This window comes from Euprymna scolopes, chromosome 22 (genome assembly GCF_053919585.1).
Source record: "Euprymna scolopes isolate OS-2025 chromosome 22, ASM5391958v1, whole genome shotgun sequence".
NCBI lineage: Eukaryota > Metazoa > Mollusca > Cephalopoda > Sepiida > Sepiolidae > Euprymna > Euprymna scolopes.
This window is the reverse complement of record NC_136503.1, coordinates 110,586,903-110,646,713: the sequence shown is the minus strand read 5'-3', so window position 1 is coordinate 110,646,713 and position 59,811 is coordinate 110,586,903. Positions and strand designations below refer to the sequence as shown.

At 33.1% G+C, this 59,811-nt stretch overlaps 1 protein-coding gene and 1 pseudogene across 1 annotated transcript; both read left to right on the top strand.

The window, feature by feature from the left end:
* The first annotated feature begins 355 nt into the window (after positions 1–355).
* On the top strand, positions 356–49,113 carry LOC145243639 (DNA/RNA-binding protein KIN17-like). The gene is made up of 11 exons (XM_080106662.1): positions 356–468; positions 12,865–13,008; positions 16,908–17,002; positions 23,880–24,046; positions 28,624–28,860; positions 33,254–33,299; positions 35,155–35,281; positions 39,263–39,385; positions 41,290–41,389; positions 45,469–45,569; positions 48,879–49,113. Exons 2-11 carry the CDS (start codon positions 12,889–12,891, stop codon positions 48,948–48,950), a joined length of 1,188 nt encoding a protein of 395 aa, XP_079962788.1. The 5' UTR covers positions 356–468; positions 12,865–12,888; the 3' UTR covers positions 48,951–49,113.
* Positions 24,974–25,119, top strand: LOC145244120 (U2 spliceosomal RNA; annotated as a pseudogene).
* Positions 49,114–59,811: the final 10,698 nt, after the last annotated feature.

The following is a 59,811-nucleotide window of genomic DNA, read 5'->3' as shown; positions in this document are numbered from 1 at the left end:
TCATTTTTGTTTTCCGATAGCTTTTTTTTAGCTAAATTAAATAGCTGAAATGAAAGGGCTGTGTATTTTTACTTTGAACAATAAAATAACTGAAATGAAACGCTATGTGTGTAATTTCAATGAAAATTATTCGTCTGCTGCGCGTTCGTTTGAAGCGCCCTGATTGGCTGATAGAGTATCGTACCGCTCGCCATGTTCCGGCGTTTTCCGACGGATGTCGATCAACGCTCGGCTAAGATCGTGAAATCAGTGGGTAAAATACTACAGGATGAGTACCAAAATTTTTACTTTTATTTTTGTTTTGTTTTGTTTATAAGTTTGAAAATTATTGTCATACTTGGCTTACAAGGGTTGACTTAACATTTAAATCCGGATTATTTTTAAAACAGTGAAATAAGTGTAGCACCGTTTTGACGTCACGTCCGGATAATTTTAGGCTTGTGTATTTCCAGGAATTGATTTAAGTTCGTGAGTATTTATTTATTACATTTTTTTTTTTACAACAAACCTACACATTTCTTTTATTCTTATTTTTTTTTTTTTTGCAATCGGAAATTTTACTACTGTTAATAAATAATGGATTTCTTATTTTAAGTAAATACTTTTTTCGTTTAAACCCAAACGCAACGTAAACACGTCAACCAAACGAAATTATTCCGTTTATCTATTAAATAAATTAAATATCTGAATTCAAAACTTACATTTGTAGAAAAATAAATAAATAAAACTCGATTCCTTTCGCTACAAAAAACAAAACAAAACAAACAAAAAAAAAACAGGTGCTTTCTTTTCCTCACAAATATAACTTTATCTTAATTAAAAATAGGGGTTTGTATTACTGTACACATAGATTTGAAAAAGTTGTCAAAAAACAAATATATAACAAATAAATGTTATCAAAGGCAAGATAAGTTACTTTTCTACCAAACTGGATATATTTTTTGTGTTTTTATTCAATGTAACATATTTATTCAGCTCGATAAACATACAGTGTTTACCGATGTATTGGAAAATTCAAGATGGCGTCTGATTCTCTCTTTAACACGATAAGTTTGGGAAAAGGTGTTATAAATAAAAAACTATACAAAATACTATTAAAAACCCACCGAATATATGTCAACCTATGTCACGGTAACATATATTGAGCGAATTTAATTTCTAACAGTATTTTGTCTAGTTTATTATTTATTACACCTTTTTCCAAACTTACCGTGTTAAAGAGAGAATCGGCCGCCATCTTGAATTTTCCAATACATCGGTAAACACGGTATGCTTTTCGAGCTGAATAAACATGTTAAATTGAAAAAAAAACACGAAAATTATATCCAGTTTAATAGAAAAGTAACTTATCTTGCCTTTGATAACATTTATTTGTTATATATTTGTTTTTTGACAAGTTTTTCGAATCTATGTGTACAGTAATACAAACCCTTAAACGTATTTTCAAGTTTAATTAAAGTTTTAGGTACTTGTGCATTTAACGAACCAGACGTAACTCGGCATTTGCTCGGCTTTGTCCGACGCATGACGTCAACAGCCGGATATAACCGAGCGTTGCCGATTAAGCAGACGAGAATTTCGCTATCAATTGGAAGAGTGTCACAACTCAAGAAACGCTTATTTGAAGAGAGTTTTAAAAAGATAACTGACGAAATAATAATGAATATTACAAACCTTGCGGACCATCTCCAGACCCCAGAGGCTGCACTAAACTTTTGCCAGTAACGGAAATTGTTGGCAGAAGAGAAAAGGTGTTTACATTTTGGCCAGGATTGTGTACTTGCAAAGAGAACAAGCCTTTCCGACGGTTATGGTTGGAGGTGTAGAAGTGTACGTCGATGGACCTCCATTAGGATTGGGACCTTCTTCTCAAAATCTCGACTAACCATCCATCGCATAATAAAAATAATATACTTATGGGCGTTCGAGATGGCATCTACAAAAAATCTCCATCGCGAATGTGGGTTACGTTCTCGCCACACAATTGTGGATTGGAAGATTTTCCTGCGTGATATATGCAGGGACTATTTTCTTAGGAATCCCCGGCAGATTGGAGGCCCAGGCCATAACGGTAGAAATCGTTTTTAACCGCAGGCAGCGCAGAAAACACAACGTCAAACGTCTGACACCGGTTTGGGTCTTCGGTGGATACGACCCCGCCGAAAAGGAGGGTTTCTTGGTCACTGTACCAAATAGGAACGACGAAACTCTCCTTCCACTAATAAATAAATAAAAAAAATCCTTGTTTCTGGCAAAAAGAAAAATGTACAAATAATCCTTGTTCCTGTCCCCCCAAATTGTCCTTTTTTAGGCTTTTTCCATTTATTTGACATAAAGAGTTGCAAAAAAAAAAAAAAAAAAAATTAACTTTTACGTGTTTAAGACATAGATAATATGGTTTTTACGTTAAAAAAAAAAAAAAAAGTTTCCTATTACTTAACAAAAAAACTTGTTTTATATATATTTATTTTGAAAACGGAAAACAATTTCAAACAATAATAATAAAAAAAAAACAAATGAACGGTAGGTTTTTGCTTTTTACTTATTTAATTTTATGTTTCTACATTTTACAATTTCATTGTACAGATATTTTGTAGCGTTGTTTTTATTTTATCGGCAACGCTCGGTTTTATCCGGCTGTTGACGTCACGCGCCGGACAAAGCCGAGCAAATGCTGTGCTGAGTTACGTCTGGTTCGTTAAATGCACATTGCACAAGTACCTTATTTTTTTATTCAATTGTAAGGTTAAAAGGTAATCGTGAAGAAAGAGAGAGCCTGTTTCCTCCGTTTGACTATAGGTGGCGTTAATGTCTGTCCACCCAGTTACGGAAGCACAAAATGTATATAATGGCACCGTTGAAATAAAAATAAATGTTTAATTTTAAACATGTTTTTTTGTTTGTTTGTTTTTTTTGCAAACATATTTAAGTTTGTTTGTTTTTTTTTCAAACATATTTACGTTTTTTTTGTTTTTGTTTTTCTTTTTTCAAACATTTACGTTTTGTTGCTGGTTTATTTTCAAACATTTACTTTTTTTTTTACGTTTTTTTTTTTTTTTTTTTTTTTTTTTTTGCAGGCATAAACTAAATATTTTTGAAATATTTTTCTTTTAGAAAAGTTTGCTTATGCACTTATTGTACCGCGCTATTTTTTTTATAGTAGTTTCAAGTAAGATTCAGGTTTTACAATATCCTTTTTCAAATATATATATAAATACTCGCGGAAAAGGTAAAATAAAAAAATTAAGAAAAAAGGGGTGGGGTCCATAAAAAAATGATAAAAGAAAAAACGTTGATTTTGTTATTATAAGAACGTAAAAAATACTCGCGGAAAAACGGTTGTACCCATAAATATGTTTAAAAGAAAAATATAGCAAAAACATTTAATTTATGCTTGCCAAAAAAAAAAAAAAAAATTAAAATTAAAACAAAAAAAACCGTAAATGTTTGAAAATAAACCAGCAACAAAACGTGGTACTCCTGCAGTATTTTACCCACCGATTTCACGATCTTAGCCGAGCGTTGATCGACATCCGTCGGAAAACGCCAGAACATGGCGAGCGGTACGATACTCTATCAGCCAATCAGGGCGCTTCAAACGAACGCGCAGCAGACGAATAATTTTCTTTGAAATTACACACATAGCGTTTCATTTCAGTTATTTTATTGTTCAAAGTAAAAATACACAGCCTTTCATTTCAGCTATTTAATTTAGCGATAAAAAAAAAAAAACCGGGAGCTGTTGGAAACATACGCGAATTTATGTGGAGACAAAAATTTTGACACAACCCTTTTGTCTCCATAATAAATCAAATCGCGGAAGGCTACCCGGTTTGGGAAGGAGCTTCTTCTTTCCACATCCTCTGAAAACCCTTTGCTCCCTACTTTGCCTCTACAGTCAGTAGAAAATCTTCCAGTCGGAACTAAAGATAAACAGTAATTGTTGTCCCCCCCCCCTACAAACATTACTGAAAAAAAAAAACAAAAAAAAAACATTGTTGTTACTGTTTAATAATGTTTTGTTAAAAACAAACAAAAAAAAAAACATTGAAGTGTTTATTACTGTTGCTTACCCCCCCCCCCCAAAAAAAAGGTATCGGAAAACAAAATGAACCAAAAAAAAAAAAATATTCAACAAAATAAATTTATTTTACTTTAAAAAAAAACTTACGGTAAGTGTTTGTGATTTATTTTATCCAAATTTTTTGTATTAATTTTATCCATTTTGTTGTGTGTGTGTAATATCTTTTCCTTGTGTAATGTTGTTGCTAATTCACATACTTTTTAGCGTTCTTGCACCGTAGCTCCGAATTCTCGGCTTTCGTCGGCGTTAACGCCGAAAGCGTTCGCCAACGCTCGGCTAAGATCGTGAAATCGGTGGGTAAAATACTGCAGGAGTACCCAAAACGTAAATGTTTGGAAAAATAAAACTTAAATGTTTGCAAAAACAAAAAAAACGTAAATATGTTTGAAAAAAACAAAAAACTTATGTTTGTAAAAAAACAACAAAAAAACATGTTTAAAATTAAAATATAACAAAAACATTTATTTTTATTTCAACGCCTCAACGGTGCCATTATATACATTTTGTGCTTCCGTAACTGGGTGGACAGACATTAACGCCACCTATAGGCAAACAGAGGAAACAGTCTCTCTCTTTCTTCATGATTACCGGTTAAAATACAGAATAGGTACAAAAACCCTACCCTCCCCATGTTAAAAATGGCCTTTTAAATAATAACGTTATTATTTCAGCACGGAACAATAAGTATTTCATGCTAGCGATTCAATTGACGCCAGACGACATAAATCATTTCAGATGTTTCTTCGTTATTAGAGCCAAATTCAGAGATCGAAATATTGAATATTTGGTACTAGTGGAGAGAGTGATCCGGACGTAAATAACGTTATTATGGTACTTATGCAGAGAGTGATCCGGACGTAACTCACCGGACGCTCGGCTTGCCCCGTAAAACGACGTCAACAGCCGGAGTTAGCCGAGCGTCGGCGCTGCTGAAAACATAACAAGAAAAGAGAAACCTACCTTAATGTAAAATTTGTTAAAACTTTTATTTACTGTAACGGAAAACAAATTTTTTTGTATTTTTTTTTTTTTTTTGTAAATGTAAAATGTTTTTTATATACAAGAAAGTTATGTTTTTTTTTGTTTTTTTTTTTAAGAAGAAATAGCGAAAAAAAGGTAACAAGCAAAATTTGTTTTTTTTTTTACAAAACATGTTTGTTTTTTTGGGTGTTTTTTTTTTTTTTTAGGGTTAGGGTTATTTTTTTATTTTTTTAAAGAATAAACAGCGAAAAAAAAGGTAACAAGCAAACTGTTTTTTTTTTTTTTTTTGTACAAAACATGTTTTTTTTTTTGTTTTTTTGTTGGGTGGTTAGGGTTAAGGAAAAAACCTGGTAAAAGAAAAATGCGAGGAATATTTACTGTTGGTATTTCCTCAGACTGTTGGAGGGCATCACACGACTATGAGGGACAGGTTTCCTTTTTGCAAGCAAACTCCTTTCCTGACAAAATTCCAGGACACCCGCTGCTGCTTGCTGTTTGCAATTTTTTCCGACAAATATGTTAAGTTCATATTTCCTTCCATAGGTACGCAATTTTAAGGGTTGTTAAATAAATCTGAAATTGTAACGGTTGTTGTTAAATAAATCTGATTCTGTACTGTTTTACTTTTCTTCTTTTTCCTTATTGTCGTCTGCTGCTTTGAATTTTTTTTCTTGCGTCGCGCACGCGCGTAGCGTTGACAACCGTCGAACTACATCGCCGACGCTCGGCTAACTCCGGCTGTTGACGTCGTGGTACGGGGCTAGCCGAGCGTCCGGTGAGTTACATCCGGATCACTCTCTGCATAAGTACTGTTATTATTTAAAAAGCCATTCTTAACATGGGGGAGGGGGAGGGTGTTTTGTACCTATTCTATACTTCAACTTTACAATTGAATAAAAAAACAGGGTTTGTGTTACTGTACACGTAGATTCCAAATGGTACTCATCCTGCAGTATTTTACCCACTGATTTCACGATCTTAGCCGAGCGTTGATCGACATCCGTCGGAAAACGCCGGAACATGGCGAGCAGTACGATACTCTATCAGCCAATCAGGGCGCTTCAAACGAACGCGCAGCAGACGAATAATTTTCATTGAAATTACACACATAGCGTTTCATTTCAGTTATTTTATTGTTCAAAGTAAAAATACACAGCCTTTCATTTCAGCTATTCAATTTAGCGAAGTCAGTAGAAAATCTTCCAGTCGGAACTAAAGATAAACAGTAATTGTTGTTCCCCCCCCCTACAAACATTAATGAAAAATAAAAAAAAAATTGTTGTTACTGTTTAATAACGTTTTGTTAACAAACAAAAAAAAAACATTGAAGTGTTTATTACTGTTGCTTACCCCCCCCCCCCCAGAAAAAAAAAGCTATCGGAAAACAAAATGAACAAAAAAAAAAAAAATATTCAACAAAATAAATTCATTTTACTTTAAAAAAATTTACGGTAAGTGTTTGTGATTTATTTTATCCAAATTTTTTGTATTAATTTTATCCATTTTGTTGTGTGTGTAATATCTTTTCCTTGTAATGTTGTTGCTATTCACATACTTTTAGCGTTCTTGCACCGTAGCTCCGAATTCACGGCTTTCGTCGGCGTTGACGCCGAAAGCGTTCGTCAACGCTCGGCTAAGATCGTGAAATCGGTGGGTAAAATACTGCAGGAGTACCGAAAAAGTTGTCAAAAAAAAAAAAATATAAAAAATGTTAGGCAAGATAAGTTACTTATCTGCCTAACTGGATATATTTTTCGTGTTTTTATTCAATGTAACATGTTTATTCAGCTCGAAAAGCATACAGTGTTTACCGATGTATTAGAAAATTCAAAATGGCGCCCGACACTCTCTTTAACACGGTAAGTTCAGGAAAAGATGTTATAGATAATAAACTAGACAAAATACTGTTAGAAATTCGCTCAATATATGTTACCATGACATAAGTTGACATATATTCGGTGTTTTTTTTAAGAGTATTTTGTCTAGTTTATTATTTATAACACCTTTTCCCAAACTTACCATGTTAAAGAGAGTGTCGGGCGCCATTTTGAATTTTCCAATATATACTGCATGTTTTTCGAGCTGAATAAACATGTTACATTGAATAAAAACACAAAAAATGTATCCAGTGTGGTAGAAAAGTAACTTATCTTGCCTTTGATAATATTTATTTGTTATATATTTGTTTTGACAACTTTTTCGAATCTCTGTGTACAGTAAACAAACCCAAAAAAGGTATCATAAAATTTGGTAAATATCCAGATACGCTACAACAGAATACCGACCACTCTAATTTATTTTTTTATAGGTAATTGAGGTCGCTGACAACGAATCTGATAGTCAAACTTGGGGCAAATTTACCGTTTGCATGGTATTAACCCCTGAACCCACTAACTACTTTCCACCATTTTGCAGCTTCCGTTTACGCTACGCGCATGCGCGCTGTAGCATAAGCGACGGCTTCACCAAGCAAACTGCCTTCTCACATGGCGTACAAATCTTCCGCGGAAAATTTGAAATTAGATGAAAAAGAAATAAAGCAACAAAAGAAAAGCACACCAAGTTGGGGGGGGGGGGGGGTTTAATTTATATATATCCCCCCCACCCCCCCGCCCCGCCCCAGAACATAGAATTTTCTAATTTTCAAAAATACATTATAGCACTTTTTGGGTGGAAAATTTAAAATTAGCTGAAAAAAAGACATAAAACAAAAGGAAGAAAGCACTCCAAGTTGGGGAGAGAGGGGGGGGGTGTAATTTAATTGTTTTTTTTCCTGGAACATAGAATTTTCAAATTTTCAGAAAGTAACACACCGACATTTACCAATTAGAACACCATTTAACATTTTTCGAAGATATTACTGTTTACATTGGGGGCGCGAGCGCGGGTAAATGTAAACAGTAAAATCTTTGAAAAATGCTAAATGGTGTTCTAATTGGTAAATGTCGGTGCGTTACTTACGGAAAAACGGTTAACTAAACTGCAGAAGCACCTATTAAGCCACATAAGTTCTATAATTGAATCCCCTTTCCCACAACCCCCCCCCCCCCCCGAAAAACATAAAAATGTTTGGTGCTTATGTTTTTGTAAACCACATAAAAAATTATGTGAGACAAAAAAAAAAAAGGTCCCCCAATTTATTGTACTTTTCTTTAATTGTAAGTCATTAAAAAATATCTCTGTAATGTTTTGATTGATACGCCATGTGAGAAGGCAGTTTTCTTGGTGAAGCAAGCCGTCGTTTATGCTGCAGCGCGCGTAGCGTAAATGGAAGCTGCAAAATGGTGGAAAGTAGTTAGTGGGTTCAGGTGTTAATACCATGCAAACGGTAAATTTGCCCCAAGTTTGACTATCAGATTCGTTGTCAGCAACCTCAATTACCCATAAAAAAAAACAAATTAGAGTGGACGGTGTTCTGTTGTAGCGTATCTGGATATTTACCTAAAATTTTAATTAAACTTGGAAATACGATATAAAAAATAGCACGGATCACTCTCTGCACTAGCACCGAATATTTATGTAAAACCGATAGTATCTACTTATTTGTCGTATTAGAATAATGAACATGTCTAAAAATTAGGAAACACGATAAGGTAGAAAGGCGGACGTTGTCGAGAGTGCACCCCCTTTAAATTCCACAATTTTCACTTTTTGTCTTTTTTCCTGTTAATACCATTGATTACAGACTTAAGGGCAGTCTTGCAGTGAAGTCCCGGCAAAATAAAATTCGACAACTCTAGAAGGGTCACACCAGTATTTTACACAGTCAAATCACGAATATTACGAATTATTAGTTTTAGAATAAAAAATAATTAAAGTTTTAAACTAAAAAAAATATATAATTAATATTTGATAAACTGTGGAGGGATTCTGGTCACATGTGAAAGGAAGATGAGGATGGTAGCAACTAATAAAAATTTGTTCAATTCCCATCTAATGGAAGAGTTGTGGAGACGGCGAGAGAAAGGACACGCATTTCTATGAATTATTAAAAGTATAAGACAACAGTATATTTTTTAAGAAATGTTTAATTTTCAAAGTTGTTTTATTTTGTATAAATTTATATTTTGTTACGTGGTTTATTACTTCAGATTTTATTTTGTTTTTCTGTTAAGACAATAATACAGTATATTAGTAATACACTTTCTAAAAATTGTTTCAATTTTCTGTTAAATAAACAGTTAAATGGGGGGGGTAAAGAAGCACCGAAATATTCCTTGTTTTAACCCCTCCGTTCTAATCCCTACTTTCCAGTCACATGAGAGAGAGATGCCATTTTTTTTTTCATCGTGGTCACAAATTTCGTGTTCAATTTAGTAGAACGTTATAATTGAAAACTGAACCCCCACGTGAAAGTTATAAAAAAAATTTTTTTTTTAATTTATTTTTATAACCTGAAACTTGAGTTTGTAATCGATGAATTTAATAAGAAAAAAGTGAACATTGTGGAATTTAGAGGGAGGGGGGGGGCACTCTCGACAATGTTCGAAGACATTAGGGAAAATTGAATTTTGTTAAAAAAACAAACAAACAAAAAAACAAAAGCTGGAGAGTTCGACTCTTTACAAGGGAGGTAATTATTCCCTGCACATTATTTTTGTCAATTGTCTTCAAAATTATTTATGCACTTATGTTACCATCCTGAAATAATAACGTTATTTAGAAAACCATTCTGGGTTTGTATTACTGTATACATAGATTCGAAAAAGTTGTCAAAAATGTTATCAAAGGCAAGATAAGTTACTTTTCTACCTAACTGGATAATATTTTTATTGTTTTTATTTAATGTAACATGTTTATTCAGCTCGAAAAACATACAGTCTTTACCGATGTATTGGAAAATTAAAAATGGCGCCCGACTCTCTCTTTAACACTAAGTTTGGGAAAAGGAGTTAAAAATAAAAAAAAATATACAAAATACTGGTAGAAACTCGCTTAATATATGCTACCGCGACATAAGCTGACATATTTGGTGGGTTCTTAACAGTATTTTGTATATTTTTTATTTTTAACTCCTTTTTGCTTAGCCACGTGAGTTGGTCACGTATTTGGAGCCACACATCTGATATCATAGCAAAAAGGGAATTCTCGATAATAGGAGCTACAATTAGCAGATTAGAAGAGTCTATAGTCAGGCAGTCAGGTTCGAACAGTCAGCAGAGTCGGTTGGAAAGCACTGACATGGTCAGAGGAGGGTCTCCTTCGAGGCGAAGGGGTAGAAGTTTAACCATGTAGAACCAATGTGAATTCCTGATGTCAAATCATTCGACTGGTCAAATGAAATAAAGAACATTATCGATTTTTGTAACTGTTTGTCTTCGTGTTGTCATTCAACAATTGAAGGTAATGTGTTAATCATCCTAATATGAACTTTGTATAACTCCCTTCCAAGTAATGTGTCCCCCTCCTCCATCATAAGTAATGATTCATCAGTCTGATGTAAAAGAACAGTATTTACACATTCATTCAATAATGAATTCCCATCTCACTCTATTATAAATGTCTGGTAAATATCCAGATACGCTACTACAGAACACCGACCACTCTAATTTGTTTTTTTATAGGTAATTGAGGTCGCTGACAACGAATCTGATAGTCAAACTTGGGGCAAATTTACTGTTTGCATGGTATTAACCCCCGAATAACTTTCCATTTTGCAGCTTCCGTTTACGCTACGCGCGCGTGCGCTGCAGCATGAACGACGGCTTGCTTCACCTAGCAAACAGCCTTCTCACATGGCGTACTAATCAAAAAATTACGGAACGACATTTTTTTTTTATGACTTACAGTTAAGGAAAAGTACAACAAATTGGGGAACTTTGCGCGCGCCCCAACCCCAACATCACATCTGTCCCCCCCCCCCGCTCGCGCCCCCAATGTACACAGTAAAATCTTCAGAAAATGTTAAATGGTGTTCTAATTGGTAAATGTCGGTGTGTTACTTTTTGAAAATTTGAAAACTCTATGTTCCAGGTAAAAAAACCAAAAAAAAACCCAGATAAATTACCCCCCCCCCCATCTCCAACTTGGAATGCTTTCCTTTTCTTGTTTTATTTCTTTTTCAGCTAATTTTAAATTTTCCACCCAAAAAGTGCTATAATGTATTTTTGAAAATTAGAAAATTCTATGTCCTGGGGAAAAAAAAAAATCCCCCCCCCTCCAACGTAGTTTGCTTGGTGAAGCCGTCGTTTATGCTACAGCATGCATGCGCGTAGCATAAACGGAAGCTGCAAAATGGTGGAAAGTAGTTCGTGGGTTCAGGGGTAAATACCATGCAAACGGTAAATTTGCCCCAAGTTTGACTATCAGATTCGTTGTCAGCGACCTCAATTACCTATAAAAAAACAAATTAGAGTGGTCAGTGTTCTGTAGTAGCGTATCTGGATATTTACCAAATGTCTTCCTCATCATTACCACTGTATTACATGTACCCGTTATATCTCCCCATCATCTCTCGATATATGATCCCAAATATGAAACCCTGTGCTATACAACACCATGACGCGAAAGCGAAAAAAAAAAAAGTGAAAGAAAATCTGACATCTTACCGCTACTCCATGACGCGACCAGAAGTTCGGAACGTTAAAATTAGGCAAAGTCAATCCAACCAATACGATGACTTGCAAAAATGGCTCGCAAAAAATCGACCCCTCCTTGTAGAAAAGTGTCCTTTGAGGGTGAAGGAATTAATGTTTTTAACCAATTTTTTTATATTTGTCATCTGAGACGTCGAGCTTCAAAATGATACCGATCTCATAAAAATCTGTCGCCTCTGTTGAAAGTTTTAGGCAGACATACATACAGACAGAAATACATACATACAGACAGGTGAGATTTATATTATAGAAGATAACAAAGTTATTATTTGACAAGGAATACAAATTAAAACCTTCAAAAATTTTCCTTATTTCATGGAGTATCAAAGAATAGCCTTATCCTCAGAGGAAAGTAGTTAGCAAAGTGATATTTATAGGTAAGCTACAAATTTTGCTGGTTCACACATAAATTGAAAACTACAAATTATGAAAGAAGTCATATTTGTTGATGATGATGCAGAAATGTTCAGGTTAAAAGGATATTCCAAAGAAAGTCCAATATTCAATTTCTATTCCTTGTTGAATAATAAATTGTAAATTTTAATTTACAGAGTTTAAATTCAATTTCTCTTATCAATGCTCTATTTCGAATATTAAATTTTTCTGTTTGGATTGCCCTATAAATACTCATATTAATATTTATATTTGCTTTAAATTTATAGTATTATTCAATTTGTAAACTGGGAAAATTTCTTTTGGGAATGTGTGTGTGTGTGTGTGTGTGTGTGTGTGTGTGTGTGTGTGTGTGTGTGTGTGTGTATATATATATATTTTTTTTATGTAAAAATTGAATTTCAATAAGGGTCGTTAATAGTGCTCAATCAAAGAGAGCAAATGATATTTTTTTTATTCTTTATGTAAATACAGTCATATCTTGCTACGATGTGCAGACCGTTTCAATCATATTAAATATCCTCAGGCAGGAAAAATTGAAATACAAAAACTAAAAAATTTCAAATTTGGAGGAGAGAAATATTGCCATGACTGGCAATAAGCAAAAATTAAATTTCTTACCTTAAAAATATAATTTGCTTTCTTTTGATTGAGCACTATCAATGACTCTTATTGAAATTCAATTATTCTTAATTTTTGGATATCTTTCTACCTGGATTAAATAAATATGTATAAAAAATGGGACCCCTTTTGTTCCAGAAATTTCTATGGTTGCATGATTTTGTTTTTATTTTATTTATTTATTTATAGTTTTTTCCTTAACTGTTTGAAGCCATGGGTAAAGCCAGTCAAGGATTTCTTACTCCAAAGGCGATTGCCAATCGGATCAAAGCCAAAGGACTTCAAAAACTGAAATGGTATTGCCAGATGTGTGAAAAACAATGCCGAGATGAGGTAAGGTGTATGCACATTTGTCCCCTAAAAGTGGTTGTCCCCCCCTTTTTTTTTTTTGTCATTAGGTGGAAGTAAACCTTTTCATCTACTTTTTTTTCCATATATATATATATATATATATATATATATATATATATAAATATATTTACACACAATAAAAACTTTTGGTTCTTGTCCAGAATTCTTCCTATATTAAAGAAACAAAAATAAAGAAAAATCTTCGACATATCATATTAAAAAAAAAATCACGAGAATTGATTAATTAGTTTTATTTATAAATATGAAAATCAAATTTTATGAGTATCCGAGGAGTGACGGCCTCCACCATCATTTAAAAACAAAAAACAAAAAAAAAACTCAAACAAGGGAGGTAACTCGATATTAATTCAAAACTTTAATGTCTATGAGTTATTCCCCTTTGTTTTTAGATTGTTTTCGAGGTAGCAGACAAGACAGCCACTCTTCTGTTACTCATAAAATTTGATTTTCTTATTTTAAAAACTACCTTATTAATTTATATGATTTTTGGAATATGATATTTTCGTTTTGTGGACAAGAACCACCAAGACTTCATATATAATAATTCAAATTTTTTATATTTTATATGTATCTACCAAAATTAAAACAGGCACAAATGTACTTGATAGCTACTACTACTACTACTACTACTACTACTACAAAACAACCATCCTGGGTATGACACAGAATTACATCCAGTGATGAGGCCCCTATGCATATTCATGACTTAGTATATGAAGAAGTTTGTTTTAATAATTTTTAAATAGCAAAAATAGGCTTTTAATATCAATGTCAGTGCAACAAAAAACTCAATTTTATATGTGTATGTGCGTGTATATGTATATATATATATATATATATATATATATATATATATATATATATATATATATATATATCGTCTAAAATAATTGAGTAAAAAAAAGTCTAAAAAAACATATATATAAAAAATGTAGTTTAAATTCCTGGGGGGAAAAAAAGAAAAAATTTAACCTATCGCAGACTTAGCACCTACATAATCAGACTTCTAAAAAGTTTAATTACAAAAGAGAATTTAACTATATAAGGATGAAAAAAAAAAGGCATTAACTAAAATTGTTAAATAAAAATAGACTTAGCACTTGCATAAGCTGATTTCGCAAAAGTCTTCAATTATAAAAGAGAATTCTACTATATAAGGATGAAAAAAGAAAACCTTAACTAAATTTTTTAAAATAGAAAACGGGGATTCTCAGCTGCTTACCGTGTAGTTGTTTCGAAGATTTAAAAACAAGACAGCGGTTAAATACATGACTCTTCAGTGGATAATACTACTTTTCCAATAAGAAAATGTAGAATAATATGGTTACTGTTTATACGAATAAAAAAAACTTATTATTAATAATAATAATATATAACAAGATTATAAGATCTATTCTGCAATATTTTTTAGCATATAAATTTTGAGAATAAAAATGGATAAAAGCTTAAGTACCTCAGAAAGGCAAATAGATAAGAGGAGGAAACCTAGCCATAGATACAGGGTGTCCACAAAGTCTGGCTACATTATGTAGCGAGACTTCCACAAAGTCTGGCTACATAATGTAGCGAGACTTTGTGGACACCCTGTATATATGAGGGTTGTTTTAAAAGTAAAGCCTCCTATTTTCTTTTAGCTAAAAAAGTTGAAGAGATATGAAGATGGGAATTGTACCATTAAAACAAGCAATCTTTTGTGCTCCAGAATTTATTTTTCTACATAGTCACCACCATTTTCAATGCACTTTTGCCAATAATGAACAATGGTTGTACATGGGTATCCATTGAGCACTTTGTCATATGAGGGTTGTTCCATAAGTAAAGTGTCCGAGGGATAGTTATTTTACATTTTAATTATGATTTTTTTCGTAGGTATATTAATTTTTAATCAAAAAAAAAAAAATTTTTTTTTTTTTTTTTTTTCCATGGTAGTCATTACTTATCAAGGCCCGAAAGCCACTCAGGGATAAGGTTTATTGCGTGTACAGTAATCAATGGGATAATATCGTAGTAATCGTTAGTATTGGAGATCTGATAAAGTGCCTTACTTAAGGGGACGGTTTATCAGGAATTTGTTTATGTTGGACTTGAAGACATCCAAGTTGTAGTCAGGTGGGAAACAGGCAAACAGAACAGAGTTCCACAGGTGTGCACTTCTAAGAAAAAAGCTTTGTTCATGGAATCTGTTTTAATTTAGGCACAGATAAAGAGTGGGGAAAATTATTGACAGTGGTTTTAGACGGGTGTTTTTCATGAAATATTGGCAAGGGGGGGATCAGAAATTGGAGCTCAGACGAGCACTTGCCATGGAAATAAAGATAAAACAAAGACAGGCTTGCAACGTCTCTTCTGTGGGAGAGAGGTTGTAGGGAAGAGAAAAGGTCATCCCCCAAGAAGCCACAAAGCCTATTTTGTACTCTATCAAGGCAGGATAGGCTGTTTTTGGCAACTCCTGCCCAGATGTGGCAGAAGTACTCCATCCTTGGAGTTACATTATGATGGTGGAAATAATGAAGTGTATTGCATAAATAACTTTTCCTTTTTTTTTTTTGTTTTGATTAGTAAAAGAAAATGTCTCCACTCTTAACAGTTTGCTTAGCCAGAATAATTATTTTTAGTAAAACAAAAATGAAAGAAGATATATTTGTACCAATAATATGAAGGAATAATTAAACAAAAACATAGGCCAGTCTGAATCAAGTATCGATTTATTAGATTATTGGATCAATTAGGATTTTAGGACCTCAGCAGATGAGGGAAATAAGAGAATAGCTTTAAGTTGACACCATTTAATTTTTACCTTAGCATAAGCGCATGGCATTTTGTATACAAACATAAAAAACAGGTTGTTTGTTTTTTTGCAAGCAAAATTTAATTTTTGAATGTAGGATGTGCGTGTATTTTTTTTTTTTTTTTTTTTTTTTTTTTTACAAAAAACTTTTTAATAAAACTATTTAAAAAACTTTTTTGCTAGTTAGACTTATTTACGACTAGCGACGTTAACATGGGGCATGTTATTTTACATTTATATAATTTTTTTACTTTTTGAAAAAAACTATTTAACCAACTTTTTTGCTAGCAAGATTTATGTTTTCAATGTAAGACGTGTTATTTATTTATACAAAAGTTTTTAATAAAACTATTTAAACTGTTTTTGCTAGCAAGATTTATATTTTGAATGTATGATGCATTTTTGTTTTACAAAACTTTTTAAAAAAGCTTTAAACAAAACTTTTAGCTAGTAAGATGTATGTTTGAATGTAAGGTGCGTTTTCTTTTTTTTTCTTTACAAAATTTTTTAATAAAACTATTTAAACCACTGTTTTGCTAGTAAAATTTATTTATGAATGTAGAGTGTATTTTTTTTTTTTTACAAAAGTTTTTAATAATATTTAAACAATTTTTTTGCTAGCAAGATGTATTTTTGAATGTAGTGTGTGTTATTTATTTTTAATGAAATTTTTAATAAATTTATTTTAAGCAAAACTTTTTCATAAACATGGATATAATTATTTTACATTTTTATGGTTGTATGAGTTTTTGGTAGGCATTTTAATTTTTAACTAAGAACAAAACATAAGTTATATTATTTTGGGGAATAAATGTTTATTTTTTAATGTAAAGTACAAAACTTTTGGTGGGGAATAGGATTTTCACTACATTGAAAATCTACATTAGAATTGAGAATTTAGGACAATGATCTTGAAAACTGTTCCTTTTGTTTCCCTCATCTGCTGGAGTTTTTAAACTCTAATTGATCCAAATTATTATTTAGGTTTGACTTTAAAAAATTTGACAAAATAACTTCATATGTTAGCTTGTGTATTTCTCTACAATTTTTTTTTTTTTTTTTTAAATTTCAGAATGGATTTAAGTGTCATATGATGTCAGAATCACATCAACGACAATTGCTGCTATTTGCTGAGAATCCTGATGATTATATTGACTCTTTCTCTAAGTAAGTACAAACTTTGTAACCATAATAAGGTGTGTGTGTCTGACATTCTCTTTTTAGCCAATCACAATCAAGCATCATGAGACTGGTGACAAGAAGTGGTGTGAATAGAAGGAGGTGGATGTATCAAATATTCAAGTCTCATAATCTGATAGCTGTGAGTTCAATCCTTGCACAGTGCAGTATATTTCATTTCCTCTTCAATTACATCCCAAAATAAATTCCACTAAAAAATCTCTTAAGAAAAAAACAGATGTAAATAGTTAATTACTTGAATGTAAATAAATTTTACTGCAATATATATATATATATATATATATATATATATATATATAAAATCAACATCTTAGTTTTCTTCTTCCTCTGTTTAATGTCTCTCTCTTATTTTTTTGTTTTTGTTTTATGGAAATTGCCCCAGACAAGGCATAAAGCCACTTGATGTAATGAACTAAAAATGCTTTAAGATTAAAAACTACTCAACGATATGTGATATATGGATATACTCCAACTCTGAAAACAGCAATTCTTTCCCCTTTGTCAGAAATATCCTTCAGGGAATGTAAAGAACAAAATAATAGAAATTTACAGTCTTAGTCTTGAAAGTTTTTCAATCTTTGTAATTGTATGTAAAAAAAACAAAGACAAAACTTTATCTCAAATTCTTCATTAGAAAATTTCCTTACTTTTAATCAATCAATTTTTTGCAATCACTGCATTTGTTTGTCTCCGAGAATTTATGCTACCAGGTTGACAAGAAAGTTCTTGCTGTTTTTAACTTTTGAATTCAGATGAGCCTATCTCGGCTCAAACAAAAAAATTATTGATCAAAATAAGCATCATCAGAATCAACACAAGTGTTTTTATGTCAATAACGTAAAAATCTTGCGTTCTGATGATTACAAAGTTGCTGAAGGCGTTTTTGATATCGCTTGTGTTTTTGAAGCATTTCTCATGAAGAAAGTTATTGAGATGCTTGAAAAAGTGGTAGTCGGTAGGTGAGAGGTCTGGAGAGTACGGCTGATGAGGCAGATTTTTGTAGTTTCATTCATTCAACTTTGACAGGGTTGGTTTAACAACATGCGGTTGGGTATTGTCGTGGAGGAGAATTGGGCCTTTTCTGTTGAATAATCGAAGGTTCTGATGCATTTCATCCATTTATTGATATAATGGTTTCACCTGCATTCAAAAAAACTGTAATGAATGAGACTGGTCGTTAATCACCAAACAGTCAGCATGACCTTTTGGTGCAACTCTGGCTTTTGGAAGTATCGTAGAGTTTTGACGACTGTGACCACTGAGTTGAGCATTGCTGGTTGTCATAAAGAACCTACTTTTCATTGCAAGTCACAACCCAGTCGAGAAATGGGTCGTTCTTTTTGTGTAAGAGAAGGGAAGAGGAGTCTTCATGATGGCATTTCTTTTGGTTGTCATTCAATTCGTGAGGCACCCATTTATCAAAATTTTTTGTCTATCCAATCTCTCTCAAGTGGTTGTAAATCGTCGTATACATTATGTTTAATTCAGTTTGTGAACAGTTGTGTGTGAGTTGGCTTTGACTAAGGCTCTTAATTAATCATTGTCAACATCTGATAGTCGACCACTATACTAATCATCTTGAAGACACTCGTACCACTACAAAATTTCTTAAACCATTATTGTGCTGTGCATTCAGTAGTGGTTCCTGGGCCAAGTACTCCGTTGATATCAGGAGCTGTTTCAACAGTTTTTCGGCCTAGCTTGAATTGAAATAAGAAAATTGTGCGAATTTGTTTTTTTCCCCATCTTATATTCAATGTTCTGAAAAGAAGACATGATCGTTTCAAAACGATTGTAATTTAAATGATTAGATAGTGCGAAAAACACTCTTTAAAATGATATATGAAGTAAAGGTATTGTAACGGAAACTTTTGAAAGTACATCATTTGAAATAAAAATTATAAATTCTGCAAGGCTCTTCTTGTCAACCTAATGCAAGTAATGTTCTGACATTAAATGACCCAGAAGAGATTGATATGTTATAAAACAAACCAAACTCACTTATTAATATTTATAGGCATTCAGGCCATTCAACGGGATACTGGTAAATTCCTTTCCTGTCTGATTTGAAAGATTGTAATTTAAACGATTAGATAGAGCAAAAAATCCTTTTTAAAATGATATATAATAAAGTAAAGGTATTATAACGAAAATTTATTTGAAAATACATCATTTGAAATCAAAATAACAAATTTCACAAGAACTTTTGTGCCAATGTAATAGTCTGAAAATATTAATGTAAAGATCATCAATTATTTACCACGAAAAACTGTTTAGTATTTTTGGGCCATGTGTATTTATATAAAACTCTTTGTTTGTAAACAAATCGAGCACTGTAAAAGAGTAATGGTCAAATGATTATATAAATAGACATGTGAGGAGAGTGTTTACAAGCACCAATCCCATGGATCAGACAATAAAACTGCTGATTATCAACTTGATATTTGTAGGTTCAAACTCTGGTTCAGGATAGTCCTCATACACATACACACATTCGCATTTTTATAGATATATCTATTCTGTAAAAGGGAAAATGTTTGTGTGTGTATGTTTGTATGTCTACCAAAAACTTTTGACAGATGCATTAGACAGCGACAAAATCAGTATTGTTAGAAAGATCAATCTCTCGGATAAAAAAAATCTAAAAATTGACCAAAAAGATTAATTCTTTGCTGGTTTACTGGGCGTTTTTTTTTTTTTTTTTTTTTTTTTTTTTTTGCAAGGGGGGGGGTAGTTTTTGCGTCAACATTTTTTTGCAAATCCTACACCTACCGATCTCAACATACGTTTATAAAACCTTATTTTGAAGGCTTGTGACGTTATAAGTTGCCATGGCTGAAACAGCTAACACATTAGCTTTTTTCACCTTTCCTTTTCCTCTTTCGCATGACAGGTTCGACCCTGCCTGCTGCAACTAATCTTCTTTTTTTTTTTTTACAGTCACACGAGTACTTGCTGCTATTTTGATTGCAAAAAAAAGTTCATTTATTTTTTTTTATTTAAAGCTGGGGGTTGCTCAAAAACCTAAAGATACCAACTTTCTCCACTCAGGCAATGCATCTGTCGAAAGTTTTGGGCACACACACACATGCATGCATTTTGCCTTTTATATAATAGATAATATTTTTATTTAGATTGAACAGTGGACTTTCACCATTGATCTTTTTAAAAATAATCTTTTTAAGTATCTGATTCTCATGATTGAAGTAGATGTTCCCCCTTTTTAAATAATAAAAAAGACTTGGATGAAAAATAGTCAAGTTGTTTTGGTTAGTTTTGATTTCTCGTGTTTGGATGATGGGCTCAAATCCTGAAAGGAATGAACAAACTGGAGCAATTATTAGTGTAATGTTACACACGTAGACCCAATATGTTGTAGCAGAGTACGTTGCAAGGAACATAGGACAAGTAATAACTTAACTCTTTTTTTTTTTTGTAACAACATTTGTTTCTTTATTCTCCTGTCACGTGTAACTTCTAGTCACGGCTGTAACGTGATCCATGATCATCTTCTCTCACATGATCATGCTCCTTCTCTCTGACTTCTGTCCTCTTGAACGTCATTCATGTCTCTAACGTGCTGAATGTGATTGCCGGTCTGTGCACACTCTTTTTTGTAAATGCATGTCTGCAGTCTGTTACATCAAGTTAACATTTTTATTCCTACCAGTTCTTCAACATCTTCAAATCCACATCCACTGCCAACAAATACTCAACATAAACTGTCCTCATAAGTAACATAATTGCACATAAGGTAGAAAACTCTTATTATATTCTTTAATGGAAAATGAGTTATCTCCCTTGCTAATTTTTATTTTTAGGTGATTGTTTAAAAATTTTTCATATTAGCAGTAATTAATCAAACGTCAATTTTCAATCCTCTTGGAATATTCTTCATCATTCAACTGACGATCCCACTCATTTATAAAACCTTTATCCTCTAGTGACTTTTAGCCTTGATAATTCAGTCATTAAAAAAAAAAAAAAAAGAAAAAAAAAAGGTTTATCAAACAAGATAGGCATCATTCTGTTTGATCACTACCAAAGATTATATAACAGGAAAAATGAAGGGCAGACAGCATGAGAAGTGGTGAGAGGTGTGTAATACAGGGTTTGTAATCTAAATGGTGGGAGTTCAATCTCTCTACAGGGCAGTGCTTTTTCGTTTCCTTTTCAATCACAAAAACAGACAATGCGTGGTGTCGTATTTCTGATATTTTTATTAAATATAAACTAAAAATAAAAATGTATCTATATATAAATGATAAACTTTAAAGAATAAAAAAAAGAAATTGAATAGTTAGCCTTTTTTCTGATTAGTCTAAAACTTTTGGTTATTTGAAGCCGCCATAAAAAAAAAAGAACTGCCACCTGTTAGCATAGCTAGAAAGCAATCTTTCATTTTGGAAATTAGAAGAGCATCGTCACCTCCAAAATGATACCGATCTTGTGAAAATCCGCCTCTGTCGAAAGTTTTAGGTAGACATACATACATACATACATACATTTAAACGGACAGGTGAGATTTATATTATAGAAGGCACTTTGTCTGTGCGTGTATGTGTTCCCTATAGACTCCAAAATGGCTTTGCTGATATTTTTGGTGAAACTTCACACAAATGTACATTATGTGTCTGGTAATGTTCTTAGATAGGTGTTATACTGAAATGCCTCCAATAGGTATTAATAATAAAAAAACTGCAATATATGTAAAAACTAAAGAACAAAATAAAAGAAATTTACAGTCTTGGAAGTTTTGTAATTTTATGTAAAAAAACAAAAAAAAAAACCAAAACTTTTCGGCCCCAATCCTTCATTGAAAAATTTCTCTGCTTGTAAGTCCATCTATTTCTTGTAATCACTGTATTAGTTTGCCTCCAAGAATTTATGTTGAAAATATTATTATAGGGATCATTAGTTGTTTACCATGGAAAACTGTTTTGTGGATTAAAAAAATAAAACAGTATTTTTTTGCCTACGTGTATATATGTACAAAGCTCTTTGAGGTATATATTTTTTATATCATGAAAATTATAAACTAAAAAATTAGATACAAGGCCACTCAAAAATTGGGGAAGCTTAAATTAATAACTGATACATACATATTTTAATGTTTTAAGGAGGTTCTGCAACCATAGTTCCCTTAGAAATTTGTAAAAGTTCTGTTGTCTTCCACAGAAAATCTCTACTTCTATATAAACTAGCTTGGGTGCCCGGCATTGCCCGGGTGTTTGGAGATGTGTGTTAAATGTGAAAAAGAAAAAAATGGTTGCAGGCAGGCAAGCTCGAACCCATACCGAGAAGGAAGTAAAGAACGTAAAAAAAAAAAAAAGTGACGTCTTTGTTAAAAAAGCAACCTCCTCCTTGTAAAAAAGTCCCCAGTTGAGGGTGAAGGGATTAATGTTTTTAGCTAATTTTTCGATATTTGTCGCCCGAAGGGTCAAGCTTCAAAACTATACCGATCTTCTTGTGAAAATCCGTCACCTCTGTTGAAAGTTTTAGGCAGACATCCAAACATACATGCATACATACATTTAAACAAACAGGTGAGATTTATATTATAGAAGGACCTTTGTTTGCATGTGTGTTTGTTCCCTATAGACTCTGAAACACCCCTGCTGATTTTTTTGAAATTTCACACAAATGTACTTTGTGTCTGGGAGTGTTCTTAGATAGATTTTGTACTGGAATGCCTCCAATAAGTGTCAATAATTGAAAAAATCCTATATAAGAAGAGACAGTTCGATTTTAACCAAAGTTAACATCAGAAGTGCGTTTGAGAAGTTTTATCACTGCACAAGCAAAAGGGCTCATTGTATATATTAAACAGTAGACTCTTTGATAAGACAGGAGTGCATTCGAAATGAATGTTTCTGTTTAGAGCGCAATTGAACCATGATACTTGACTGTTGCATTTTAAACTTCAATTCAAGCCATTATATATATAAAATAATTTCATAAACTTAGCAGTAGGTTCTCTACAGTGCAATGTATACTACAATGTATTGTAGACTGTCACTGCGAGAGACATGTGAAGCTTCCTCCTGCCTGATGCACTATGGTGGGTCCCCAACTAAAGCAGATTTGATTGAAAAAATTTGTTGATTTCACCGATTTCGATTACAATAAAAATATGGGAGTGTAAAACATTCATTGATCATCATTCAATCCTGGACAACGTTGGGTCTCCCTGCTAGTTTTACATATAAATACATTTTAAATTTATATGTAGATTCTCTGATCTTTGCCCCCCCCCTTGCCAATATTTCACAAAAAACACCCGTCTAGCTGAAACCACTGTAAAAAATTTTCCCCACTCTTTATCTGTGCTAAAACCAAAACGTAGATTCCATGAACAAAGCTTCTTTCTTAGAAGTGCATGCCTATGGAACTGTCTTCCGTTTGCCTGTTTTCCACCTGACTACAACCTGGATGCTTTCAAGTCCAACATAAACAAATTCCTGATGAACCGCCCCCTTAAGTAAGACACTTTATCAAATCTCAACACTAACGTACTGTACACGCAATAACCTTTATCCCCGAGTGGCTTCCAGGCCTTGATAAGTGGTGACCAGTGTTTGTTTTCCCTACAGTCTCTTTCCTCTATACTTTTATCACACAAACTACATGATAAAATATTCAGTTTTGGGATTGAGTTATGTTTGAAGAAAATTTCATTTGAACTTTATTTTCTCTAATTAGGTGTAATTTGCAATTAACTCCCCAAGTGACTCATCTTTTATTAAGTGTCTGTCATTCTCCCCCTTTCTGACTGTATTGCAAAAGCTGAAACAGTTGCTGTGAGACAATCTTACTGTATTGAATGTAATTTTCTATTGTTCAGGGACTTTCTTGAGGGTTTCATTGAACTTCTGCGGCGGCGATTTGGGACGAAGAGGGTCCATGCAAATATTGTATATCAAGAGTACATCACGGACAGACATCACATTCATATGAATTCCACCCAATGGGAAACGTTAACAGATTTCGTCAAATGGACAGGACGAGAAGGTAAGTTTAACAATTAGAAAAATGGTTTTGTAAACATATCTATAACGTACGTATGCGGGTCACAGTTTCCAGATTATAAATTATTCAATCGGGAGATCCTATTTATTAAAAAGGGTTTGACCGTTACTCCTGATCTGAAATGGAACACGTACATCAAATCTGTTGCCAGGGACGCTGGGAAAATGGTGGGATCCTTCTACCGCTCCAGAAGATATCTCATTACTAATGCAATTCTCTATCTGTATAAAAGCCAAGTACGTCCAAGGATGGAGTACTGCTGCCACATCTGCACAGAAGAAACGTTGCGAGCATGTCTTTGTTTTATCGTTATTTCCATGGCAGGTGCTCGTCTGAGCTCCAATTCCTCGTCCCTCCGCGCCAATCTTTCACGAGAAACACCTGTCTGGCTGAAACTACTGTCAATAATTTTCCCCACTCTTTATCTGTACCTAAATCCAAATGTAGATTCCATGAGCAAAGCTTCTTTCTTAGAACTACACGCCAGTGGAACTCTCTGCCGCTTGCCTGTTTCCCACCTGACTACAACTTGGACGTCTTCAAGTCCAACATAAACAAACTCCTGACAAACCGCCCCCTTAAGTAAGACACTCTATCAAAACCCCCAATACTAATGATTAATACAATGCTATCTCATTGATTACTGTACACGCAATAAACCTTATCCCTGAGTGGCCTTCGGGCCTTGATAAGTGGTAACCCCCCCTGTAAAAAAAAAAAAGAAAGGAGGATAGAAGGTGAAAACATACTATGAACATTAAATGAATATATAGATAGGCTAATTTAATGTTTGTGGTATGTTTTCATCTTCTATTCCCCTTTTTAATAAATGGGATTTCCCGATCACCGAAGATGCAATGCAAAAAAAAAAAAATGATGTCGCTTTCGGACTGTACTTGAAACTAAAATATACCTTCTTGGTCTTCTGGCTAAGATCAAGGGTAGTGTCTGTTCTTTCTAAAGATGGTATAATGATATTTGCGCTGGGTGTCCATACAATGGAAATATATCACAGCCTCCTATAAGGATATTGGAGATAATCTGTGATAACCAAATATATTCTGACACTACATTAACCAGATTACTAAAATAAATACTTTTACAGTTTTAACAAAAGGGCTATCGCAGGGCCTCCATTCATGCAGAATGTCCTCAGAATGCTCAGCAGCAATGTATTACATATGAAACGGGTCTCGCTAGTCTTTATAATTAACTTATTATAATTAACTTATTATAATTAACTTATTATAATTAACTTACAATTAACTAGCTGGCTTTGCCAGTTTGCTATTACTTCTCAAAGTGTGCTACGTGAAAAACTTCAAGCCAAAATTTTAAATCTCAAACATATCGCTCATAAGTTGTAAACACAATACAAAAAACTTTTGCATTTATTCATATAAATAAATATTAATATTTTGGTAGTTTCTTGTCTAGAATTCACCCTGTATTAAAAACAAAAATAAAGAAAAATCTATGATATACATACTCATGACTGAACAAAAATGTCAAATTCCAAAAACCATGTAAACTGATTAAGTAGTTTTCTTTTTAACTTAGAAAATCAACTTTTATGAGTAAGCAAGAAGAAACTGTCTCATGTCACCATCTTGAAGAAGCAAAGCTAGATAACTCAACTATAGTAATTATCTGTATTTTTGAGATGAGTTGTTTTCATTGATTGAGATTATCGGACTGACTTCCTCATCTTGGTTGTTATTGTCACAACGTTTCGGCCGTTTTGCCCTCCGGCCTTCGTCAGGTGAACCGTTTGTTAGGAGTCTCGAACCCAACCCTTTATTATTATTACGGGGGTACCGTGTTCGGACTCCAGCTAGGCTTTGGGACATAGTTGCTGATTCTCTGTTTTTCAATGTTACTTTTTCACTGCCTTCGTTCAAGATTGAACTCAGCACCTTTGGGTAACTGTAAACTTTGATACAACTTCTAGGACCACACGGCCATATGTCACTAGGACAATTCTTAGTTGGTTTTTGTTAATGTTAAACCTATGTTGTTATTCAAGGTTTTCTCTCTCTATCAGAGGTGTCCAAATTGCATTCAGCTCTATGCTTGGTTTGCTCAGTAGGTTGTTATGTCCGAGCATGTGAGCTGTTTCTTTAAGTTTTCTCACTTTCCAGTGGGTCTCTCTGTTTATTATTTTTACTTCATCCTTAAAATAAACAGCTCACATGCTCGGACATAACAACCTACTGAGCAAACCAAGCATAGAGCTGAATGCAATTTGGACACCTCTGATAGAGAGAGAAAACCTTGAATAACAACATAGGTTTAACATTAACAAAAACCAACTAAGAATTGTCCTAGTGACATATGGCCGTGTGGTCCTAGAAGTTGTATCAAAGTTTACAGTTACCCAAAGGTGCTGAGTTCAATCTTGAACGAAGGCAGTGACAAAGTAACATTGAAAAACAGAGAATCAGCAACTATGTCCCAAAGCCTAGCTGGAGTCCGAACACGGTACCCCCGTAATAATAATAAAGGGTTGGGTTCGAGACTCCTAACAAACGGTTCACCTGACGAAGGGCAAAACGGCCAAAACGTTGTGCCAATAACAACCAAGATGAGGAAGTCAGTCCGACAATCTCAATCAACTCAACTATAATTCAAATTTGTGAGATCAGCCTTGTAATACCTATGAGTTCTCATTAATTGCTTAAAATGGTTTAAAAATTATTTTCTGCATAAAAATAAAATTGTTTGATCAATTTATGTGTTTTTTGGAATATGATCTCTAATTCTGTCCAGATACATACATCACAAAGATTTTTCTGTATTTTTGTTTTTTTTAATATGGGGAAATCTGGACTACCACGATTAATTTTGATGACAATTTAATTAACTGCCAAGAAAGGAGATCATTTTGCCCGAGTTATTGTGTGTACACATTTGTTTTTAATTACAATTTTTAGAGAGGGGGAAAGAGACAGAAGAATTACTCAGTATCTTTCTTATGCTTTGTATCTTTTCCTAGTTTAGTTTAAAATTATGTTCCCTAAAAATTAATCCGCAAATATTTTAAGAAATGTTTAATAATTTATAGTTTTTGTTTATTAAATCACTTTAATATTATTAATATCGACAAAACTGTTTCTACTATTATATAAAAGGAACTTGGTGTGCGTGTGATTTCGTTCTCTATGAACTCGAAAGCAGTTGGGCCAGTACTTTATGTGCCTGGCAGTGTTCTTACATAGGTTTTGTATCAGAATGTCTTTGATAAGTATCGATAATCAAAATAATCCGATGAAAGAAGGCACAGATGATTTTGACCAAAGTTAACACCTTACACAGCCTAACACCACAAGTGCATTTGAGAAGTTTGATAACCACACAAGCTGAAAGGCCTGACATATAAAATCAACTGTAGGTTCTTTGCTATGACAGGGACACGTTCAAAATGAATGTTTCTGTTTTAAACACATACATTAAGTGGCTTCATGCCTTGTCTGGAGCGATTTCCATTAAAAGAAAAAAACCTCCCAGTTCAGACTAATTTTTAAGCAAATGGAATGTAACTCTTTTTATTTTATTTATTTTTTTAAATTCAATTTTTACCCCAAACAAGGCACAGTGCCACTTTGAAGTAGGGGGCTATTATCTGGGACATAAGTTGCAGGGATAAAATGAAGGGTGGTTGGCAGCAAGATGTCTGTTCACATTACACTTGAACTTCTGCATGTCAGTACAGTTGGGAAAACAGGATCTCGAACGGAAGGAAGTTCCAAAGTCTAGTAGTTCTGGGGAAGAAACTATTGGAGTAGAAGGCTTTCTTACATCCAGGGATCTCTACTGTAAAGGGGTGGGATTTAGCTGCTTGTTGGGTTTGTCGGGGGTATTTACGTCAAGAGGGTACAAGTGCTTGTAGTTCGTCAGAGCATTCACCGTTAAAATACTTGTAGAACAGGCAGAGAGATGCAGCATGTCATCGATGGGGCAGAGGCTGAAGCTTAGATGACAGTTCAAGACCTATCAGGTTGGTGACTCTCTTTTGAACTCTGTCCAGGAGTGAGACAAGTAGCAGATGCACCAGCCCAAATGTGACCACATGGGCGAATGGTGACCTTATAGAAGAATAGGATACTTTCAGACATAAGTAGTTTTCTAGCATGGTAGAGAGAGCTCACCTTCTTCGCAGCAGCCTTGGCAATGCTCTCAATGTATCTGTTCCAACTCATGTTTCCTGTGAACGTTAGGCCGAGGAGCTTAAAAGAAGTACTTTAAGGTAATGTGTTTTTAGTCATTGCTATTCGTGGTAGAGAAGGTTTCTTGCAATTATTGAAGGAAACAAGCTTAGTCTTGGCAGCATTGAATGTGACCATCCATTTTTGTCCCCATTCCACTACGGATTGGAGTGTTTCTGCCATTTCTTTCGATATGTGTTCATTTGTTTACCCCTTGTGTCTGTTAACAGGCCCATCTCCATTGTTTTCCATCATTTTTTTTTTATCTGACAAAGGCGGCATCTGCTCGGATTAAAGAAATTTATATCTTGAAAATATGTTTTTTTATTGACTGATATTTCTTTTATTTCGTAGGTTATTGTGAGGTTGACTACACCGAAAAGGGCTGGTTTTGTCGTTACATCGACCGGACCCCCGAGAGCATTCAAAGGCAATTAGCGAATAAAGCGAAGGAGAAGATGGAGATGGATGATGAGGAAAGAAGTGCAAAATTTATCGAGAAGCAAATTCAACGTGCGTCTGGATCTGAGAAGGTGAAGAAAATCGAGCCGGAATTCACGGAGCTTAAACGCGACAACGAAGAAGAAAAAGGTAAAGATTTACTGATTCACACTTAAATTCTTTGTAAAGGGTGGAACGATAAAATTATCCCTTAGAAAAGACAGCATGATTCCATTTCCGTTTGATGAAAACCGGCCCACAAGTCTAAAGAGATGTCTTTTTGGCCTCAGGAGGAGTTCTACGACTTTATATCCTTCTCTCACTGCCCTCCCATCCTCCTCTGACCTGAACCCACTGGACTACTTCATTTGGTTATACATCGAGAACATCACCAACATGACCTCCCACAACATCAAAGCCAGCCTGATTGCCGCCATCTGCCAAATATTCTCTGATTCTTGTCAGCGCTTGTGGAAAAGGCATGCTCCCAGTTCTGGACCTGTATCGAGGCGGTGATTGAGGCTGAAGGTGGCTATATTGAATAGATGTCAGATCTACTACATAATCAAGTTATCTGAATTGATTTTTTTTCATTAAAAGTTTTAAAATAAAGTTGTAGTGTTGTTGTCTTTAGGGCAACACTTTTATCATTCTACCCTGTGTTAGTGTTATAATTCCACAACAGACCTACGTTTATGGCATGATTCCTCGATAAGCATCAATTTCTAAGTGATTAAAGATGCAAAAAATAATTAAAAAATCTAAAAAAAATAAAGAATTTCTCGGCATATCATAATTATTAATACCTTGCAGAAGATTATTCCCAAACGAGAATGTTTTTTTTTTTTTTTTTTTTTTTTTTTCACCCCAAACAAGGCACATTGCCACTTGGACGTAAGAGGCTACTGATTGAGACCATGCCCAAGAAAGATTAATAAAATGTTGGTTTACATTACATTTGAACTTCTGCATATCAGTACAGTCAGGGTAGCAGGAAGGGAATTCCAAAGTCTAGCTGTTTGAGAGAAGAAACTATTAGAGTAGAAAGTTTTCTGGCATTTAGGGACCTCACGAGTGAAAGGGAATGATTTTGTTGTGGGGGCACACCCCATTAAAATACTTGTATAACATGGCATAGAGATGCAACATTGTGATGATGGGACAGGGACTGGGGCTTAGTTGACAAAGCGGGACCGATTAGATTGGAGACTCATTTTTGGACCCTATCCAAGAGGGAGCGACTAGTGGTAGATGCATTAGTCAAGGTTGTTGCAACAATACTCCATACATGAATGAATGGTCGCCTTATAGAGGTATAGGATACTCTCAGGTGTGAGTAGTTCTCTAGCACGATAGAGGGAAGCCACCTTCCTTGCAGTAGTCTTCACAACATCCTCAATGTATTTCTAAGTGATTAAAGCTGAGAAAAATGAGAATTTAAAAATACAATAAGTAAAGAATTTATGTGTCGGCATATGATAACTATTAATGCCTTGAAGAAGATTGTGTCTAAAGACAAATATGTGCGCATGTGTGTAGCACATGAATGCCAAAAAGTAGTGGAGGAAACAAGGCTACTCACAGTTGACTTGACATAGACATTTTATTTACAAAGAGGCAACACATAGAATGATACAAATTACAGTGCTTATTCACTTTGGCACTTATGGCGATAAACAAAAATGAAGAAAAATTTTTATCGTGTACCTACTTGTCACAGAATGAAGATGGCATATTCCAAAAATCACAAAAATTGATTAAGTAGTTTTTTTATTTTTTCCGAAAAACAAATTTGCCATTTTTTTACAAATAAGTGAAAGCTGAAGCCATTTTAAGCATCTTCAAATTTTGTTTCTAACTTTTTATAAAATGACCCTTCTAAAAAAAAAAATTTTTTTTTTTCATTCTTTTAAAAATTTAATTTTTTGGGAAAAAGAAATACACATTATTTTAATAAATTATTGTTTTGTTTCAAATCTTACACTTCCGCTGTTTTTCTGACAATATCCCTCCCCTCAATTGAAATGAAAGTCAGTTGTCTGCCCTTGATTATACTATGGCTGCTATTTTTCCCCCCTTCATCAACAATGAGTAAAATTTGATTTTCTTGAATAAAAGAACAAACTACTTGGTCAAATTACATGACTTTTCGAATATTTCATCTTCATTCCCTGACTGGTACGTACATCATACAGACTTTTCCGTATTTTCTTTACTTTTAATTGCTGCTATAAATTCCAATTTGAATAAACGCCTGTGGAACTCTGTTCCATTTTCCTGCTTTCCAACTGACTACAATATGGTTGTCTTCAAGTCTAACGCAAACAAATTCTTGATGAGCCATCTCCTTAAATAATCCAATTTACCCAATTCCCATGACTAACGATTACAACATGTTCTCATTGACTACTGTACGCTCATTAACCTTTATGCCTGAGTGGTCTTCGGGCCTTGATAAGTGGTAACTCCTTTGTAAAAAGAAAAAAAGCAGCATTTTTTTTATACAGCTTTGCTGAACTGTAATTGAATTTTTTATATAGCTTTACTGAACTGTAAATGAATTTTTTTATATAGTTTTGCTGAACTGTAAATGAATTTTTTATATAGTTTTGTTGAATTATAAATGAATTTCTTTATGTAAGCTTTGCGAAACCCTATATGAATTTCTTTAGCTATATAAAGAAACTAATATTTACCCAATATTAATTTCTTTCTTTTTATTTTCTTTTTTTACTTGGGAGTCACCACTTATCAAGGCTCCAAGGCCACTCAAGGATAAGGGTTAATGAATGTAAAGTAGTAGTGTAGTAATTGTTAATGGTGTAAATTGGGTAGTATTTGATTATGGGGACGGCTTGACAAGAACTTGTTTACATTGGATTTGAAGGCTACCATGTTGTATTCGACTGGGAAGCAGAACAGCGGAACAGTGTTCCACAGGCAGGAAGTTAGCTTTGTTCATGGAATCTGCATTTAGATTTAGGCACAGTTAGTGTGTGGGGATTGTATATAGTGCTTGTAGCTAGTCGAGTGTTTTTTGTGAAAGTTTGGTAAGGAGGAATCATAGGATTTTAGTGGCGCATTTACCATGAAAATAACAATAGAGCAGAGACAGGCTTGCAACGTTTCTTCTGTGGGGAAGAGGTTGCAGAGAAGAGAAGAAAAGGGCATCACATACGAGCTGTCAAAGCTGGTTTTGAACTCTATCAAGGTTTGATAGGATGAACCAAGCAAATGTGGCAACAGTATTCCATTTTTTTTTTATATAGCTAAAGAAATTATTATAGGGTTTAGCAAAGACACATATATATATATAATATATATATATATATATATATATATATACATATATACTCTAAACAAATTAATTTCTTTCTATAGTTGAAGTAAATAAATATTAACTGTTTAAAAAAACTTAGAATATTAAAGAAAGAATATGCATCACTTTTTAATGAGAGTTTGTTACTTCAGCAACTCTGAAGAGTTCACCCACAAAACAATAGCTCCAGAACCACTCCAACATTGGTGAAAACACCCTGGAGTCCAGTTGAAGACATGGTTACACATCATCAAAGCTAACATCAAACCTAGCTTTGGTCCAAGGGTCTATAGTGTTCGCCGCTGGTCCTGAAACTGGCTGCCTATCACTATCTTGGATGTTGTCAACTGTCGTGCATGGTCCGTGCTTGTCCGGAATGCTGTGTGTTCTACTGGAGTGGCCAGCTCAACCCATCCTGGGTGAATGTCACTTCAAGTCAATCCAGATTCCTTCACTATGGATTTTGAGATCTTCAGGATACACAAATCTAAATAATGATGAGGGAGTTTTTTTTTTTTTTTTTTGTTTTTTTTTGAATAAATATTGCTTATAAATTTTCAACTTTAAAAGCTGTAGCTCAGCCCATCCTGGGTAAATGTTGCCTTAAGTCAAGTCATTTAAAAAAAAAAAAAGAAGAAACTTTTTAAAGTAGTTCATTCTAACTAAATGTGACTATTTCCTTTGAAGAAATATGTTTCTTCTAATTCTCTGAGACATAAGTGTTGACAGACATCCAGACATACAATTTATATTACTATACTATATATTTACTGTTTTTAATTCTGGAATTTAATTTGATACTATTTAAAAAAATTTTTTTTTTTTTTTACATTTTTATTTAAAATTTTTTTTAATTTCTTTTACATTTTTATTTAAAATTTTTTAAATTTCTTTTACATTTTTATTTAAAATTTTTTAAATTTCTTTTACATTTTTATTTAAAATTTTTTAAATTTCTTTTACATTTTTATTTAAAATTTTTTAAATTTCTTTTACATTTTTATTTAAAAATATTTATTTTTTTTACATTTTTATTTAAAAATATTTAGTTTTTTACATTTTTATTTTAAAATTATTTTTTTTACATTTTTATTTAAAATTAAAAAAATTTTTTTTTACATTTTTATTTAAATTAAAAAAAAATTTTTTTTACATTTTTATTTTAATTTTTATTTTTTATTTTTTTACATTTTATTTAAATTTTTTTTTTTTTTTTTATTCCAGTGGCTTTTAACCTTGGTTGCGCCAAGAAAAAAGAGGATGACAAAAAGTAAGTAAAGATTTTTTATTTTTTAAATTTTTTTTACATTTTTATTTAAAAATTGTTTTCAGGCTTCTTTTCAATTATAAGGAAAGAATTGTGCTTTATATTGAAAGAATACCTGATTAAGATTTATTAAGTTTTGCGCCACTTTATCTTTGCTTACAAAAATTAAAATCAAGATATAATGATACTAAACCTCATGCCTAGAAATGATAAAATTGTCGCCCTAGATACGACAACATGATTCCATACCTGTTTTGATGAAAACCAGTTTTCTTTTTATTGTTGTTGGCCAGTTGTGTGCAAATCTCAAAAGCAATAGGAACCGTCTATCATGTTTGAAAGTGACACAATGTTCAATAAGCTGTACAACTCATGCTCTCTACCGATCCAAGTTTTGACAACAGGACCATTGCCAGCACCCTCAAAATGCATCGTTGGATTGCTATGAATAACAGGGATATGCCCAGAGTGACGAAAACAAAGTTTCCAGCCACGGTTATGGTCTTTGGTATCTTTTAAAGTGTGTTTTCAAGTGATGCCCACATCATGCCACCTCACATCTTCAAAGTCAGTTTGAAAGTCAACACCAAAGTGTACCTTGATGTGTTTAAGAGTGTTATGATCCCCTGGTGCAATCAGGTGGCTGCTGGCAGACCCTGGGTATGGCAGCAGGACTCGGCACCGGTCCACAAGTCCAAAAAGACCCAGGCTTGGCTTCTGGAGTGCTAGGAATTTGTACCCTTCTCTCACTACTCCCTACCCAGACATAAACCTGCTGGACTACTTTGTTTGGTCATATGTCGAGAACATCACCAACATGACCCGCCCCCCCACAACATCAAAGCCAGCTTGATCACTGCCATCTGTTGAGTATTTCCTGTGATTGAGGCTGAAGGCGGCTACATTGAATAAATGTCAGCTCTATTACATAATCAAATTACCTGAATTGAGTTTTTCAATAAAGTTTTAAAATAAAGCTGTAGTGTTGTTTTCTTTAAGGCGACACTGTTATTGTCTCACCCTATAGTCTGCAAACATACTTCCTAATTTCTGGCGTAACACTACCGGAAGCGGTGATAAGGCAAATCAGTTCCTTCACCTTTTTCTCTCACGTCTATAAATTATTTGTTATTTTGATTTCAATAATTTTATTTTTATACTTTCATAAGCATAGTTTTTTTTATATAAATTCAAAGAAGAAATTTTTCTTTTTAATTAAAAAAAAAATATTTTTCTGATTTCATAAATGTATACTTCTTATAAAATTTCAAATGAAATTAAAACATTTTTAAAATTTTGTCATTAAAAGTGCAAATAAAGACTAATCATGTTATTTTTATCTGCATATAATTTGTTAATTTTTATTGTATACTTTTCAATGATGTTTGTATCTTATATTTTATTTCAATAAATCACTTCACAATAGAAATACTGAAGAACAATAAAAGTGAAGGAACTGATTTGCCTTGTCACTGCTTCCGGTAGCAGCCACGCCGGAAGTTAGGAACTACATTACTGACTATAACCGAATAAATTACAATATTTATTGATCCATCAAATTCAAACAAGAAAATTATAATAATGAAAAATCTGGGTGATTATAACTGAACTTTTAAATGAGAGTTTCTGTTTGGATTGACTTCAGCAAAAACAAATTAAATGCAAAAATTTTTTTTTTTAAAGGTTAAAATGTAATTGTTGATTTCAAAGTCTAATGAATAAAAATGTTCCCTTGATGATTGTCTCTAAAACAATTAATTCCCAAGTTTGAAAAAATGCACCTGTAGAAATGTTGTGAAAAATCACAACCAAGATGAGGATAGTAATCAAAAAAAAAAAAACTCATTTTATTTTTCAGAATGGAAGTAAAGAATGTGTTGAAAAATGTTTCTGAAAGCAAACCCAAAGTAACAAAACCTTTCAAAGAACCCCTTGCCCCTGTTGGCGCCAAGCGGAAATCATCTGCTTTGGATGAAATCATGAAGGTCAGTGTTTTTGTGCCATTTCCTTCTTTATTGATTTTTATTTTATTTATTTTGGACTTGTGGACCGGTGCTGAATCCTGCTTCCATACCCAGGGTCCGCCAGCAGCCACCTGATTGCACCAGGGGGTCTTGTTTAGTTTATCCCAAACAAAACATATTGCCACTATTTGCAACCATGTCTACCGGAGATTATGTGAGAAGATGAGTGAGATGTTTATTCACATTACATTTAAAATTTTGCATGTTAGTACAGTCAGGGAATAATACACAATCACGTTGACATACCAGTTCTCTGAAGTTAAGCAATGATGAGCCTGGCCAGTACCAGATGGGTGACCAGTTGGGAAGGCTAGGCGCTGCATGTACCGCACAGATTTATAAGAAATTTCCAGGTTGGTGTCTGGAGGAGCATTAATTCACTGGGTGAGATGCACCCCTCGTCTTAGATAAGACATGCATCTAGGAAGAGGTAATTCTGATGACGTCGGCAGGTCATGAAGGAAGATTAATCTCTAGCAGATCAATGGTTCTATGGTATTAAGAGTTATTCGACTGCAGCTATGCGGATGATCTAAGAACAACAGGTAGATGCAAACAGGTGAGTCAGATGCCACTGTGCTGGGGAACGTAATGGCAACCCACCCCATGTATTCTGCCAAGTTCAAAATTATGTGATGTCTTGAGTGGAATAAGACCAACAATGGACTGAAGTTTGTGGAGAACCCTAACCATCATTTCATCTACAGCATGAACAATGCCACAACACAAGAAGACAGTTAGGGAAGCAGGAAACAGGGAGGAAATTCCAATGTCTAGCAGTTTTAGGGAAGAGACTATTAAAGTAGAAGGCTTTCCAGCATCTATGATTTGGCATTTATGGATGCTTAATTAATTTGCCTCACGTGTTGCATTAACTTCTGATAGCTTGGATACCAACCTACGAAGTCAAAGGTGACTTGTGACTGTGTTCAAATCTCCTGACTGGCTATAATTATCATCTTCTATACTGAATAAAATGAAAGTTTGAAATGCATGTGTCCAGGTATAAAAATAATTGTTAGTATTTATTTGAAAAATTGTTATTGTTATATGCTTGTAATGTTAATATTTATTTGAATAATATTATTGTTAATATTATAATATATTAGTAGGATAATATGTAACGTTCCTATTTGTTTTCCAAATGTTTTTGTAAATATATGTAATGTTAATATTTATTTAAAAAAAAAAAAAATTTATATATATATATATATATATATATCTCATTCACCTTCTCAGCTAAATTTTGAAAAAATTTTTTTTCAAATTTTCAATTTTTGTTCAGTAAAACAAAAGTTATAAAGTTACGGTGTTAAAAAATTCTCAGAATCTGTAAGGAACGTAGCAACGTTTTTTTTTTTTTTTGATTGACTGTTGGTTACCATAGCAACCAAATCTGTTACGCCACCTCAAATCGGCTGGGAACAGTGGAGATGATGATGTAACAAGATAAAAAAACAACAACAAAAAAAAACTGTCACTAATAATTCACTGCTGTCCTGATCTGTCGCTCAGCTGTACTGTCGCTTATAATTCGCAGGTAACAAGTGAAACAGAAAAAATTTTATTTCAAAGCAAAGCCTGAAAAAAATCATGGATTACATAGAAAAATGCAAGCATAAAAAGTAATAAGGTTAAGCTTAAACATGGAAAAGTAAAGGACTAGTTGTTAAAACTGGAAAAGAAAGACAAGATATTCTAGTAAAAAATATAATAAATTTATAACTTAAAATATTGCAGCATTAAGAATTTTTAAGAAATTCTTAATTCTGCAATATTTTAAGTTATAAATTTATATTTTTTTACTAGAATATTTTGTCTTTTTATTTTCCAGTTTTAATAACTAGTCCTTTAACTTTTCCATGTTTAATCTTAACCATATTACTTTTTATGCTTGCATTTTTTTATGTAATATATAAGATTATTTGTTTTAAAAATGTTATTAAATATATATATATATATATATATATATATATATATATATATATTTAATAACGTTAATATTTGTTTTAAAAATGTTATAATTATATTCAGACATGACAAAAATGAATAGACACCCGAAGAAACAGTTTATTTCAATAAGCATATAATTTATAGAATAAAATAAAAAATAAATGGTCACAAATTTAATAACTAATACATGGCTGACATTCCTTTTGCTCTTTTTAATGCTAGGATGTCTGATGCAATAATGCTAAAAGTTCAGGCTTAGAAGATGGCTTCCTTTTCTTTTTACGAAAGTTCCAGTCTAATATGCTCCAAAGGCTTTCAATTTGGTTCATAGGACATGAGACTGACTTAACTATGGACATTTATTAATCCCATTTTGGCTCAACCAATGTTGTGTTGCCCTAGCAGAGTGACAAGGAGCACCGTCCTCCATAAATAGGGAGTTAGCTGAGTTCATTTTACTTTTGAAAATATTGGTAGGAGTCATTCATGTAATATTGAAACATATTTAGCAGAATTGATGTTTCCTTCGCACTCTATCAGGTCTGAGAGACCATCACTCCAAATTGCATCCAATACCATGACCAAGAAACGCCCATGTTTCAGTGTTAACTGCAGTCTTTTTAAGTCAAACTTTTGCTGAGGGAGCCTCCATACCCATATACCCTTCCACTGTTGGAAAATAATGAAAATCGTGACTCATCAGGGAAAATGACATTGGGTCAAAAGGTCACAGGTCTCTCCACCATCTCCTAAGCCCAATCTTTTCTGCACTTGATATTGGCAGGACGAAGAAAAGGTTTTTTATTTCTCGCAGCTCTACCATAGTAGCCCAGCTTGTGAAGATACCTGACAGCTGTTCTGGGACTGACACCAGCTTGTGTTGCAATGTCAGAGGCTTTGCACAGAGAATCCCTTTTAAGATTTCTTTTCACAAGATGCAGGGTTCTTTCAGAAAATCCAGGATGACTTGGAAGAGGTTTTGTGCACTCTTTTTCCTCTCTCGTGAATTGTATGATCACTCTTTTAACAGTAGAAATGAGTATTGAAAGATTTCCTGCTATTTTGCATTGATTAAGACCACCTTCATGTTGAGCTATGATTTGTCCTTGCAGAAATTCTGATAGGTCTGCTGCTTCTTTGGTTTGTGGCATGTTTCAATGTTGTGAGATGGAGTTTTAATGAGATACTCGAATTTATTTCAGCACTATTCTTATCTGTAAATATAAATAAGCATATATTAATCTTGAGAAAATATTTATCTTAGTGTCTATTCTTTTCAGTCATGTCTTTGTATATATAATATTATTTATTTGAAAAATATTGTTATATATATATGTAACGTTATTATTTATTTGGAAATATTGTAATATATATGTAACATTATTTATTTGAAAAATATTATATATATATATATAACAGTATTATTTATTTGAGAAATATTTATATAACATTATTATTTATTTGAAAAATATTGTAATATATATGTAACATTAATGTTGATTTGAAAAATATTGTAACATATATGCAACGTTAATTTTTATGAAAAATATTGTTATATATATACGTAACGTTAATATTTATTTGAAAGATATTGCTATACATATGTAACATTATTTATTTGGAAAATAGTATATATATATATATATATATATATATATAAAATTAATATTTATTTAGAAAATATTGTAAAATATGTAACGTTAATATTTATTTGAAAAATATTGTAAAATATGTAATGTCATTTATTTGAAAAATATTGTTATATATATGTAACGTTAATATTTATTTGGAAAATATTGTAATATATATGTAACGTTAATATTTATTTGAAAAATATTGTTATATGTAACATTAATATTTATTTGAAAAATATTATTGCAATATATATGTAATGTGCACACACTGATTTCATTTTATTTTATTGAACATAAAGTTTTTTATTCTTAGTTTTATCATTCTTGTATTTTTACAAATTTTTTTTTATTCCAGTTTGAGGAAATGAAACGAGAAAAAATGAACCGCAAAGATAATTGGCTTCATGAAAACATTGTTGTGAAAATAATCACAAAAAAATTAGGCGAAAAATTTTATAAAAAAAAGGCAGTTGTTAAGGTGAGTATTGAACCCTGCTTTTATTATTATTTTCTAACTAGGAGTTCTTTTATGCATCACTATAAACAGATGGTGTTCCCTGCAATCTGAGTGATAACAAGTCTCTTCAGATTTCCAGTGCTTTCAGCTTTTATCAAAATCACTATGAATCACTTTGTGTTTTCGCAACAAAAACTTGTAGTCATGCACAAAACCAAGTTACTGTCATTGTTACAAAAACATATGAACATTCACAATTATTTTCTATATTTTGTTCACTGCGTCTTCTTGAATATCCCCTTTCCATGATTCTCCCAGAATTTGTATGATATACGAGAAAATGAAAACATCACCTAAAAATCATGTAAATTGATCAAGTAGTTTTATTTTTATAAAGAAAATAATTTTTAAGCGATTAATGGGAATTCATAGACATTACAACATAAATTTGATATGTATGAATTATAAGGACCTGTGGCGCAGTGGTTAGAGCACTTGGAGAAATCAATTGTAAAAAGTGATATTCTCCTGAAGGTTGAAGGTTCAATTCTCAGTGTGGGCGACCGAAAAATAAAATTGCGAATTACTTAGAACCTCTATCCAGTCATGACTGACGGAACAAGAGCACGCTACCTCTGTGAAGTAAATAAAGGGTTCCATTCAGAATTTCGTCCAAATTCCTGAGTTCAACAGAAACATTCCTGAGTTCGACAAGATACACCTGAAGAAGGTCGGAGGTTACATTGACGAAAACGTTGTGAAAATCACACTCAAGATGAGAACAGTAGTCCGATGAATCCAAATAATATTTTATTTTCGTATCTAAAAATGAAACTACTCGATCAATTTATGTGATTTTTGGAATATGACATTTTCGTTTTGTCACAAGCACACAAATCATGATACAGATTTTTCTTTATTTTTGTTTTTTAATATCCGGGAAATTCGGAACATGAACCAGCCTTAAAGTTCCTTATTTACACTTTCAAAGAGGCTAAGCAAACTCTGTTAGAAGACAGAAGAGGTTTATTCAAATTTGATCTTCGATTGGGAATGGGGAAACAGATTGATTTTTTGCTAAACAGTTCACTCCTTGTAAGTAAAAAAAATAAAAATAAACAAAGATCGAAACGTAAAGACAGTGAGTCAAATACGATAACCATTAGGTCAGCTTGCCATGATCTTTAAAAAATGTCTTCAAACCTACTTATTCTTAACATAAGTAATCTGTCACGCGAACAATTCACGCATGCACATTCATGAAACAGTTGACAAACAGATAAAGATCTGACCCTTTAGCAGCCCTTTTTCCGGATAAAAATCGATTAAAAAGTTTTCCATGTGTTTGAATACCCTATGTATCAGATTTAAATTCTGTAGATCAAAAATTTGTTGAATATATAAGTTGATAAATGTCCTCACACATATTTTCTTAATTTTATAGATATATATAGATTTGTATGAAACCAAATTTATAAAAATGACTCCATGCTCTTTATAAAAAGAATTTATACAAAAATATTATAAAAATGACTCCATGCTCTTTATAAAAAAATTTATACAAAAATATTTTAAAAATGACTCCATGCTCTTTATAAAAAAAATTTATACAAAAGTATTTTAAAAATGACTCCATGCTCTTTATAAAAAAATTTATACAAAAATATTTTAAAAATGACTCCATGCTCTTTATAAAAAAATTTATACAAAAATATTTTAAAAATGACTCCATGCTCTTTATAAAAAAAATTTATACAAAAATATTATAAAAATGACTCCATGCTCTTTATAAAAAAACTTCGCATAATTTCCATTTCTAAAAACTTTTGTTCATGGAAAAAAAGAACCAAAACATTTTTTTTCAACATTCATCAACAACCGCTTTATTTTATTGTTGCTTTTTTTGTGTTTTTTTTTTTTTGCAGGAAGTACAGAATCTTTTTACGGCTGTTGTGAAAATTATTGAATCTGGAGAGAAAATAAAACTTGATCAAACGCACTTAGAAACAGTGATTCCTGCTTTAGGTCAGTTTTTATTTTTTATATTTTACACAATGTTATTAACCGCAAAAATGTATACAACATAATCACTTTATCCCTCTAAGCATTTTTTTTTCATTATTATAAACCAAAAATCCAATTTTCACGTATCACATAGTGGAGCTTGGGTTTACTTTTGACGCCTTTGTAACCTTCACTTCCCTCGTTCTGTCCTTTACTACTCACATTTCATGAGTGATGTTTCTGACAAAGAGGGAAAAATTGCTGTTTACTCGACCTGAATCTATCTAACACTTATTGTTGTTTAGTTTGGGACCTTGAAGTAGTATGTGTATGTATATCTATATTGAGTAAAACGATTCATGATTGTGAATTAAAAATCAACTCGAGTGTACGATCGTTTCAGAAACGATGTTCATTTTATTGAAATCTCCAAAACATAACAGCATGCCAAAAGATAGACTGACTGAACTAAAAACAAATTTTATAATGGAGATAAATAAGGAATATCTGCCTTACTCACGACTAAAATGCTAGTTTTATTTTGGTGTCTTTAACTTCTTCCCTCCCACCCCCGCCCTATTTTTTTGCTGATGAGGAGACTGTTTTAAAGGACAAAACTTTTGTCAAATTATTGTCAAAACTTATTGTCAATTTCAATAAAATGAACATCGTTTCCGAAACGATCGTACAATCGAGTTGATTTTGTTTGTTTTTTTTTTTTGAAATTGATTTTTAAGTCACAATTATGAATCGTTTTACTCAATATTAATATAGCTCTAGGATACCTATACCTATTGAGCTTATTATATATTGTACAATGGGCACTGTTTTCTTTAAAAAGTATTAATACATTTACTAATACATTAAAATAAACTCTGCTCTTTAAACTCCAGGTCTAATTCCATCTTAAAGATATATATATATATATATATATATATATATATGTCCTTTAAAACATAGTCTCCTCATCAGCAAAAAAAAAAAAAAAAAAGAAAAATATATATATATATATATATATATTAGTAATTTATAAAATATATATGGCGATTAAGCTACACTGAATATTCGGTGTTTCATCCACTCTAGGACTCCTCAGGCTTATGCGCGAATTCTGTGGTTGTTTATCGTTTTTATATGGTCCTCTTCTATTGAAACGATAAACAACCACAGAATTCACGCATAAGCCTAAGGAGTCCTAGAGTGGATGAAACGCCGAATATTCAGTGTAGCTTAATCGCCATATATATTTTATAAATTACTAACTAGCTCTACCTACGTATTGAGCACTTTTGAAGTAAATACTTAAAGTTTACGCATAAATCTATACTTTCGTATATTAATTTTATGTGAATAAATTAGGTAGTTATATATATATATATATATATATATAGAGAGAGAGAGTAATTCTTGCTGTCTTCATTACCATATATATATATATATATATATATATATATATATATATATATATATATATATATGATTGCTATCTTTTGAATCTTCACTTCTATTTGCCTTAACGTTTTATATATAAAAAAACTGGAACTTCACTTCTCTGTGATCTGATGTTTTTTTTTTTTTCTTGAAGCTTTAATTTACCCTGAACATCTATAATTCTGTTTTCTCGTTCTTTATGGAATTTTACCTTAAATGGATTTTACCTTATTATTCATTGGATTTTTACAATCTTTTTCTTCCTTTTTCTGATTTCCTGCTTTCATAATCATTTTGAATCCCTATAAACTGTCACTAATTCTTTAATAACTTTTTTGATGCAAGAATGATTAATTGCATATTTGTAGTTTCTTTCAATGCATTAACCTGTAAAATTTATTGTATATTTTGCAAACCTCTTTCCTTTGATGAGAAGAATTGCATTTTTCAAAACTCCTTAGAATAAGGTCTTTTTTGTTTATTTGTAGTCCTCGTTGGATAATTAAAAATTTTGTATACCTTCCTTACAGGTTTATAATGTTATATATATATAAACGAGAAAAGACACTGATAGAAATTCAGTTGAAAAATCCTGATAGATATTACTTAAAGTAATACTTTCAAGGAAATCCTAGCCAAAAAGGAAAAGCTCAATATTTAAGAATAGAGCAATATATAATTTATATGTTATTTTCTGTGGTCCAGATTCTTTCTATCATCACCAGAATTATTTTGCCATCTTTGGTATTTTGATAACTACACTATTGACTCCGAGGTCCATGGCACACTTAGTTCAATGCTCAAATTCTATTACTCATTGGGATAATTACAATGGAATGGTATATCCGCCCAATTTCGGATATACTTTGTCGACACTGAGAAAGCATCTGGACCACAGCAAATAACACGCAATCAACGCAACAACGAATAAGGCTGCCCGGTATACTTTTCGAAATATCAATAAGGAACAGTACGCTTTCGCTATATGGGGATATCACTTTTTCCCATGGGCCTATTTTCTGCCCACCCGGATTTATAACCCCGAATGACATTGGACTCCTTCCGATAATGGACTATCCAGGTTATATCAATTTCTCTTTTTGTATAATTTTCTCCATAAAATTATCCACAACCACTCAAAAAACTATTTTCAATAATTGTGCTGAAAAGCAAAATAGCGTCCATTCGCAGCTGAACATTTTGCTAACTGCATTTCATTTCCTCTGATGATATGATCCATTGTTGAAAATCCATGGATTAAGGAAATTAAAATAACCCCTTCTATATATTCCTTTGTCAAACAATAAATTCTTCAATCGAATATATGTCTCTATATGTTGTTTTTTCAGAATTTAAAATTGAACCATGAAACATAAGTGAATAAATGACAAAAACTATTTTTCAAAATTCATGATGTTTTTGTCATTTATTCACTATATTGCTCTGTAATTACATTGAGCTTCTTAAATAAGGATTGGTATATTTAAAAAAAATTATTTTTTTACATAGGCATAACCACTTATCAAGGTCAGAGACCACTCGAGGATAAGGATTAAGAGTGTACAATTGGACAATATAGTAATCGTTAGTAATGGAAATTCGGTAAATTTGTTAACTTAAGTGGAACGGCTCATCAAGAACTTGTTTACGTTAGATTTGAAGACAATCAGATTGTAGTCAGCTGGAAAACAGGAAACCAGAAGAGAGTTCCACAGGCGTGCGGTTATAAGAAAGAAACTTTGTTCATGGAATCTACGTTTAGGTTTAGGCACAGATAAAGAGTGGGGGAAATTATTGATAGTGTTTTCAGCTAGACGAGTGTTTCTTGTGAAAGTTTGGCGAATATAAGAATATATATTTCTACATCAAATGGCTTCATGTCTTGTCTGGGGGTGATTACATTAAAAAAAAAATACTTGTTTGGATTTTCTTTTTTTAAAGCAGGGAGGGGATCGTATCCAGGTGAAAAAATGAGTATTTGATATTCTATTTTATCAAGATTAGCAACGCATTAGTAGAGAGAACAAAAATTAATCCAATGATGCCCAAAAAGGTTGTACCTATTTACTATGCCTCCCCACGGGACAGAGTTAGACACCAGAGTCGTTTTTTAACGTGGAGAAAAGGTACAAAAATAAAAATTGTCTCAGTTGTGAAGGATTTCTCCTCCACTGAAAGAGAACGAGAAATGGAAGTGTCGCATCATGTTACTTTTTCAGTAATGCATACGCCAGAATTAAAAGCTGTTTGTAAACAAGAACAAACTATTTCTTAATAGTTTGTCATGTAAACATGCACGAGACAGCTGCATATGAATAGCAGATTTGCTGCAAGTGATTAATATTTAAGAGAGGAGAGACCATGCAGAAGATTGGAAATGTCTAATTTAGAAACTTGTCTACTTGCAAAATATTTTTCAGATACCAGATCTCTAATGTGGTTAGGGACCACTTCAATTTTTGCCAGAAATAAGGGCTCTCCTTTAGCAGATCTTTCTGAAATTTACTAGATTTGTAAATAAAATATAGGCTTTATTTCTCGCACATTTAAATGTTAGTGTAATGGAACATAAAACATGTTTGTGGAAAAGAAATATTTATTTATAAAAAATAATTATATTTTTTTTGTCACCGCAAAATATGGCTGATAAGTTTCTTATTCTATTGCAGGTAAAAAAGTGTTGATAGTGAACGGGGCTTATCGAGAGAGTGTAGCACGACTGCAATCACTGAACGAGGAGAAATTCTATTGTACAGTTACCATCGACCAGGTGAGTGTGTACAGTCGACATGTAAGGTGCACCCCCTCAGCCAAATCTTAATGTGACATGAAAAGATGTGTTTCTGTTCTATACTAATAAATAACCACTTATCAAGACTAAAACAAACACACTTGAAGATAAGGGTTAACAAGGTGGATCAGTTTTTAGTTGAAAGATGATGAATATTATGAGAGGATTGAAGATGATGAATGGAATGAACAAAATTTAATTACTTGTGAGGACGGTTTGTAATATTACACATGCATTTTAATGTTGGCATGCGGTTTATTTTAGAAAATAAATTCAAAGATTTATTTTAGGAAATAAATTAAAAGAACAACGAAAAAAAAGGGAAATTCTATATTTTTACCAAATAGAGAATTTAAGCAGAAAAATACATCATTGTTTTGTCAAGATGTCCTTTCTCCATATAAGACTTCTTGTAAGGAGGGGAGGAGTAATTGGGCTAGTGGATACTTCCATGGACTATGGAATTGACTACGCTGAATGAAAACCCTATTGAACCTTTTTTTTTTTTTTTTTTTTTTACTCACATTCATCTCTAATAAGGCGTATCGCAACTTGGACATAAGGGACTACTTTTTGGGACCATGCCTAGGAAAGATCAACAAGATGTTAGTTTACATTACATTTAAACTTCTGCATATCAGTACAGTCAGGGAAGTGAGTAGGAGAAAGGGAATTTCAAAGTCTAGCTGTTTGAGGAAAGAAACTATTAGAGTAAAAAGCTTTCTGGCATTTAGGGACCTCAACAGTGAAGGGGCATGATTTTGTTGCTAAACGAGTTTGTTGGGGAGATGTACATCGAGGAGGCACAATTGCAACAAGTTAGTTGAAAGATGATGAATATTATGAGAGAATTGAAGATGAATAGAATGAACAAAATTTAATTACTTGTGAGGACGGTTTGTAATATTACACATGCATTTTCATGTAGGCATGCGGGCCCCAACATGCTATAAACTCGCAAAAGAGACAAAGAATAGAAAAGAACTTCAACTTCTGTTTCAGGTTTTAAGAAAAGATCTTTATTCCTCATTCTCCTGCCACGTGTGACTTCTCATTACAGCTGTGACGTCACTCACGTCTCTAACGTCCTCGTTCTTTTTATACTTTTTTCTTTATCCTTACTCTGATGTCATTTTGCACACGGCTCGACATTTACACAAAGTTCCCATATGCGTGTCCGTGCTCTGTTACAGGGTTATGACAAGTATTTGTTGGCATTGAATTTGAAGATGACTGTTATAGTCTGCAGAAAAGCAGTTCTGTGATTGTGTTCCACAGGTGGAAAGTTCTTGGAAAGAAACCCTGGTAACATGTAACACGGATGCAAAGTTCTTTAAAAGAAACTCTGTTCATGGAAATTCACTTGATGTTAGGAACATAGAGGAAGAAAGGAAAGTTGAAGTTGTGGTATTAAGAGGGGTTCTTGCTGTAAATGTCCTACAAGAAGGAACCAGAGATTGAAGCTTAGTCGAGTATCTTCCATGAAAATAATGCTAGAGTATTAAGAAAATGGACCTTGAGTTTACTTCTGGTAATCTTGTAACTCTCACCTCTCTTATTTTATTCTTTAGTTCTCGTGTTTATAATACGGCATTATCACGTTTGACACACTGGCTCCCATCAGATCACCGAAGTTAAGCAACAATGAGCCTGGCCAGTACCAGATGGGTGACTTCCAGGTGCTGTATGTGTTCTCCGCATTGTTTCCAGTTGTCTTTAACTTCCCCTTGCCACCAGACTCAAACAGTGCTGATTCAGGAGAGGCGTGGTTGGTGATTGGGTAACTCTTGCCTCACAATTACATATACAGCTGCCCTTACAGGGGGTATCCTTTGTTTTGCGAGACTGAACGGAGGCATTGAATTCCTCACATTCCATGAGCAATGTTTCTGATGAAGGGGGGAAAAAATTTCTGTTTTTTGGTCAAAATTTCTGCATCTCCCCCTTATTTTAGCATGTTAACCATGTGAAGAGGCATATAAATAAGCGGCCATGGTTGGTGTGTACCTGGTGAACGGATGCAGTGGTGTGCAAACCTGAAGCCCTTCAGATTCAAGAATAATGCGCTTATGCAAATTTAGGTGTTGCTGGGAGTTTGAGCTGGCAAGATAAAAGACAGATTTTTTTGCTCAACAGATATTTTTTCGTTTATGAACGCCATCTTATTCGCTGTATGTGATTTATTGTTGGGAGAAAAAAGAAGAGGACTGCTGTTACTTGTGTAAAGAGCAAACATCTTTGTTGTGTGAAAAAAATAGCACAAAATAATCCGTCTGTGTAGTTATAATAGTATAGTAATGTTTCTCAATAGTAATGTTTTCCAAGAATAGTGCAATGTCTTCTAAGAATATGATTAATTATGATACCTATAGAATTATATTTGGCATTAAATGACCCATAGATAGTTGATATGCCGTAAAGCAAATCAACTCCCCACGGAACAGAGTTAGACACCAGGGTCGTTTTTTAATGTGGAGAAAAGGAACAAAAAAATAAAAATTGTCTCAGTCGTGAAGGATTTCTCCTCCACTAGCAGAACAAGAAATTGAAGTATAGCATCTGAAGAACAGATACTACACTTTGATCTTGTCTCCGCTAACAACTTTTAGGTTATTTGTTTAGCATGTATGCGTGTAATTGTTTCGAAATTTCTGATTTAAACAAATAAAATGAACGCATCTAGACATGGTGGTTGGTTACTTGACCCCCACGCCATCCCAACCCCTTCCTGTTTCAGTCTTGATGTCTAGTCTTTCTCTACTCTATCATTATTTCCATGAAGAATGCTCGACTGAGCTCCGATCCCTGGTTTCTTGTCAAACATTCACAGAAGGAATTAAGACAAAATGGAATTTCCATGAGCAGGACTACTCAGCTTTCAAACACCTGAGATTGCTTCCCTACAGGCTATTACCTTCATCGTTTTGCCATCTTTATTACATCTGTTTAGTATGGCTTTCAGAAATTGACTTTCAAACGAACCTATCTCTGGCCAGGTCTTTATTTATCCTTCAAAGCTATTAGCACTTGTGTTTTCCTTAGGCATGCCCTGTGAATTGATCCTGCTATCTCAACTGTTCTCCATCGATTAACCCAAGAACTTTCATCATCCATATTCAGTTTAACGTCTGTTTTACATGCTGGCATGTTTTTGTACAGCTTTTAGAAATTGACTTCCAAGCCGACCTGTCTCTGACCAGGTCTTTCTTCATCCCTCTTTCTATCTAATCGATCCTCATCACTTCCTCCCATAAAGTTTTATAAATCTTTTTCTTTTCTTATTTCTAGGGTCCGCTCGCCGGCCGTACACTTGAGAAGATGCAGTACGAAGATATAAGCAAAATCTACCAACCTTCATGAAAAGAGATTGTTGTCGAGCCGCGAGTCGAACGGTGTTCTCAGGAGTTTACATAATGGAACAAACACTGCCATCATCACCATTACCATCTACATCATCATCATCGTCTACATTATTTAAAACAAGTTGAATAAAAGAATGGTTGAGCTTGTCAGTGAATATATAGACTATAGAATTATACAGTTATTTACTCTTTGAATATGAGTGCTTAGTTTTGGGGGATGCGGAGTTATGACTTGGCCTATGACAAGAGAATATTCTTTACATTATTTTGACTCTCTAGTGTATATCAGTTAATATCTTATATGTTTTTAGATACAGTGATGTGGTTCTCAATTGATTAACTGTGTCAGATATATACTCGAGAGTCAAAACAATGATAAAAATATTCTCTTGTCATAGCCCCAATTATCACAAAGCATCAGATCAGACAATCCTTGGTTTGTATTGTCTGTGGAAAATTTTTTTTTTGGTGTCTTTGATAAAATTCCAAACTACTTAATTGCCAACTTTACATTTTGTTGATTGTGATCCAATTCTGCTACTTTTTTAGTAGAGTTGGAGGTATGATTGAATGATTTAAATCTAGCTCTATGTTCCAATACTTGTATGCAACTAGAAAAAAAAAGTGAAGTGTTGGGTCATTGAGGACAAGTTTGGTTGTTTGAATTGGAAAAAAAATGGTGCTTATTTAGAATTACATTTGACTAAAAAACAAAAGCAAGAATACAGAAAAATTTTTATGATGTACAAACTTGTCATGGAACAAAAATTTGATATTCCAAAAATCATGTAAATTTTTTTTTTAATTAATAAAATCAAATTTTACAATTTTTAGCGATTAAAGTTTGTATTATTTTGAATACAAACAAAATCTCTGTAGTCGAATTGAATTGTTGCCCTTGCATTTTGGCAAAATTTAAAACAATATGGCCACTCCTAGCCTCTTTGGTTCCTCATAATTTGATTTCCTTAAAAAAAAAACTACTCTATCAATTTATCTGATTTTTGGAATGTGATATTTTCGTTCCATGATGAGTATGTACATCATAAAGATTTTTTTGTATTTTTGTTTTGTAACTACCACTAAACAAGCATCAAAGTGATTTTCAAAACAAATAAAAATAAATTAAAAAATAAAACAAGAAAATCTTTAAGCATTAAAATAACGGTACTTGTACAGTTTAATCAAGACATTAAAAAATGAAAATATTGAAAAAAGTTTATTGTACATATTTGTTATGGAATGAAGTTCTCTGAAAAAAAAAAAAAATAAAAAAAATTTTCACTTAATTTGATCGAGTATTTTTTTTTTTTTTTTTACTGTGGAAAAACGTTTTTATGACAGCGTGCTGAAGGTAGCCAAGTTTGGATTTTTAGAACATACCATAGAGAACTAACTCAGTTTAAAGCACCGACACCCCCTCGTCCCATGTGAAATAATAGCTTTTCTTCCTAAAAATCAAAACATGGCTACCTTTTGATCCGTATCATAACAAATTGTTTTTACCTGTTTAAAAAAAATATACTTCATCAAATTATGAGAATTTTTTTTTCAGAGAACTTCATTCCATAACGGATACATACAATATAACTTTTTATTTTTTTTTTATTTTTTTAAAAAAATATTTTCAATTTTTAATGTGTTGATTAAACTGTACAAGTACCAAAATAACTGTTTCAGAGTTTTTGAGATGAGGATTGATAATTTTTCTTGTTTGAACTACTGTTCTCATATCCTTTTTCAGGTCTGAAATCTGTATGGAATTTCAAATAGAACCCTTTATTTAATCTATGATGATAATTTTTGTTACATCAGCAATGACTTGGTAGAAGTATTAAGTAATATTGGTTGCTTAAATTACCATTTCTAAGTTTTTGCAGCAACTGTAGGACAGTTTTATGTTAGGTTTTATTGAATACTAGCATTTCAGCCCGGCGTTGCCCGGGTGTTTGGAGGTGTATGTTGAGCTAAAAAAAAAAGTGTTAGTAGGAAGGCAGGCTCGAACCCGTACCACAAAGGAGGAAAAGAACGTGAAAAAACTGGAAGTAATGTAGGTTTAAATTAAGGCTAGACAATCGAAAAGAGGGGATGACTTTCGAAAATATGGGCGAAAAAAGCGACACCTTTTTTAGCTAATTTTTCGGCATTTGTCCTCTGAAGGAGCGAGCTTCAAAATGATACTGATCTTGTGAAAATCCGTTGCCTCTGTCAAAAGTTTTAGTCAGACATGCAAACATACATACATACATTTATATATTGATAGCTCAAATTTTCGACCCAAACCGATTAAAAAGCCTGACCTATCTCTGAATATCCTTTATGTAAAATTTCAAATTTTTAGACCAGAAATTGAGTAATTTGGTAGAGACCGCAGAGGTTGATTTTTTTAAAACATTGACCCCTATTATGACCCGTTAACATTTATTGTTTTGGGCTCAAATCAAGTTATTAAGTTAGATCCATGTCCAAGGAACCTATATCTAAAATTTAAAGTGTTTAGACCCAAAATTGTCGGAGGAGTTTGGTAGAGTTATCAAACGTCAAATCGTTGAACTTTGACCCCTTAACAGCCAAATTTCTGGCCGAAAATGGATTACAAAGATTTTCCCAAATCTCAGTACCCGGTATATCAAATTTTGAGTCTATAAGACTGAAAATTTACAGATTTATTGCATTGGGAAATGCACACACAGACAGACCGACACTTTCACTTTTATAGATATATAGATTTTGTGCAAGAGTTTGGTTATTGTTTTTCGAAAAGATTTAGGAAACTTTTTTTTTTTTTTTACATAGGAGTCACCACTTATCAAAGCCCAGAAGTCACTCGAGGATAAGGGTTAAAGAATGTACAGTAGTCTATGGGACAATATTGTAATAATCGTTAATAGTGTAAATTTTGTAAATTGGATTACTTAAGAGGAATGGCTCATCAAGAATTTGTTTACGTTGGACTTGAAGACAACCATATTGTAGTCTGCTGGGTAGCAATCAAACGGAAGAGAGTTCCACAGGCGTGCAGTTCTTAGAAAGAAGCTTTGTTCATGGAATTTACGTTTAGGTTTAGGCACAGATAAAGAGTGGGGGAAATTATTGATAGTCATTTCACTTAGACGAGTGTTTCTTGTGAAGATTGGAGCTCAGACGAGCACTTGCCATGAAAATTATAAAGCAGAGACAGGCTAGCAACGTCTCTTCTGTGAGAAAGAGGTTGTAGGGAAGAGAAAAGGGCATCTCCTATGAGGCTACAAAGTCTATTCTGAAGAACTGTCCAGGAAGGATAAGTCCTTCCTAGCAGCTCCTACCCAGATGTGACAGCAATACTCCATCCTTGGACGTACCTGGCTCTTATATAGGTAGAGAATTCCATCAGCAGGTAGATATCTGCTGGATCGATAGAAGGATCCCACCATTTTTCCAGCAACCTTGGCAACAGATTTGATGCATGTGTTCCATTTCATATCAGGAGTAAAGGTCAAGCCCAGAAGTTTGTCAAAACATGGAGCCTCCCCAAGACGAGAGCCATTCATCCCAATTGATGCCAGATGGAGATCAGTAATTGTTTTTCTATTATTTTTGTCGTAACATAAGATAAATTATTTCAATAAAATCAGATTCATTTTTTTTTTTTTTTTTTTTTTTTTTTAAAACGCTAAAAAGAAAACTTTTTTGATGGATCAGTTTGAGTCTGTGAAAATTTAATTCAATACCATGATGGTTCTTTACCAAGACACTGCATAGCCAATTGGTCCCCTTTCTTGAAAGGTTGCTAATCTCTGTTTTAGACTGAAAGTGTTTACAGCAAAAGGCTATTCATTTTTTACCATTTAACAAAAGTTATAAGGAATAAAGTTTCTTTTTTTATCAGGGTTGTACGGTTGAAGGTTTTGGAAGGAGTCTGAGGCAAACTAATAAAAATATTAGGAGTCAGAGTCAAAATTTTTTAATCTCAAAAGAACCAACAGACAATTTGAATATTGGAAGGCTTTAAAATAACATGTCTGAGTTTGTACGTTTTAGCATGTTAGAGTTTGTACACTTTGGAACATTGGGAGGTTGAGTCAGATCTTATAACTTTTAACTCCACAACACTGTTCTCATACAACATTGTGTGTTTGTGTGATCGTCTTTATTAGCTAAAATGTTTATTCGGCAGAGGATAGTCACTCATTTTCAACCATCTTTTTGTTTGAAATTTGTTTGCATCTTGTTTGAAATTTATAAAATTGTTTGTCTGGTTATATTGTTTCTTTTTTTGCATTCTCTAAATGTCTAATGGCTCAGTATACGTATATAAAAAAACTAAAACAAAACAAACAAATTATTAAAATAAACACTTTGTAAAAAATATTGTTTCACTATTTTTATTGAAAATGTAAAATTAAAATTTTAATTTAATCCTATGTTATTCCTTAACAAAAAAAATGTAAAAAGTCCCTGACAATGTGTAAATTGTGAATTGTAAAAATTAAAAAAAAATCTTGTCCTGAAACGTAAAATAAAACTTTTGTTGATTTAATTATTTTGTTTCTTCATCTTTTTGTCATGTTAGCTAAGGTGTGTGTATGGAGGGGGGGGGTTGTAGGCAGATTTTTTTGTTGGCGTGTCTTGATGAGTGATGGTCACTCATCATCAGTGAGAAAGCAGGCTGATTACCAAATTCCCATTGTGCATTGTCCATTGACTGACATTAAAAAAAAAAAAATGGCACTACAAAATCCCTTTTGAATTCCCAACCAATTGTTTTTCAACTTTTCATATTTATTTTTCTTTACGATTTGGAATCTTCATTCGTACTTTATCGTAATCTACCTGTCCACCTGACTCGGTTTTTTAATGTAGGGGAAATCCAGCTCTTTAAAAAGGGGCAGCCTGGATTGGGGCATAAATTTAAATTGCCTCAGTCTAGAAGGATATCTCCTTCACTGACTGAGGAAAAGAAAGTTGAAGTGTAGCATCAAACAGATGCTTCATATTCACTTCTATTCAAAACGTCAAGCACAATTTTGAGAAAAGTATTTTCTGCGTGCTGTTTTGATACAAAAATACTGTATATTTCCGGGAGTGACTTAATATCCCCCACCCCACTCTTTAAAATATAGTAATGTTAATTCGTAAACGGTTTCTGTCATTTCCAGGACTGACTTAATATCCCCCATGCCACTCTTAAAAATATTCATGAAATATATTAATGTTAATTCGTAAACGGTTTATTATACGGATTATTTGAACTATTGTTCTCATCCTGAGTTTTATTTTCAAAACGTTTTGATCGATGTAACCTACGATCTTCTTCATGTGAACTAAAACGTTATGAAAATAACATGCAAGATGAAAACAATAATCCACAGAATCTAAATAATATGAACACCGTATATTTTGGCATATAAGGCAACCGTCAGATAAGATGAGGTACAAAATTGGAGCAAATTTTGATAAATTTATTATATATCGGTTGTATAAGTGTGTGTGTGTGGAGAGCAAGTAGATAGGGACACGATCTCTGCAATGTTTTTTGTTTGTTTATTTATAAAAAAAGTTTTGTAAGTAAAGTTTTATATTATTTTATTTCATTTCGTTTGTAAATAAATCTGCGCAACATCCATTTCTTTTTGTTTAATCAAACACCACTGCCTTGTGGGCCTTATCACAGCAAAAGGACAAGAGATGGGAACTCTGACTTCAAATCCTACTGCTGCCTTGCAGTTTTCCTTAAAAGGCTATGGAACCTCATTCAGGGAGAAAAGGCTTAGTAGCGGACACGATAGGGCGACTGTTTGCCTCACTGAGATTACTTTCGGCCAGAAGCTGCGCACCTCCTCTGCTGCCAGTTGTCATGGGTTCGCTCCACTCCACTGGATATGAACATTAGAGGTTCAGAGGGTGTCTATCTGATACGCAACAGATACTGCACCTAAACTGCACAAGCAAGTTTGGAGCCAAGGTGGAAAGTCCTCTGGTGACGGAGTGAGACTACGCCAACACCGAGGCCCCAACTAGTCATCGTCAAGATTGACGGACTGCATGATGACGACGATGATGACTTTTAAAAAAAAAATTTATTTCAGAAATAACATTGAACTTAGATTCTTTTATGGCATCTTCGTTTAGAAGAAAGCTTTTCATATTATTTGGATTCTTCGTGCTACTGGTCTCATCTGGAGTGCCATTTTCATAATGTTTCGGTCTTCAAGTGTATCTTGCTAAACTCGGAAATCTGCACTGAATTTCAAATGGAATCCTCTAATGCTTCACGGGGTAGTATGCTCTCGTTCCGTCAGCCATGACTGAACAGAATTCCTAAATAATTCGAGATTGTGTTTTTCAGCCGGCCACACTGAGGATTGAACAGAAGAACATCATTTCTACAATTGAAATTTTCCGTAGCACGGGTACTTGCGGACAATTCTAGTATGAATTCTACACAGACACACACACACACACACATAAATATAAATGAAATAAGAATTACAATTAAGTTTACAAAGATAATCCAAAACAGCAAACTTAAAGTATATTATAAATATTAAGACTTTAATTAATCCTAATCAGATGTAAAAGCTCAATAGAACCAAATAAGACATAGAGCTTATAATAAGAACAAATAATTAATAAAACATGTTAAAAACACTTTAAGAAGAGTTAAAAAAAAATTTAATTTTCAAAAATGGAAACACAAATTAAGTGGACTGTTCTTAATTCTCGAAGTTTAAAAAAAAATACTTTCCTTCTCATCAGAGTAGGAATTAGCAAAATACGGAATCGGATCTTGATTACAAAATATTTAGCGAAACTACATGTAAGCCATAGAGCTTACTTGGTAAAAAATAGTGAAGCAGAGGGAATGGGGGGAAAATATGGTTTCACGTGAATGGATGGTCGGCTGAAGAGTAGAAAATCCAATAACGGTAAAATCCAAGAAAAGTTGGTTAAAGTTCCGTATCTAAAATTAAAAATCCAAAGGAATCGCGTTACATGAAGATATTTCGATGTCATCCAAAAGGCAGAATTCCGTGAAATAATTCACAAATTGGTACAAGGAAAAAAGAGTGAGTTCAAAATATTATTATTAAAAGATAAATTGTGCGTAGAATGAAGAAATGGAGAGATTTTAAGACGCTTCTGCCGAGGCCGATTTTTTAAGTATGAATCCGTGGATTAAGGACAATCCACTTAATTTGTGTTTCCTTTTTGAAAATTAAATATGTTTTTAACTCTTCTTAAAGTGTTTTTAACATGTTTTATAAATTATTTGTTCATATATATATATACATATATATATATATATATATATATATATATATATATATATATATATATATATATATTTCGCCGATATTTTTGAAAGTCATCCCCTGTTTTTGATTGACTAGCCTTAATTTAAACCGTCGCCACCTCCGGTTTGGCGATGGACGCAACAGCAAAGACGTCACGTTTTTTTTTCATTTTCTTTTCTTCCTTTGCAGTACGGGTTCGAGCCTGCCTGCCTACTACCACCGTTTTTTTTTTTTTTTGCTCAACACACACCTCCAAACACCCGGGTAACACCGGGAACCTAGGCTAATCTATATATCTATAAAAGTGAACGTATCTGTCTGTCTGTCTGTCTGTCTGTCTGTGTACATTTCCCTACGCAATAACTCTGTCATTTTTAGTCTATAGACTCGAAATTTGAAATACCGGGTACTGAGATTTGGGAAAATCGATGTGACGGGTGTCAGCCAGAAATTTGGCTGTTAAGGGGTCAAATTTCAACGATTTGACCTTTAGGAATTCTACCAAACTCCTCCGACAATTTTGGGTCTAGGCACTTGAAATTTTAGATATAGGTTCCTTGAACATGGATCTAACTTAATAAAGTTATTTGAGCCCGAAACAATAAATTTTAAGGGGTCATAATAGGGGTCAAAGTTTTAAAAAATTAACCATTTTTTTTTTTTTTTTTTTTGCTTTTTTTGCACAGCATACACCTCCAAACACCCGAGCAAGGGGTCAAAGTTCAACGATTTGACCTTTGAGAATTCTACCAAACTCCTCCGCCAATTGTGGGTCTAAACACTTGAAATTTTAGATATAGGTTCCTTGGACATGGATATAACTTAATAACTTGATTTGAGTCCAAAACAATAAATGTTAAGGGGACATAATAGGGGTCAAAGTTTAAAAAAATTGACCGCTTTTTCTTTTTTTTTTTCTCAACATACACCTCCAAACACCCGGGCAACGCCGGGCTGAAATGCTAGTAAACTATAAAACATACAAACGCCTATATTCATTCGAAAAAAATAAAATTGAATTTTTGTACTTTATTATTGTTATATTTAATTGAATTTTTGTACTTCATTATTGTAATATTAAATTGAATTTTTGTACTTCATTATTGTAATATTAAATTAAATTGTTGTACTTCATTATTGTAATATTAAATTGAATTTTTGTACTTCGTTATTTTAGCGAAATGCGACATCTGAAAAAAATGTGTTTTCATTAAAAAAACAACAATAACTACTTACTGTTTTTATCAATTTCAACAATAAGCAATGTTATCTACCTAATTGCCATGTCAAAATTAGTTAAATATTTCTGGAATATTAAATAAAACACGTATTTCATTATTCAATGGGAAAAAATAATTTCGGCCATGTTTGCTCTGTCACGTGTGACATGTGACGTAAACACAAGGCAATAACGCATAGTTTGTAATGTCAATAAAGAAGGGTTTATTAAAATCAAAACAGGTAACAAATATACATATCAAATGTTATTGCTTTTAACAACATGGATCAAAGCTAAAAAGAAAATGGCTAGTCAGAACCAAATATTGATTTTTTAGACGAAATCTGTCAATGACAAAAATCTAGAGATAGACCAACTTTACTTTATTATGTATATATGTATATATGCGCGTGTGTGCGTGAAAATTGCAGGTGTGCATATTCTGTGATGACATCAATGAAGAATTAATATTTCATAAATTTTACATCTGAAATTTTATGATAGCTATTGCAGAATTGAATAAAATCTAAAAATGTTTATTTTGCTATGCAGTGTTTTTCATTATTATCTAACATACCGTTCTGCTTGTCTTTCATGAGTTCGTAATAACACAGCCCTCACTCGCCCTGCATCTAATCTAAATATGATCAAATGTGAGAAATACTATGAATAAACATCTTGCTTTTCCTTCATCAAAAATCCGTCCTTTTGTTTTTTTTTTTTGTTTTTGTTTTTTTGTGTGTGACAATTTCGTATTTTTGTGTTCGTCAGGATAAATTGAAAAGAGAGAAACCGACTGAAGCAGACGTTGGGAAATCATCGTTGTCGTCAAAAAAATTTGTTGAAGAAGGGGGGAGACAATTTACAACTTGATGTCATCACCTGCCTCAGCGGCTGATTTGTAAACTGTTTGGACGTCTGGTTTTTGTTCTGTAAAAAAAAAAAAAAATAATAAAAAAAATAAAAATACGAATTATATTTGTGACGCGACAGATATGCAAATGTAGATAGAAACTATAGAACTGCACGCCTGTGGAACTCTGTTCCGCTTGCCTGTTTCCCTCCCGACTTCAACCTAGATGTCTTCAAGCCCAACACAAACAAATTCCTGATGAACCGCCCCCCTCTAAGTAATTACACCTTACCAATTCTCCAATACTATTGCTACACTATCCCTTTGATTACTGTACACACAATAACCCTTATCCCTGAGTGGCCATTGGGCCTTGATAAGTGGTGAACTCCATGTAAAAAAAAAATATCAGCAATAAATGCATATTTATAAAACAAATATAAACAGCATATAGGGTTTGAGCCTTCAACCTTCAAAAAGAGTGTCACTTAAAACTGAATATCACCCAGTACTTTATCCGTTACGCCATGGGTCCTTGTGGAGTCATAGGCAAATATAAACGCATGCACTTATACATAAACAACATATACACAGAAGAGTGGCACTTTTTTCTTTTTTTTTGTATACAAAGGAATCACCACTTATCAAGGCCCGGAGGCCAATCGAGGATAAGGGTTAATGAATGTACAGTGGTCAAAAGGAACATGTCGTAGTAATCGTTAATAGTGGAAATTTGGTAAATTGGATTACTTAAGGGGATGGCTAATCAAGAATTTGTTTACATTGGACTTCAAGACAACCATATTGTGGTCGGAAAACAAGAAAACGGAACAGCGTTCCACAGGCGTGCAGTTATTAGAAAGAAGCTTTGTTCATGGAATATACGTTTAGGTTTAGGCACAGATAAAGAGTGGGGGAATTATTGATAGTGGTTTCAGCTAGATTAATGTTTTCCGTAAAAGTCAGGACAGGGGGGAAGCATAGATTAGAGCTCAGACAAGCACTTGCCATGAAAATAACGATGAAGCAGAGACAGGCTCGCAACGCCTCTTCTATGGGAAAAAGGCTGCAGGGAAGAGAAAAGGGAATCCCCCACTAGACTGCGAAGTCTATTTTGAACTCTGTCAAGGCAGGATATAAAATTACGCCATGGGTCCTTGCGAAGTAATAGGCAAAATTGAGTTCTAAGTGACATTTTTTTGGAGGTTGAAGGTTCATTCCTCAGTGCGAGTGATACTGAAAATATAATTACGAATTACTTAAGATTTTTAACCGGTCATGGCTGACAGAATGAGAGCATGTTACTCCTGTGGATTAAATAATGAGTTCCGTTTGAAATTTCGTATATCTTTTCGATTTGGACAAAAAGATTCCCGAGTTCGATAAGATACTCCTGAAGAAGGTCTGAAGTTATATTGGCTGGAACGTTCTCAACATGACAACAGTAGTTTAAATAATGAAGATCAGTTAAATAATCTTACAGCGACAAATACTGGTAGTGCACAACACA

Excerpts from the sequence above, each read along its gene's own strand:
- LOC145243639 (XM_080106662.1), top strand. The coding sequence starts at position 12,889 with ATGGGTAAAGCCAGTCAAGGATTTCTTACTCCAAAGGCGATTGCCAAT. Across the intron at positions 13,009-16,907 it reads AAAAACAATGCCGAGATGAG|AATGGATTTAAGTGTCATAT; the intron begins GTAAGGTGTATG and ends TTTAAATTTCAG. Across the intron at positions 24,047-28,623 it reads CAAATGGACAGGACGAGAAG|GTTATTGTGAGGTTGACTAC; the intron begins GTAAGTTTAACA and ends TTTATTTCGTAG.